At 38.5% G+C, this 72,089-nt stretch overlaps 3 protein-coding genes across 3 annotated transcripts; 2 read left to right on the top strand and 1 right to left on the bottom strand.

Annotated features, from left to right (window-relative positions):
* The first annotated feature begins 15,785 nt into the window (after positions 1 to 15,785).
* Positions 15,786 to 18,890, top strand: LOC127084510 (pentatricopeptide repeat-containing protein At2g30100, chloroplastic). The gene is made up of 2 exons (XM_051024974.1): positions 15,786 to 16,886; positions 17,999 to 18,890. The coding sequence occupies exons 1-2, from the start codon at positions 16,167 to 16,169 to the stop codon at positions 18,773 to 18,775; spliced, it is 1,497 nt and encodes a 498-aa protein (XP_050880931.1). The 5' UTR covers positions 15,786 to 16,166; the 3' UTR covers positions 18,776 to 18,890.
* A 24,411-nt stretch (positions 18,891 to 43,301) lies between these two features.
* LOC127084508 (ethylene-overproduction protein 1) lies at positions 43,302 to 47,455 on the top strand. The gene is made up of 4 exons (XM_051024972.1): positions 43,302 to 45,702; positions 45,987 to 46,278; positions 46,366 to 46,675; positions 46,880 to 47,455. Exons 1-4 carry the CDS (start codon positions 43,754 to 43,756, stop codon positions 47,098 to 47,100), a joined length of 2,772 nt encoding a protein of 923 aa, XP_050880929.1. The 5' UTR covers positions 43,302 to 43,753; the 3' UTR covers positions 47,101 to 47,455.
* Positions 47,456 to 47,998: 543 nt separating this feature from the next.
* Positions 47,999 to 57,430, bottom strand: LOC127084509 (inactive receptor-like serine/threonine-protein kinase At2g40270). Its single transcript, XM_051024973.1, has 5 exons — positions 57,138 to 57,430; positions 49,467 to 50,011; positions 49,202 to 49,392; positions 48,974 to 49,106; positions 47,999 to 48,824 (listed from the first exon to the last, which is right to left on the bottom strand). Exons 1-5 carry the CDS (start codon positions 57,290 to 57,292, stop codon positions 48,244 to 48,246), a joined length of 1,605 nt encoding a protein of 534 aa, XP_050880930.1. The 5' UTR covers positions 57,293 to 57,430; the 3' UTR covers positions 47,999 to 48,243.
* Positions 57,431 to 72,089: the final 14,659 nt, after the last annotated feature.

The following is a 72,089-nucleotide window of genomic DNA, read 5'->3' as shown; positions in this document are numbered from 1 at the left end:
GATGGGTTTGCAGGTAGCGGTCAAATGGGAGATAAACCGGGCAATGTAATTCAAACGTCCCAAGAAACCTCTGACTTCTTTATCTGTACGGGGCACTGGCATTTCCTGAATAGCTCTCACCTTAGCCGGGTCAACCTCGATTCCTTTACTACTGACAATAAATCCCAAGAGTTTACCGGATCTTACTCCAAAGGTGCATTTGTTCGGGTTCAATCTCAGCTTATATTTCTTCAACCTCTCAAACAATTTGTACAAATGATCGAGATGTTCTTCTTCAGTATGAGATCTGGCTATCATGTCATCCACATATACTTCTATTTCATGATGAATCATATCATGGAACAAAACTACCATAGCACGCTGGTATGTTGCTCCTGCATTCTTCAAACCGAATGGCATTACTTTGTAACAGAAAGTGCCCCATTGCGTCACAAACGTAGTTTTCTCCATATCTTCAGGTGCCATCTTAATTTGGTTATAACCCGAGAATCCATCCATGAAGGAGAATACTTTGTGTTGAGCGGTATTGTCGACCAGAACATCAATGTGCAGGAGTGGAAAGTCATCTTTGGGACTCGCTTTATTCAGATCTCTGTAATCTACGCACATTCGCACCTTGCCATCCTTCTTTGGCATTGGTACCACATTAGCAACCCATTGAGGATAAGAAGTAACAGCTAGAAAACCGGCATTGAACTGTTTTATAACTTCGGCTTTGATTTTCTCGGACATCTCAGGACGCATGCGACGAACCTTTTGCTTAACAGGATGACAATCTTCCTTCATTGGCAAACGATGCACTACTATATCAGTATCCAGTCCTGGCATGTCTTCATACGACCAAGCAAAAATCTCCATATAGTCATGTAACATCTGAATCAATCTTTCCTTGATACTGTCTCCCAAGCCTGCTCCTATTTTGACTTCTTTCTTGTCCACTTCAGTACCCAGATTTACAATTTCGATTGACTCTTCATGCGGCCGTATAGTCTTTTCTTCTTGCAATACCAGTCTGGCAAGTTCTCCAGGTACTTCACAATCTTCTTCACTTCCATCCTCGGCTTGGTAGATCGGATTTTCAAAGTCATAATTAACAGTAGCAGAACTATTATCGACAGGATCCAGAGTGGGTATGGATCTGCAATTCGTTACGTGAGTGTGTGTAAGAAAACATAGCTTTTTTGGAAGATGACAGGAAAGATAAAGAGCGCAATATTTGAATGCAAAAAGTCCATTGATTTATTGAATATGAATATGCTTATGAAAATGACAAAACCCTTAACAAATTAGCTATTGTGCCCCGGGCATAGACACAATGCTTTAAGAAGTTCAATTGTAAAAACTAAAAAAAATTTGCAACACTAAAATAGACAATAACAATTACTCCTGACTAAAGGAAATCGGGATAGTGTCTTCAGCCTTCCAGTTATTGAGTCCGTCACCAATTGTTGGGAAAATCCAGCTATCCAGGTCGCAATCGCTGTCAGCCTCTTCTACAGCATTAATCTGACTCTTGACTACCTTCTCAGAGCTAAACCCCAGGCCAAATTTATCAGACTTGTATGGCACGTTGATCAGTTGACCCCAGCCAGTACGACTACCATCTTCAACCACGGCTTGAGCGTCCTTCAGAGAAATCATAGCAGGAGGAGCACGGATAACCTTGGGCACAAGGGGAGTTGGCTTAAGGACAGGGCTGGTCGGAGGAACTACTTCGAATGACTGAGAAGGAGTCTCAAAGAATTCACCATCCATCTCGACGTATCTGAAGGCCTGCACACTACTGACAATATATTCTTCTTCTCCACACACAGTGACAATCTTGCCCTCTATTGGATACCTCAGCTTTTGATGGAGAGACGAGGCTACAGCACTTGCCCCATGAATCCAAGGGCGTCCCAGCAAGCAGGAATAGGCAGGACGAATGTTCATTACGTGAAAGATAGTGTTGAAGACTTGAAGTCCTATCTTGATAGGGAGCACTACTTCGCCACAAACAACACTCTTCGCACCATCGTAAGCACGCACCACAATGTCACTAGGCTTCAGTTCAATGCTTTTACAATCAAGTTTATCGAGCACGGCTTTCGGTAGCACATTCAAAGAAGAGCCATTATCGATCAACACATGAGACAAAGTGATCCCCTTACACTCAATGGAGATATGCAGAGCCTTATTGTGATTCTTTCCTGCTGATGTCAGGTCAGCATCAGAAAAGCTTAGGCCATTGTCAACAGCCAGGTGAGCAACATAGTTTTCGAACTGATCGACGGATGTCTCCTGAGGTACATGAGCAGTCTTCAGGAATTTTATCAATGCATTGGCATGAGATTCAGAAGATAATAACAAGGATAACATCGAGATCTTAGACGGGGTATGCCCCAGCTGTTCTACCACATCAAAATCACTCTTGCGGATGATTTTCAGCATTTCTTCCATTTCTTGTTTGGCAACCTCTTCGGTAGTAACTTCGACGGGTGTCCCTGATTGAGAAGAGTTAACTGGTTCCTTTCCTCGGGTTTCAGGGGCGGGAGGTGAGATTTCTGGAGAGAAGATCCTTCCACTTCGAGTAACTTTACTAGTCCCGGCAATGTTATTAGGATTAGCAGAATTACCAACTTGCTTTACGCCATGGATGTAAACATCACCTCCATAATTCCACGGAATGGCTTTGTTTGAGGAATACGGTACTGGGCCAGGCGCAGTAATGATTAGGGGAGCTACCTTGGGCTCAGCAGTAATCTTCACAGGTGCTCTGGTAGCGGTAATCTTCACTGGAACTTTGGACCTAGCAATCACAGATACTTCTTCAATAGGGTTCTCCGCCTTGGGAATCTTTTCGAAGAGAATTGTACGATCATCCATCAGCCGTTGAATACCCTTCCTCAACTTCAAGCACTCATTGGGTCGGAGTATGCAGAGATCGCAATTTTCAGCACAACCTGGAAATAAACCAGCTTGTACTAAATTCTTCTTGATGATCAGGAGAGGAGATGCTAAGTCAGCTACATTAGAAATGTGAGAATAGTCATCCACAACATTAACAGTTTTGTCATGATTAGGCATAGGTGTAGTGATGACGTTAGGAGTCTCCGGAGGCTCAAATTCAATTTCTCCAGCTTCGATCATATCCTGAACCTTATTCTTCAATGACCAGCAATCGTTTGTATCATGCCCGGGGCTATCAGAGTGATATGCACACCTGGCATTGGGATTATAACGAGAAGAAGTAGTGTTGGGTTTCGTAGGAGGATCTCTGAGGGTGATCAGATTTGCCTTTAGCATTCCCTGCAGTGCCTGTGCCAAGGTCATATTGATCCTGGTAAACTGCCTTCTTGGCTTGTCTTGTTTGTGCTGGAAGTTTTGAGATGGCGGTGCTGCAATCGTAACTGCTCCAATGGTATGGTCACGATTTTTCTTGTTACGACCCTTTTGACCTTACACAGCATTTGATTCGTTCCTCCCCTGGTAGGACCTTTTGGTGCTTGCAGAGGTAGTCGCCTGTATCTTTCCACTTCGGATGCCGCTTTCAACACGCTCACCTATCAATATAAGTTCAGTGAAACCTGATGAAGAACTTCCCAGTAGATGGTTGTAGAATGGGCCAGTCAGTGTGCCCATGAACATGTCCACTAATTCTCGATCAGTCATAGGGGGTTTGACTCTGCCAGCCAAATCTCTCCATTTCTGAGCATATTCCTTGAAGCTTTCTTTGGATCCCATAGTCATATTCTGCAACTGTAGCCGAGTAGGCTCTAGTTCAGAGTTATACTGGTACTGTTTATAGAAAGCTGTTGCTAAATCAGTCCAGGTGCAGATGTCAGAGCTCTCGAGCTGATAATACCATTCCAACTGTGTGCCAGACAGAATCTCTTGGAAGAAATGGATCCATAGCTTCCTATCAGTGGTATGCGGCTGAATCTTTCTCACATAAGCTCTCAGATGCATCTGAGGACAAGACGCACCATCGTACTTAGTGAAAGTGGGGATCTTGAATTTGCGAGGAATGGTCACATCGGAGACCAGACCCAAACTTTCAAAATCCAGACCGGGCACCTTCTGACCCTCCATGGCTAGCATACGTTCTTCCAGCAAGTTGTACTTATCATCTCTTGGAGAGTACTGTTCACTTTCATAGTCTTCATCGTCATCCTCAGGGTTGGAGAAATCAACATTCTCCTCCTCTGAATCATTCTCCGTCTCCTCTTCTGGACCATTCGGAATTCCAAACTTGACTCCCGCGGCCTGTCTTTTAAGCCTTCTTCCCGTGTTAATGTAACTCACAGCTTTCTTGTCTTTCTTCTTTTCGAGCAAAAGAGCCTTTAGTTCCTCCTGCCCTTTGGATAAGCTCAAGATCAACTCCTGGAATTGAGCATTCTGAGTCTGGAGATCTTTGACAGTTTGTTCGAGGTCCATTTTTCTGTTTGCAATAGGAAGACCGTGAGAACATAGATCCTTTAGAATACTTGTTATGCAATGTTATGTCATGCTATGCAATGTATGAGATGTTTTCAAGGACTTTTGGAATTTAACTTTGCGTAAACCACCAAAAGAGGGGAACTTTTATTAATAATTTCTTTAATCAATGTTCATTACAATAGATAATAAAATACAATAAAAGCTCAAGTCTCCCAGGGACGACTTCTTTTCGGACGAAGATATGTATTGAGTCTTCGTTCCTCATTAAGCTGGCTGGTGAGTTCTAACACCTTCTTCCTTTCAGCACAGAACTGGGATTCAAAAGTGTCCCTTTCCTCCCTCAACTGGATCCAGGATCTCTTTAATTCTTCCACATTGGTAGGCATATCTGGATAAGGAATGATCTGAGGAGTACCTCCCTCAACTTCTGGTTCAACAATCAGCGGTCTGACTGCAAGATATGGCATGACAAGTTCACGAGCTCTTGCGTGTACCCATCTGAGATAAGGTTCCATAGGAATATAGTTTTTCGGTCCTAAAGTACTTCTTTTCACCATGCCCCAAGCTCGTACAAATCTTTGACGGAGGCCTTGAGAATCGTTGTCATAGTCAAACATCGTGCCTTGGATAATCATTTCATGTAGACCATCTCTTCGAGCACAACCAAACTGACGTAGGGCTAAGGCCGGGTTACAAGTGATACCTCCTCTTATTCCTAGGAGTGGCACATTGGGGAACTCGCCACAACGGTCAATGATGGTAACATTTTCCTTGAACTGAGGACACCAACAGATGTCTGAATGGGAGAGCGACATTATCCTTTGAGACCATTTCAAATTCTGCTCGTTCTTCAAGACTGATTGAGGAAGGTGCGAAATAAACCACCCAGACAACAACGGTGTGCAGCACATGAGAGTCCCTTGCCTTTTCATAGTACGAGTGTGGAGGGAATGCAAAATGTCTCCAAGCACGGTAGGCACAGGGTTATGAGTGAGAAATATCTTAATAGCATTCATGTCTATGAATTGGTCTGGATTAGGAAATAACACCAAACCATAGATAAGCAATTCTAGGACATCTTCGAAAGCATGGACATCCATAACGTTTAAGAATTCTCGGGCCTTATTTATCAGAAACTTGGCAAGCAAACCCTTAACTCCACTCCTTGTTACCCAATTAGCTTCAATGTCGGACCTCGTCATGTGCAAAGTTGCGGCAACTTCTTCGGGCTTCGGAATCTTTTCTAAACCACTGAAAGGTATTTGATCAAGGATAGGTATCCCCAGCAGTCTGGAGAATTCTTCCAATGTGGGTACCAACTGATAATCTGGGAATGTGAAGCAATGATGTTTAGGGTCGAAGAACTGGAATAGAACTCTCATCATATCTTCTTTGAAATCAGTGGTAACCAAATTGAGAAGAGAACCATGTTTCTGGATGAACTAAGCATGATCGGGAAGTTCTGACACTAAATTCTTGAGTTGAGGGGAGATTGCTACAAGATTAATCCGGATAGTCTTCCTGGGAGCCATAGCCTTACAAAACAGAGCAAAGTTAAATCCCTAAGTCCTTGAAATGGTTAGTACAATGCCATATGTTATGATGTTATGATGTTATGATGTTATGATGTTATGATGTTAAGTAAATAACAAGCACAAACAAGTCACACAACAATCATCCTTAGGTTTTAAGGCTTGCATGAGTTCCATAGGTAAGTACCCTCCCCACTGAAGTTTGGTTGGTTCAACCTGTCCTAGAATAGTAACCGGGTTCTAGAAGGATCTCCAATCATTGACCTTCCTTTAAGTCCACCTCAGTGCAACACCAAGTGGTTGACCGAAGCTTCCCTAAAGTCCAATCTCAAAGAGTGTAGTATCGAGTCTCAACCAACCCCAGTCGGAACCGAAGTCAGTTATCTCACTACTTTCTAATGGCTAGGATGAGTCAATTAGGGTTCTAAATGTCTGGTTAATGCTTTGATGACACCACGCAGAAGCCAAATTTTTCCTCAAGTAAACATGAGGAACATCAGGACATCCAAAGTGTCACATTAACCGTAGCCATCATTTTAACCATTCCAGTATACGCCGGGTAGTCGCGATGATCTTTTGCTACTTACCTAAGGTACACTAGATCCGGGTGTAGGATCTTTCACTCAAGCATAAAATACCCAAGCAATCCCTTAAAAGTAAATCAGACAATTTGAATAAGTGATCTTGCTTTTAAGGTAACCTCTCTTTAAGTTATCCCCAGCAGAGTCGCCAGTTCTGTCATACGGTGAACTGACTTTGGTGTGTTTTGCTTTTAATCGCAATGTCGCGGATAGCAAGAGTCGCCACCGACTTTTCTTTTATCCAATAAGGAAAGGTGGAAAAGAACAGGAAAGACCTTAATTAGATTTTGGGTTCGGGAGGTACATTATACAAAGGGAAGGTGTTAGCACCCTTTGTATCCATGGTTATCCATGGGCTCTTAATTGCTTGATCACTTATGTTTGAAAAAAAGTGTTTGTGAATTGCCTAAAAATGTTTTGAAAAGAGAGTTTAACTTTGTAATGATTCTTGTGCGAATGTATACAAAGTATTCATCTCGTTTAATTTTGAAAGCGGTTTAGAAAAATATAACTTGGCAATGATTCTAGTATGAATGTATACCAAGTGGTGGTTTTCTAGAAGATGTTTTGCAAAATGTGATATATGAAAAATGTTTTAGGTTGTGAGCCAGCAATTAAGAGTTATACCGACCCAAAGTCTTTATGGGTATTTCCTATCCTTATGAGGGTAAAACTGTCCTTGCTATTGAGAAGTAAGTAGTTTTATCCTTTGGATGTAAAAGGGTCATCGTAGGGTCATCGATTGGTCATTGAAGGCAACATTTGTAAGGATACCTTAGCATTCGGAGGGACGATCATCATTTAACCGTAAGCTACACCGAAGGGTCATCGAGGGACAAAATCATATATTCGAAGGCAACATCCGAGGGACTATGATTTATTTTATAGGGACATGATGATTTAATCGAAGGGTCTTTGCTAAGTGTATCCCCACATTCGCGGGACATGACCATAATACCGTAATACCGTAAAGCAACAAAGAGAGGTCCAAGATCACATATTCAAAGGCCGTATTTTACAATCAATTAGGTAATTAGGAGGAATCCCCACATTAAAATTAATACATTAAGATCAATTAAGCAATTTAGGGTGGATCTTCGCCATAAAATTAATACATTAAAATCAATTGAGTAATTCAGGGTGAACCTCCACAAGGGTATCCCACAAATAAAGTGGAATACCTAACAAACAATCTTTTCCTGGGATATGTGAACCTTTACAAAACTCAACAAAACATGTCAGAACACCAAATCAGGGTGCAATCGAGGATTACACCAAAAAAAAAAACAACAGTAAATAGGGTCGAGTAAATGATGCATGGCTATGATAAAACATGAGTGAAAAATCAGAACAGAAAAGTCAGCTACTGTCACGTTCGCTCCTGCCTCGCCTAGCGAAGGCTTAGCGAATACTCGCTGCATGCTCGCTTAGCGATGTGCTAGCGAGCGGCTGCGGATTCTGGTTTTGATATCAGTACAATTTCAACCAATTTTATGCCTTATGGCTTTCATTACAGCAATTATATGGTTAATCATTTAAGGTATTCAGGTACATACTAAAATTCACATGCCAAACTTAAGATATTTTCATAAATTTAATCATAATGCCATATGCAAATTAAGAACATAAGGCAGTAATAGTAATGTAAACCTGTTTGCAATTGAATTGCGACTTTGAATCGGCAAATCGGATTGAATTGGGCAGAGGTAAACCTTGATGCCGCCGAGTTCCTTCAGGGTTTGCCTCCCGTGAGTGTTAGGGTTTGCTTGCTAGGGTTCTCCTTTCTCCGTTTTCGTTCTTTTCCCCTTCTGCTGACTGAAGTTGGGGTATTTATAATACTCTTTTTGTGACCTAATGGGCTCAAAATGAAGCTCAGAATTTTCTGTTATTCACAGGTTTCGCTAGGCGAGCTGTATAGCAAAGGGTTCGCTAGGCGAAGGAATTGCTCGCCTAGCGAGGATGCCAGTTTGGGCCATTTTCTGGATTTGGCCATCTGTGAGCTGGCCTTTGTTCTTTTGGGATCAATGCCTTGAAAAATAAGTTGGAGTGCCTAAGAAATGCCTTGTAATATTAATGGGCAAATTTTGGGGTATGACAGACACCATATGAGATATGGAGTGGTGAGAAACCACATATGTCTTACATGAAGATTTGGGGTTGTGAAGTTTATGTGAAACGACAAATTTCAACTAAGCTTGAGCCCAAATCTGACAAATGCTTATTTGTGGGATATCCTAAAGAAACAAGAGGATATTACTTCTACAATCCTTCTGAGGGCAAAGTGTTTGTCGCTCGAACTGGAGTTTTCCTAGAAAAGGATTTTATCTCCAAAGGAACCAGTGGGAGGAAAGTAGAGCTTGAAGAAATTCAAGAATCACAAGGCATCGATACACCTATGGAGGAATTAGAGCAGGAAACACAAATGGTTGTGGAAGAGCAACCTGCTCAAGTAGAACAAGACCAGCGTAGGTCAGGCAGGATACGTCACCTACCTGAGAGATATGGATATCTCATAACAGATCAAGGTGATGTATTAATCATGGATCAAGATGAGCATGTGACCTACCAAGAGGCCATAACTGGTCCTGAGTCTGAGAAGTGGCTAGAGGCCATGAAATCCGAAATAGATTCCATGTACACAAACCAAGTTTGGAACTTGGTAGAGCCTCCTGTAGGAGTTAATCCTATAGGATGCAAGTGGGTCTTCAAAAAGAAGACTGACATGGACGGTAAGGTACATACCTATAAGGCAAGACTGGTTACAAAAGGATATAAACAAATTCATGGTGTTGACTATGATGAAACCTTTTCACCAGTTGCAATGCTTAAATTTGTTCGGATTTTACTTGCTATCGCTGCATATCATGATTATGAAATATGGCAGATGGATGTCAAAACTGCTTTCCTTAATGGGAATCTTCTTGAGAATGTGTACATGACACAGCCTGAAGGATTTGACATACCAGAAGAAGCCCATAAGATATGTAAGCTACAAAGATCAATCTATGGATTGAAGCAAGCTTCCAGAAGCTGGAATCTTCATTTTGATGAAACGGTAAAACAATATGGATTCATCAAGAACGAAGATGAGCCTTGTGTCTACAAGAAGGTTAGTGGGAGCATGATCTTGTTCCTGGTGTTATATGTAGATGACATATTACTCATTGGAAACGATGTCCCTACCCTGCAACAAGTAAAGACTTGGTTAGGGAAATGCTTTTCTATGAAGGACCTAGGTGAAGCAGCCTATATATTAGGAATCAGAATCTATAGAGATAGATCACAAAAACTGCTTGGCCTAAGTCAGAGTACATACATAGACAAAGTGCTGAGACGCTTTAATATGCATGATTCCAAGAAAGGATTCATACCTATGCAACATGGCCTGTGTCTATCAAAAACACAATCCCCTTCAACTAAGGAAGAAAGGGAACGCATGAATAAGATTCCATATGCATCTGCAATATGATCTATCATGTATGCCATGTTATGTACTCGACCAGATGTCTCGTATGCTTTAAGTGCAACAAGTAGGTACCAATCTGATCCTGGTGATGCCCATTGGGTAGCTGTTAAGAATATCCTTAAGTACTTGAGAAGGACTAAGGAATCATTCTTGATATATGGATGTCAGGAAGAGTTGGCTGTAATTGGTTACACTGATGCTAGCTTCCAGACAGATAAGGATGACTTTAGATCGCAATCTGGTTATGTGTTTTGCTTGAACGGTGGCGCTGTGAGCTGGAAAAGTTCGAAGCAAGATACAGTTGCTGATTCTACAACCGAGGCCGAGTATATTGCTGCCTCAAGTGCAGCAAAGGAAGCTGTTTAGATCAGGAAGTTCATTAGTGAACTTGGCATAGTCCCTAACGTTGTGGATCCCATTGGTCTCTATTGTGATAACAATGGTGCTATCGCACAAGCTAAGAAGCCTAGATCTCACCAACGATCCAAACACATACTTAGGCGTTATCATCTCATTCGAGAGATAATAGATAGAGGAGATGTGAAAATATGTAAAGTACCTACACTTGACAATATAGCTGACCCACTGACAAAGCCTCTTGCGCAGCAGAAGCATGATGGCCATACTAGATCAATGGGCATACGGGGTATGCCTGATTGGCTCTAGTGCTAGTGGGAGATTGTTGGTGTAAGCCCTAGAGGCCAATACTTTTGGTACTTGTATCGAATTATTTTTTAATAATAAAAGGCATTTTCTTTATTATGGTTGATTAATAAAGTCCCTAGAATAGATAGTCCATTTAATGTATTAAGTGTGACTTAATCATGAGAACACATTAAACATAAGGGCACTATTCTTAAAGTATCCGTAGTCGAGCTTTAATGTGAAGTGGGATAACATTAAAGCATTAAGACTATTATGTTTGTAGACTGATGATCACATCTCATGGATCATGGATAAAGAGTTATCAAGTCTTAAACATAGGTATGAATATTAGGAGTAATATTTATACCGGATTGACCCGCTATGAGAATACTATATAGAAAGTTATGCAAAGTGTCATAAGTTATTCTCATGGTGATAATAGTGTATACCACTCTTCGACCTGAAACCACTATGGATCCTAGATGTAGAGTCGAGTGCTTTGTTGCTGATCTAACGTTGTCCGTAACTGGATAACCATAAAGACAGTTGATGGGTACTCCACGAAGCATGCTGAGGGACATGAGTGTCCTAGATGGAATTTGCCAATCCTGCGTAACAGGATAAATGTCTATGGGCCCAATATTGAACTGGACAAGGGTGACACGGTCTATACCTTGTGTTCAATATAGACATAAGGGCAAAGGGGTAATTATACACATAATTATTATCACAGGAGGTTTTGTCAGATCACATGACATTTTCGTGACTTGGGTAGCAGTGATGTGTTGCTAGATACCGCTCACTGTTTATTATGTTAAATGCGTGATTTAATATAATTGCCAACGCCGCGAAAACCTATAGGGTCACACACAAAGGACGGATTGATGAGAGATAGAGTAACTAAGGAACACCGTAAGGTACGTTGCACTTAAGTGGGAGACGAAATATGGTAAGGTACCAAATACTTAAGTGGTTTTGGGCATATTATAAGATATGGGCCAAAATACACTTAAGTGGGCTTTTTGGCTTGAAGCCCACACAAGTGGTTCTATAAATAGAACCCCTTGGGTAGAAGCATTGTCACTCCAATCCACTCAGACAGAAATTCAAGTAGAGACTTGGAATTTTGTTTCCCTCTTTCTCTCACTCAAAGCCTTCATTCATAACAGCTAGCACTGCGATTGAAGGAATCCGTTCGTGTGGACTGAGTAGAGACGTTGTCATCGTTCAACTTTCGTGATCGCCCCGTGGATCTGTATCAAAGGTATTGATCATTATCAGAGATCTGCACCAAAGGTTTGAATCGCCACAAGAGGTAACGATTCTATCACTGATCATGCCCATTCGTAAGGATCACTAAATGGAGAAATTTTTAAATTCCGCCGCGCCTTGGATGGCTATTCTCCTACATTATTCCCCTAGTGCCTCTGGCATGATGGAATCTATGACTCGCCTGACACCAAATCCATCAGGGAAGATACCATTGTCAATGTTTTCCCACGCAATCTCCTTTATATGGAGACACCTAGACAAGACATCATCAATATGATCTAGCTGAGCTTGCTCTTCCTCTAGTATCTCCTGATGAGTTGGTCTAGATGGATCTCATGGAGCAACATGCACCATGTATATATGTGACACCCTGAAGAACCATCTGATGCACCCTTTAATGTAGCTCCAGTCTCTCTAATCTATGGTAGCATGTGCCTTCTCTGGTACCATATGATTCTTATAATCATCAAACATCTCCTCTATCTGTCTAAGTATCAAGGCAGGAGGAGCAGAGACAACAGAGTGTTTAAGAATGATCTTAGTTTATCTGAATTGTTGCATGACGCGATTGGGAAGATGAGAAGCAGTGAGACGCGATCCGTATGCCAACCATCAAGAGTATATAACTATCTCGTCAAATGGTCGCGTCTGACGGTGATCATCGTAGTTGTTGAAATGCATGTCCTCCACAACCAAACGAATAAGATAGACTCTAAAAGGCTCGACTTCCTGGTTCCCTCTGAGCGAGATAAAAGAAGTAGCACGCGAGCATAACCTCAGTGTACTCAGGCACACTCGCCCAGCCAGCGATGCACGGGAAGTGTTGGAGGATCCAAGCCTGAAATAAGAAATTTTGGAACACACGAATCATTGGTAATGGTTTTGCAAATATGAAATGAAAATGACAAAAACATTCAAAGATCAAGAATTATTACTGAAGGAGAAGAGCGATCCAAAACGCAGTGGAATTTAAAATTTCTCCTTTAGTGATCCTTACGAATGGGCATGATCAGTGATAGAATCGTTACCTCTTGTGGCGATTGTAACCTCTGATGCAGATCTATGGAGAGATCACGAACGTTGAACGATGACAACGCCTCTACTCAGTCCACACGAACGGATTCCTTCAATCTCGGTGCTAGCTGCTACAAATGAAGGCTTTGAGTGAGTGAGAGAGAGAGAGAGAGAGAGAGAGAAACGAAATTGTAACTGCTCAAATGCTTCTACACAAGGGTTCTATTTATAGAACCACTTGTGTGGGCTGCAAGCTAAAAAGCCCACTCAAGTGTATGTAGCCCATATCTTATAATATGCCAAAATCACTTAAGCGCGTGGTACCTTACCATATTTCGTATTCTACTTAAGTACATCGTACCTTACGATGTTCTACAATTCACTTAAGTGCACCTTACATTACGGTATTCCTTAGTTACTCTATCTCTCATCAATCTGTCCTTTTGTGTGTGACCCTGTAGGTTTTCGCGGCATTGGCAATTATATTAAATCACGTATTTAATATAATAAATAGTGAGCGGTATCTAGCAACACATCACTGCTACCCAAGACACGAAAATGTCATGTGATCTGACAAACCCTTTTGTGATAATACTTATGTGTAAAATTACCCTTTTGCCCTTATGTCTATATTGAACACAAGGCATAGACCGTGTCATCCTTGTCTAGTTCAATATTAGGCCCATAGACATGTATCCTGTTACGCAGGATGGGCAAATTCCATCTAGGTCACTCATGTCCCTTAGCATGCTTCGTAGAGTACCCATCAACTGTCTTTATGGTCATCCAGTTACGGACAATGTTTGATTAGCAATAAGGCACTCGACTCTACATCTAGGGTCCATAGTGGTTTCAGGTCAAAGGGTGGTATACACCATTATCACCATGAGAATAACTTATGACACTTTGCATAACATTCTATATAGTATTCTCATAGCGGGTCAATCCAGTATAAATATTACTCTTAATATTCATACCTATGTTTAAGACTTGATAACTCCTTATCCATGATCCATGAGATGTAATCATCAGTCTATATACATAATAGTCTTAATGCTTTAATGTTATCCCACTTCACAATAAAGCTCGACTATGGATACTTTAAGAATAGTGTCCTTATATTTAATATGATCTCATGATTAAGTCACACTTGATACATTAAACGGACTATCTATTCTAGGGACTTTATTAGACAAACATAATAAAGAAAAAGCCTTTTATTATTAATAAATAATTCGATACAAGTACCAAAAGTATTGGCCTCTAGGGCTTACACCAACAATTAGCACCAGTAGTGTCACACTGCCTGCGACCGCTTCGTCTTCCACAAACAACTATCTCTCAACTTCAAATACACGTAGACCAAGCAAGTCGCCCCCTAGTTGTACTCATGGATCCACTGGAGATCCATGACGTACCGTAGGTAGACGACGTTAGTATAAGTGGCACTCTTGTCCATAAAAATCGAAGTGCCAACTAAATATAGCAGATGTGCTCTCAATGCATGCGATTTATGGACCGTCACCTGCTCAGCATCACCATCAGCCTACTTTTCTCTATAGATCTCAGTCGTATAGATGTTCCTTAGGAACTCAAATCTAGCATGAGCACCCCTGGTCCTATCCACCTCCTCAATCGCCTTCTCTAGATCAGCCCTCAGATACTCTACCATCATCTCGACTGCCTCGTCTTTGGTAATCCTACCATGATCGAGGAATCTCCCCCTGATCAGGCGATGTAACAAATATGAGATATCTTCTAGTGTGATAGACATCTCACCATGTGGGAGATGAAACGACGAGGTCTCAGAGTGTCATCTCTCCACGAATGCATTAAGCATCCCATGGTTGACCAGAGTGTAAATGGTCATGCATAGGTCCTTCAAGCCAGATAAGGACAAAACAAACTGAAATCAATCCTCATTTGGCTGAGGCAATGCAACAATCTTCCTGTCGTGGTTAACAAATTTCTGGGGATCACGCTCCTTAAATTTGTCAGAAATAATCAATGTCAGAAGTTATCAATGTCAGCAATTAAAATTTAGGTAAAAAGAAATAAAGAATCCAACTAATGCTACCTCTTCATCCCAAATATGTCTGAAAGTATGGTATGGATATAGAGGAAGTAAGGACAAATTAACTGGACCTCCTCTAAAAGCCTCCGGTTCGACATCTGCATCAGCCTCACCCTCTGGAGGTGGCACTGGATCAACATCATCATCAATGGGAGGTGGGACTGGAACAACATCATCGTCCGTGGGAGGTGGCACTGGTGAATCCTGACGCCTGTGGGAGGATGGGGGAAGTGATGCGTCAGATGGTGAATCTCGTCTCCTACTAGAAGAAGAAGGTGGAATGACTTGAGGAGAAGCACGAGCCCCAGAAATAGACGGCTCTGGAGCATCTGGAACCTGTTGGCTCCGTTCCTGCCGAACAGATGCGTGCTAAGCAACCTTGCCATGCCTCAGTTTGTCATGTCTATCAGTCATTATACCTGTAAATTAAAGTAAGACTTACCATTAGTGCATGCAAACAACACACACAAGCAAGAAAATGAAGAAAAAAATTATACTGTAGAAAATTTCAGAAATAAGAAAAGAGAAGAATCTGACGCGACTCTTATGCTCCAAAATATTTCAGAGATGTATCTCTGAAATATTTTAACATTATCTTATATTTGGATGCTTTGAAGATATATCTCCAATAATAAAAGGTATTTATGAAAATTTAAATAATGTGCATAAGAAACTCTTTTAAGTTTTTTTTTTAAGTCATTTTAAGTTTTCTTCAAGTAACCACCTTGTTTTTTAGATGTCAAATGCCAGTGTGTAAGGCTTATTTTATTGAAGTAAACGGTGTTACGCTAAGAACTCTGTAGTGGCGGTTGTTACACGTATCCAAATTCTCCCCTTAAATACTTTTTTTTATAAACTTCCCATTTCTCTGTCAAAAAAAAATTGTAATTTGCAAGTTTCGCTATCTCTTTGTCTTTCTTAATCCAGTTGCGAATCAGACACATTACCATCCTTTTAAATTTCTTCAATTTTCATGGCAATCATTATCTCGTTTGGATGATGAGAAAATTCTCCAAAAATCTCTTTTTTTCTTTCTCTCTTTTCATATTCTTGTAGTTTCTAGTGTTTAGTTCACTCAACCCAGATACAAAGATTCAATCTTTCTCCTCTTTCTTGAAATTGGGTGATGGAATTCAACTAAGAGAGAAACTGTGTGCAAGAATATGGCTTATCTACAAGGGTTTACTCCAACTTTGAAATTGGGTTTTGTGTTTTCATCGCTAGTTTCACCAAAACAGAGACACCCTTTGGTTTTCCCTTCATCAAAGTGTGGATTTTCCCTCAAATTCAATGATGGGTCATTCAAATTTCAAAACCCTTTAATTAAGGGAACAAAATCGGTGGAGCTTGACCGGTTTGTTACCAGTGACGACGAAGAGGAAGAAGAAGAAATGGGAGATGGGTTCTTGGAAGCAATAGAGGAGCTTGAGAGAATGACAAGGGAGCCTTCTGATGTTCTTGAAGAGATGAACGATCGTCTCTCAGCTAGAGAGCTTCAGCTTGTGTTGGTTTATTTCTCTCAAGATGGAAGAGACTCGTGGTGTGCTTTGGAGGTTTTTGATTGGTTAAGGAAAGAGAATAGGGTTGATAAAGAGACTATGGAGTTAATGGTTTCTATCATGTGTGGTTGGGTGAAGAAGTTGATTCAGGAACAGCATGGGGTTGGTGATGTCGTTGACCTTCTTGTGGATATGGATTGTGTTGGGTTGAGGCCTGGTTTTAGTATGATTGAGAAGGTTATTTCTTTGTATTGGGATATGGGGGAGAAAGAAGGTGCTGCTTTGTTTGTGGAAGAGGTTTTGAGGCGTGGAGTTTCTTGGAATGAGGGTGATCCTCAAGGGCATAAAGGAGGCCCAACTGGGTATCTTGCTTGGAAGATGATGGTAAGAAATTTATAATTCACACCTAGATTTTTAAGCTCTGTAGCACCGACACCTCTGAAAGATGACATGTCAGACACAGACATTTGTGATTTTACGTTCACTTTATTATTTTTTTCAAGTTATTATTGGTGTCGACGACATGTCTAGTGTCGTGTCTGTGTCTGTACTTCATAGTTTGTAAGTACTTTGGTTGGAGAATTGGCTATTGTTTGAAAATTTGAATGATTGAGTATGCTGTTGAAGAACATCTTGCTTGTGCTGGCTGTTAAATGTTGATCATTTGGTTCACTTGATTTTGATGTTTTCTCAAGTGTAATTGTGATGTTTTTGAATTGGTTGTTTTGCATTGGTTCTTGCTTTTTCTTGAGTCAGTTGATGACATTGTTGCATGTTTTGCATTTGGTTCACTTTTAAGCGTTTGATTTTTAGAAAAGCTCCTAGTGCATTTATGTGAAAGCGTATTCCAACCATATCTCTATTATCAACTTATGTAAAAGCTCTTAGAGGAGTTTATGAGCAAGTATCAGCCAAAGTCCAAACAAAAAGTTAGCATGCCTAGAAGCAACTTCTCATATAAGCTCTTCTAGATACACTTATCGTATTGGCAACTAGCTACACAAAGTCACCAAACATCTATAATGGTGGTTAAAACAACTAATGCAAAAAGCTTTCAACTTAGATTTTAAAATTATGTTAAATCTCAAGTGCTTCTAAGAGCTTCTGTATAAGAATAAGCTCTTCTCCCATTAGAGCTTATGAGCTGTTTGGATGGGCATATTTGAGATTATCTGTAGGCATAAGCAATTGTGAGATTATTAGTTAAGCTACTTTTGTTATAGAATAGTTTATGCCAAAGTACTTATACGTTAAGCGCTTATGCTAAAAGTTGTTAATTAAGTTATTTATCAAAAGGGCCTTAGCATCATTCAAACACAAAAGTAGCTTAACTAGAAGCAAATTTTTACAGTAGAACTTCTATGAAAAGATCTTCTCCTATGAGCACTTCTAGATAAGCTTATCATAATTGTGGTAAGATGTGACCAAATGAATTTCATAGTGTTTTTATTATTGGTTGAATGATTTAGTTTCATGGATATCATTCTTTTTTTCAGGCTGAGGGTGATTACAAAGGTGCTGTTCGGTTGGTAATTCGATTTAGAGAAGCTGGTTTGAAGCCAGAGATCTACAGTTACCTTGTTGCAATGACTGCCATAGTTAAGGAGCTCAACGAGTTTGCCAAAGCTCTACGAAAGTTGAAAAGTTTCGCTAGGGCCGGGCTTGTTACCGAATTCGACCGAGAAGATGTTGAGCTAGCAGAGAACTACCAATCAGAACTTCTAGCCGACGGAGCTCGCTTATCCAACTGGGTGATTCAAGACGGCAGTCATCCATCACTTCACGGAGCTATCCACGAGAGGCTCCTCGCAATGTACATCTGCGCCGGCCATGGAATCGAAGCCGAGAAACAATTATGGGAAATGAAACTTGTTGGCAAAGAAGCCGACAGAGGTCTCTACGACATTGTTCTAGCCATATGTGCTTCTCAGAAAGAAACTGCAGCGACAGGAAGGCTAATGACGCAGTTGGAATTTGCGAGCTCGGCGCAGAAGAAGAAAAGTCTGTCATGGTTGTTAAGAGGATACATTAAAGGTGGTCATTTCAATGAAGCAGCAGAGACAGTGATGAAAATGCTTGAATTGGGAATTTATCCCGAGTATTTAGATAGAGTTGCTGTTGTTCAAGGTTTAAGGAAAAGGGTTCATCAAAATGGAAATTTAGATACTTATTTTAAGCTTTGTAAGTCACTTTCTGAAGCAAATCTTATAGGGCCTTGTCTTGTGTATTTGTATACAAGAAAATATAAGCTTTGGGTTGTGAAAATGGTGTAAGAAATGTAGTAGAGAGAAACTGGTGGTTATTACTTGTATAAATTTGTATAGTTTTAATGTGAAATGAAGAAATTGTAATGGCAGATAAATAATAGTTTTGATCTTTTCTATGTCACTCTCATGTTGTATATGATTAATGTGGATGTGTTTGTTTTTCTTAAGCTCTCTATGCTTCTTTTTTAGTTGTCATAAAATGCATAGTCCTAACAAAGTACATTGAAAGAATCATAAATGTTACCCATAAATCAGTTATGAGAAAGCTTCATCCCAGAAAAATGTTGAAATATGCTTCCAGTCGCTCCTAATGTATTTGTTGCACTCAAGAGTTCTATTTTGCAATCAAATCCCTACACACTCTAACTTTTGTCTTTCTTCTCTTCAAATAGGAGTAAGGTTGAGAGAAAATGCAATTCCATAATTCAGCGTTGTAACATCGTCAGAATTGTTCTCGCTATTTTTATCCATTTTATATTCTGATTTAGATTTTAACTTCTTTATGAAAATTGTGACCCTCGATATTATATCTCATTTGTCTTCGGTCACACCTCAATCGAAGTCACGATATAAAATTCTTTGAAAATAGAATTTGTAAATCTTTCTAAAAATTTGCCACCTTCCTTTTTTGTCCATTTCTTTGACTTCCTAAAACCTAAAAAAATAGGTTAAACCTTTCTAAGATGTCATTCAATCATTAAAAAATTGACGTTTGTGTACATGCGTGTGCGTGTATGCGCGTGTGTGTTCTGTTCAGGAACTAGAAATGTATATAGTTGACAAACTGGATGTATCTTTTTTACACTCCAACGTCCAAGTGAATTCAAGATTCAAGATGAGTATCTTGAAAAATGGAGATCAGAGAATGTATCTTGTTTTCTGTATGGACTGAATTTATACCTTGAGTCACATGGAGTGGATTGAGATGAATTATGCCTTGACAATTTTGGCTTTTGGCCAGCCTAGGATAATATCAATCATTCATAATAAAAATAACATCTTTAAAATGACTACCAACATCTATTAAAAAACTTAAACATCTACTTCTACTTCTCTACATCTTCGAATGACTGAAAATCTTCATCAAATTATCATTCATGATTTGCAAAATAAAAATAATATAATTAAAATTATTTTTATTTGAAAACTCGAAAGTAACAAGGATGTAAAGTATAAAATAATTCAATCTGACTTGATTATTATTTGGAGCACATGTTGATGTAGAAGAATGTAAGACATTATTAACATAAATTGCATAAGATGATACCTATGTTGCCAAAGCCACCATATCCAACTCTGAAGAGTTTTGATTCAAAATGGTTTTAAGAAGAATATGAATTTTTCGTTCTGTTTCTTCCTTAACCTAACAACATTTCTCCTCCATATCTTGTATCGTATCATTAAATTGTTTTACCTCAACAACATGCTCTCTTCTAAGTTTTGCAATTTCTTCATTTTTTTCAATAGGGTTAGTGTTGTGGTTCTTCTGTGGCAACACAATCTCCCATGTTTTTGCTTGCCAAACACACTTTGAAAGGCTTATGAAATAGGTTTCCCATGATTTTCAATCAAGTCTTGAAGTTATCTAGCACACACAATATAGTAATAGTACATAAAAAGCAAATATCATAACATAATATAAGACATAACTTAACGGTCGTCGATCTCCTTCTTGCAACTACCTGTTATCAACAGGTCATCGACATAGAGACATAGTATAAGGAATTCACTCTTGCTTCTTCTTACATATACTCCATGTTCAGATTTGCACATCACAAATTCATTCTCCCTTAGAAAGTCATCTATCTTCTTATTCTAAGCTCTTGGAGCTTGTTTAAGTCCGTACAAGGCTTTATGCAGCCTATACACCTTTCTTTCTTCGCCTTGTTTCACAAACCAAGCTGGTTGTGCAACATAAACTTCTTCTTCTAAGGGGCCATTCAAGAATGCACATTTCACATCCATCTGACACATCTGCCAGTTGTTCATGTTTGCTAGACCAACAACCAACCTGATTGTTTCGATCCTAGCAACAGGTGCAAAAACTTCATCGAAGTCGATTCCTTCTTTCTGAAGAAATCCTTTCGCCACAAGTCTCGTCTTGTGTCAAGTCACTTCTCCTTTGAGATTAAACTTCACCTCGTATACCCACTTCACATCGATTGCCTTCTTGTTTTGGGGAAATTCGACAAGTGACCAAGTGTTGTTGACTTCAGCTCTCCGTCCATTGCTTTCATCCACTTCACATCAATTATTGCAACACTTAAAGGATAAAAATAAATACTTAGAAAACTAAGAAGATAAACATCAATATACTCTTATAAAATAAGGTCTCTAAGATGCATCAGTTTAAACTTATCTAAAAAGTGAAGTGTGCATTGCTTTCACTACTACAAAATAGACATTTCGTAGCATCCATTTTACAGTGATCTTTTTATTAACTGTGTTAATAAAAACAATTGGAGCGCTTTTTTATGGTATTTACTTAAAGACATTTCACAATAGTCATAGGTACCAACCGTGGTGAAAAGTGGCGTCTGGTCATGCGTTCGAATCCTAACACCTACAATTTTGTTTTTATTTATTCTTAAGCCACTTTTCACCATGTTTGGAACTTCCAACTATGGTGAAAAGTGGCGCCTGGTCATGAGTTTGAATCCTAACACCTACAAAATTATTTTTATTTATTTATTAAAAGATATACAACAACGGTTGTTTAAAGTAACCGTTGTGATAAGTTTAGACATACAACAACGGTTGTTTAAAGTACCCGTTGTGATAGGTTGGAACTTACAGTTTTGTTTTTATTTATTTTTAAGCCACTTTATATAAGCGTGTTTATTGAGTTTCTTCACCGTTCTTAAACAAATTTTTACCGTCCATTTTATGAGTATCAACGCTCAAGACATTATCATTAGTGTTCCGCGTGAAACCTAAAACTTAGATGAACTTCCAACTTAGACGAACTTCATCTTCTACCTCCGAACACCTTCTTCCATTCACGACACTCTATTTCCCACTAAAAGAAGCTCGAAAACATCATTTCTTCCATAAATAAAACTCGAAAACATCATTTATTTCATCAATAAATTTTAGAACTCCATCACCTCTTCTCCAACTTGAATGAGACAAGGAAAACATGGATTCAAGTTAGAAATGTTAGTTATTGTTGTTCTTGTTGTTGTTCTTGTTATTCTTTTTGTTGTTCTTGTTGTTCTTTTTGTTGTTATTTTTGTTGTTGGTGGTGTTCTTGTTATTCTTGTTGTTCTTGTTGTTGTTCTTATTGTTTTTCTTGTTGTTGTTGTTGTTGTTATTGTTGTTCTTGTTCTTGTTGTTCTTCTTCTTGTTGTTCTTCTTCTTCTTGTTGTTTTTGTTGATGTTATTGTTCTTGGTGTTCTTATTTTTGTTCTTGTTGTTGTTGTTGTACTGATGCATTTTTTTATATTTTATTAAAATACATATAACAACGGTTGTTTAAAGCAACTGTTGTTATAGGTTGAGACATACAACAACGGTTGTTTAAAGTAATTATTGTGGTAGATAACGTGCTGCTTGACTTATAATCACAGTCGCACAACCGTGGTGGAAAGCATTATACATACAATCACACATTACCTCATAATGGTTGGTCCAACATGGTGGTATCCCTTTTCCAACCATTGTGGTAGGTGTTTTTCGTAGTAGTGTTTAACTCGATAAGCATATCAAAGTCAAAACCCTTAATGGCGTTAGGATAACTCTCCCAATATAAATAAAACTCGAGGTTGCCTTGGTGGTCATAAATGGCCTTAAGACACCCTGACACACCTCTCATGACTCACGAGGAATAAATTGATTTATAAACCCTTATCAAAGGATTGAAGGGAAATGACATGACCTTTTTTGATTTTACCACTCAGGAACACTGTTAGATGCCCAAGTTTGCTTATTTGAGCTATCAAATGTGGGCATCTTTCACTCCTTTTTGTCGAAAAAGTGTTCGAAACCGCCCTTGCTTTTGTTGAATTGCAATACTATGTGAAATGATCTTGGTACCTTTAATTTGTGTGTTATTGTGCAGGAATTAGGCATGAAAGAGTAGAAAATGAAGGCACAAGAAAGATGGCAAAGGAACCAAGAAAGAATGCAAACATCAGCAGGCTCGCTAGGCGAGGGAAGTAGCCAAGTACTCGCTAGGCGAGCATCCAGCGAGCAGGTAGCGAGCAATTCCAGTAGCAAAATCATCAAGGCTCGTTGGAGCGAATGAGAGAAGCGAGGGCTTCTCCTAGTGAAGGATTGTTCGCCTAGCGAACATATGCAACTTTTCTGGGATGTTTCCTCTGGGCGCAGGCTACTCTGGTGGCTTATTTTGGGGCTCGCTAGGCGAACCATTCTGCTCGCCTAGCGAGCATGACAACTCAGTAACCAGTACTATAAGTAGCATGGGCTACTTTTTGGAAAGGACACTTAGATATTTTTCAGCATCTTTTCATCTTCATTTTTTCTTGGGATCATATTTTGTACCCTAGAAACCAATTTTCTCATTTCTCTTCTTCTCTTAACAATATTTCACCAAAAGAAGGTGGATTCCCATCCAATCTCGATTCTTCGACTCAGATGTTGATCAACCTTCGTCCGAAACTTGTTGTACAAGCTACCATGAAAATGAGTAGCTAAGTCCTTCATTTTGTCAAGGTTAGATGTAGATGATCATAAGCTTTGTATGTATTTGGGATGATCTTCATTTGTAAACTCTTGGATGATGAATGTATGGTGAAAACCTTGTTTTATTGATAACTCTTTGTGTTGGTTTATTATTGAAAGGTGTTTTCCAACTCTTGACCTAGGTTTTCATCCATCCTTGTTCTTTAGCTAGATATAGTATTGAATGAGTTTGTTCACTAAAAAGTTGAACCTAAAAGTTGTCATTTTGATAGATTGTGTGAGAGATCAACAATGGATCAAAATGGGAAAAACTCACAATGTGTGTTAGAGATAAACACATTGAGAGGATTTTGTGAATGTGTTTATCATCTAATGGAGTTTATGAGTTTTGTTTGATCGAACATATGCATGCAAAGTGATCGTCGAACCCTAACTTTGACAATCTTTCTCAAATCGTAAAACCAAAACTTTTACCGCAATTTCTTACTTTTTATGCAAGCTACCGTGACCGAAAACTAAAACCCCCTTGTTACGATAAGTTAAGAACTTAACAACTGTCGAACGGTGGCAATATCACATAATCCCTGTGAAGACGATAACAAACCCCGATACTCTAACCTTGTACCAACAAAATGGCGCCGTTGTCGGGGATTGTGAATTGATATTGCGAGCATCGCAATAGTTGCTTAATATTTTAACTCTCGAATTTTTGACTTGTGCTTGTTAATTTGTTTGGTTTAGTGTGCATCTTTCGTTTTATGCGAGGGCAGGTTCCTGAGGACCAACTTCTTTTTGATCCTGAGATCGAAAGAACCGCAAGGAGACTGAATAGCAGAACGAGACGAAGGAGGCAACAAGCTAGACAACGACAAGAACAAGGAGAAGGTTCTTCTACAACACACCCACCACCTTTCACACCTATCATGGATCCACCACCACCACCGCCCGCTTCCACACCATGTGTCAACAGTCCGAGGAATACCGCTCAGTTTGCCAACCACCAGGGAAGGCAAGCCGAGATGAAGACGGGAACTCTTAACTTGCTATATGGAAGTCCATTCACCGGAATGGACCATGAAGACCCCTTTGCTTTTCTCACCAAATTTTACGAGATAGCATTGGCGGCCGGAGTTGATCAAGCTCAAGAGCTACCGTTGTTCAAAAGACTATTTCCTCATGCTTTGCTCAGCAAAGCCAAAGATTGGTACTTGGATCAAACACCTGCAGTCATGACGGATTGGAACGTGTTGGAAGAGAAGTTCATTGAAAGATTTTTCTCCCACAACCGGTTCATGGAATGCAAAACGGCTATCTCCGTGTTTTCTCAAGGAGCCAACGAATCATTGAATGAGGCATGGGAGAGATTCAAATCCATGCTTCGAAAGTGCAAAGGGCATGGTTTTGACGAATTGACGCAAATCCACATTTTCAAGAATGGCCTTCAACCTAATTGCAAGACTTTGTTGGATGCTACCTCGGGTGGTTCTTTGTTGTCTAAAAGCGCCGACGAAGCTACTGATATCATTAACCGTATGGCTCTAAATGACCTCCAAAGTCAAAGTAGAGGCAACACTTTGAAGAAACCGGGAGTGCTTGAACTTGGGAAAAACGATGCTATTCTTGCCCAAAATAAACTCATTTCACAACAAGTTGAACTCTTAACTCAACAAATAAAAGAGTTGAGAGAGCCTTCAAAAGCTAAACAAATAGCTTGTTGTGAGCTTTGCAAGGGTGATCATGACACCGGGTTTTGTCCACCTCCCAGGTTTGAAAAGGTGAATTACATGGCGAACCCAAGAGACTACCAACTGAGGCAACACCAACTACAACCGTATCAACAACATCCTCAAAATCAACAACAACACTTTCAAGGGAATCAAGGGTTCCAACCAAGGGCTAACTATCACCATAACCAAGGTTATGGGGGTGGTACGTCTAGCCGTCAAAATCCTTACCAACCTCAACAATCGCCGGTCAAGACTTCAAAGTTAGAAGAGACATTGACACAATTTATGCAATTGTCAATGGCTAATCAAAAGAGCAACGATGCGGCAATAAAAAATCTTGAAAATCAAGTCGGATAACTTGCTAAACAACTAGCGGAACAACAACCCAGACCATCTTTTTCGGCGAACACGCAAACGAATCCAAAAGAGCATTGTAAAGCGATAACGACGAGAAGTGGAAGGGAGTTGATTAGTGAGAGTAAAAAAAGAGATGAGAGTGAAAAAAGAGAGGATGAGAAAAAAGATGAGGAGAAAAAAATAGAGGATAGCATTGATGGTGAAGTTGGGGAGTGGAGTGAGGAAGAAGTTGAAAAGAATGAAAAAAATGGTGAAGTAGAAAATAAAGAAAGTGTGGAAATTGAAAAAAATAAGAGTGATGAAATGAAGGTGGAGGGAGTAAAAAAGAAAAGAGAGAGGAATTCTAGAGTTTCTAAAGGAAAGGAGGTAGTGGGCGTTACTCCAATCCAAAACCTTCCGTATCCACATGCTCCATCTAAGAGGGAGAATGAACGGCATTACGCCCGGTTCATGGATATATTCAAAAAACTTCAAGTGAACATTCCATTTGCGGAAGCATTGGAGCAAATGCCTAAGTATGCGAAATTCATGAAAGACATACTTACTAAAAAGCGGAGGTACACGGAACCGGAGACAATTGTCCTAGATGCTAGTTGTAGTGCAATCATTCAACGGACGCTTCCGAAAAAAGAGGTTGACCCGGGAAGAGTTACTTTGCCGGTTAAAATTGGTGATGTCTATGTCGGAAAAGGGCTAATTGATTTGGGGTCAAGCATTAATCTAATACCATTGTCTATTGTGAAGAGGCTTGGCAACATTGAAATGAAGGCCATCCGGATGACTTTGCAATTGGCCGATAAGTCGACTACCCATCCTCATGGGTTAGCCCAAGATGTATTGGTCAAAGTTGACAAATTCTTCTTCCCGGTTGATTTCATTGTGATTGATATGGCAGAGGATGACGATGCTCCGCTTATTCTTGGCCGACCGTTCATGAAAACCGCACGCATGATGATTGACGTTGACGACGGTTTGATGAAAGTAAGGGTCCAAAATGAAGAAGTTACTTTTGATCTATTCGAAGCCATGAAGCATTCAAAGGATAGGAGTGATAGCTTTCGCATTGATGTGATCGAAGAGGCAACTTTTGAAGTTTCTAAACATATTCATGAGATATCTCCTATGGAGTTAGCTCTTGATGACTCCTTTGAAGTTTTCACAATTGAAGAAGAGCAAGCTCTTGATGAATGCCTAAGGGAACTTGATAGTCTAAAAGAGTTACATATGTGGGAAGTGGAGGAGGAAGTATTGAAGGAGGAGGTTAAGGAAGAAAAGTCGCCGATTGAATTGAAAATGTTACCTTCTACTTTGAAGTATGCATTCCTCGACGAGACCGAAGCAAAGCCGGTTATCATAAGCAATCTTTTGTCAAAGAATGAAGAAGCTCGTTTGATCAATGTTTTGAAAAAGAATCAAGAAGCCATGGGTTGGACTCTTTCCGATCTCAAAGGAATTAGTCCTTCCTATTGCATGCACAAGATCTTAATAGAAGAGGACTTTAAGCCGGTAGCTCAACCGCAACGCCGCTTAAATCTTACTATGAAGGAAGTTGTTAGAAAGGAAGTTGTTAAGTTGTTGGATGCGGGAATGATTTACCCGATTTCGGATAGCCCATGGGTTAGTCCTGTACACATGGTTCCAAAGAAAGGTGGCATTACCGTGATTCGAAATGAAAAGGATGAGTTGATCCCGACAAAAGTAGCAACGGGGTGGCGTATGTGCATTGATTATAGGCGGTTGAATACCGCAACTCGAAAAGATCATTTTCCACTCTCATTCATGGATCAAATGCTAGAAAGACTTTCTGGGCAACAATACTATTGTTTCTTAGATGGCTATTCCGGGTATAACCAGATTGCGGTTGACCCGGCCGATCATGAAAAGACGGCTTTCACATGTCCTTTTGGAATTTTCGCATACCGTAAAATGCCCTTTGGGTTGTGCAATGCACCAACGACTTTCCAAAGATGTGTGCAAGCTATTTTTGCCGACCTTATCGAGAAAACAATGGAAGTCTTTATGGACGACTTCTCCGTATTTGGTGGTTCCTTTGGTCTATGCTTGGACAACTTGGAAACGGTTCTTGAAAGATGTGTGAAGACAAATCTTGTTCTTAATTGGGAGAAGTGCCACTTCATGGTGACCGAGGGGATAGTGCTTGGCCATAAAGTCTCTTGAAGAGGGCTTGAAGTTGATCGTGCTAAAGTTGAAGTGATTGAAAAGTTGCCTCCTTCGGCGAATTTGAAGGGAGTTCGAAGCTTTCTGGGGCACGCCGGTTTCTATCGGCGCTTTATCAAAGACTTCTCAAAGGTAGCTAAGCCTTTGAGTAACTTGCTAGCTAAGGATCAAGTATTTCTTTTAACTGATGAGTGTTTACAAGCTTTTGAAATTTTAAAGGAAAAATTGGTTACCGCTCCAATTATAGTCGCTCCAAATTGGAATTTAAATTTTGAGCTCATGTGTGATGCGAGCGATTATGCAATCAGAGCGGTATTAGGCCAAAGAAAAGAGAAAAAATTTCATGCGATACACTACGCAAGTAAAGTTCTTAATGAGGCTCAAGTTAACTATGCCACCACTGAAAAAGAATTACTTGCGATAGTGTATGCGCTTGAAAAGTTTAGGTCCTATCTTATTGGTTCAAAGGTAATTGTGTACACCGACCACTCGGCGATTAAATATTTGCTCACCAAACCGGACTCGAAGCAAAGGCTCATCCGTTGGATCCTCTTGTTGCAAGAATTTGATGTTGAAATCAAAGACAAGAAAGGATCGGAAAATTTGGTGGCAGATCATTTATCTCGCTTAGTTAATATGGAGGTTACCACTTCCGAGAAGGAAATCCGGGAAGAGTTTCCTGATGAAAAACTTTTCAAAGTTCAAGTTAGGCCGTGGTTTGCGGACTTTGCGAACCATAAGGCTAGTGGTTTGGTGCCTCCCGACCTAACTTCAAACCAAAAAAGGAAATTTCTCTCGGATGCTAAGTACTACGTGTGGGATGACCCATACTTGTTTAAATTGGGTGGTGATAACCTTTTGAGGAGGTGCGTTACTGGAGATGAAGCGCAAAGCATTCTTTGGCATTGTCACAACTCGCCTTACGGCGGACACTACAATGGGGTAAGAACGGCCACTAAAGTCCTTCAGTCAGGATTTTGTTGACCTACTATTTTCAAAGACGCAAATGCCCATGCGCAAAGTTGTGATAGTTGCCAAAGAAGTGGTGGGATTGGTAAGAGAGACGAGATGCCTCTCCAAAACATCCAAGAGGTTGAAGTATTCGATTGTTGGGGTATCGACTTTGTTGGACCATTCCCACCCTCATATGGTAATGAATATATGCTTGTGGCGGTTGACTACGTTTCTAAGTGGGTTGAGACGATTGCCTCACCTCGGGCGGATGCTAAAACGGTAATAAATTTTTTGAAGAAAAACATCTTTTCCCGTTTTGGAACCCCCCGTGTGTTGATTAGTGACGGAGGGTCGCACTTTTGTAATGCACCGTTAGAAAGCATTTTGAAACATTGCGGTGTATCACATAGAGTAGCGACTCCGTATCACCCACAAGCAAACGGTCAAGCCGAAGTCTCTAATCGTGAGATTAAGAGAATTCTTGAAAAAACCGTGTCAAATTCTAAAAAAGAGTGGTCGCAAAAATTGGATGAAGCTTTATGGGCATACCGTACCGCTTTTAAAGCTCCAATTGGGCTAACTCCTTTTCAATTGGTGTTTGGTAAAACTTGCCATTTTCCGGTCGAATTGGAGCACAAAGCTTTGTGGGCTCTGAAATTATTGAACTTTGATAAGGATTTGGCCGGTGAAAAAAGAAAAGTGCAATTGCTTGAGTTGGAAGAAATGCGCAATGCCGCATACCACTCGAGTTGGTTATACAAAGAAAAGGTGAAAAAGTATCATGACAAAAAGCTTAGGAAGAAGGAATTTGTGCCCGGATAGTTGGTCCTATTGTTCAATTCTAGGTTGAAGCTATTCCCCGGAAAATTGAAATCTAAATGGTCTGGGCCATTTTGTGTCAAAGAAGTAAAAGAATATGGAGCTGTTGTCATTGAGGACTTGGAGAGGAAAGAAAGTTGGACGGTTAACGGCCAACGTTTGAAGATTTATCTTGGCGGTCTTGTGGATCGCGAGAGCTGTGCAATCTCCTTGGATGCTCCTCTATGAGCATCTCGAACCGTCGAGCTTATCCGACGTTAAACAAGCGCTTGTTGGGAGGCACCCCAACATTGTAAGTATTTATAACTTTCTGTTGTGTGGTATCGGTGTTCAAATTGATGGAACCTTGCTGAAATGTGCTTTGCATGCTGTTTTGAAAAAAACAAAATACTGTCATGCTCGCTAGCTGCTTGCTAGGCGAAGGCAGTAGCGAGCTGATTCGCTAGCTGCTCGCTAGGCGAAGACAGTAGCGAGCGTAGCGTGACAGAACTTTTATTCTATTTCATAGGGCCACTCATTTGGGCCCAAAACTTTTTATTTTGTTTTAAGTCTGAATATAAGGATCGAACTCACTCTCACTTGCACAAAAATCACCTCTATCACTTCCATCTCACACAATCTCTTTGAGAATCATCATTGTGCAAACCCTAACCGTTACATTTCAAAATCAATCAACCTCTTCAATCAGGTTTGTTCTGTCTTCATTCTTTTATGCTTTCAATGTTGTAAATTCTGTAGAATGAATCATTAGGGTTGAAAATGGGAGATTGGGTTTTTAGGTTTGCATGTATGTTTAGAACGATTCTTAGCATGTTAAATTACTTTGTTTCTGAAATTTGGGAGATTGGGTATCATTAAACTTTGGGATTTCTGAAATTGGATTGTTAACAATGGAATACTCAGAATCCCGTAACATTCGCTAGCATCTCGCTAGGCGAATCTGTGGCGAGCATTCGCTACCACTTCGCTAAGCGAACCCGTAGCGAAGCTTCGATGGGTCCTCGCTAAGCGAAGCAGTAGCGACCATGACAGTAGTTGGCTTTTCTGTTTTGATCTCTAATCTGTTTTGTGGTTGTGTGCTGTTTCTTTTCTATGATTTTACAGATGGCATCCAGGTCGAGTGTTTCGAAAAAGAGAAAGGTCGGGAGCACTTCCCGTACTGTGCCAATTCAATTTGACACCGACAAATTCATCGGGGCAAAGCAAGCCGCACGCTATGTGGCGTTGGAAAAAAGAAAAATCTTTCCAGAGAAGAGGTTTATGATCAACCCCGAAGGCGATTATCGAACATTTGCTGGGTTGATACATAGCAAGAAATGGGACAGGTTGATCGCTCCACTCGAAAGCTATGACATTGAGATAGTGCGCGAGTTCTATGCGAACGCGCTGCCGAATGACGACGAGCCTTTCACTTGGACTACAAGAGTGTCAGGACGTCAGGTTGCTTTCGATAGGGATGCTATTAACCGAGTGTTGGGTGAACCGCTCCATCTGGGAGCTAATGAGAGGGACGCATACCACAAAGATCTAAGGCTCCACAGGGACACTGGTGATATTTCTACGGCCCTGTTGTTTGAGGGAAAGTCAGTTGAGGTGAACCCATTTGGGGTTCCTATAAGGTACCATAGGGAGAACATGATTCCCTTGGCTCAGCTGATCTTAATGCTGGTTCTGACCAATATTAAACCCAAGTCGCACACGTCGACCGTGCCGATCCCAGTGGCACACTTGGTCCACTGTATTCTCACTAATATACAGATCGATGTGGCTCGAATCATTGCTATTGAGATGAAGTCCGTGGTTGAGAGCGGGCTGAAGTCGGGGGCACGAGTTAACTGCCTCCTTGCTTTTCCTTGTCTCATCATGGCTTTGTGCCAACAGTCGAGGGTGAAGCTACCCTCCCGCAGTCAAGTAAGGATTCCGTCCGCTATCGACGATAGATATGTGGCCAAGTACTATAAGCCGAAAAACTTCTGAGGTAGTACAGCTGCTGATGATACCGGGGCTTCTGATGGTCCTGGTGTTTTTGCTCAAGGGTTTGATCCTTTCCAGCAAGCTGTCTGCAACTACAATTGGGATTGGATGGCGGCGACTCAGCGCGCCATGATTGATATTCATGACTCTATGCAGTTATTACAGTTGCAGGTACGTGACCCTTCTGGAGAGCATCCTATGATGACGCGTGAGCAGTTCCTGCAACATGCTAGCTGGCCTGTGGACAGACCTGTTTTCGGAGAGGGTGCGGGTGCTGGTGCTTCTGGTGCTGATACTTCTGGTGGCGCTAATGATGATGATGATGATGATGGTGATGATGAGGATGGTTCCGGTTCTGAGGCCGGTAGTGAAGAGAGTTCTGAGTCCTATGAGGACTAAGTTTTATTTTTCATGTTATGTTTTATTTTATTGTATTTTCAGATATGTAGTATTTTGGTTTTGGTTATGTACTTTTGGGGTGTTTTGTCCCCCACGCACATTTTTAACAGTTTGATGTAATGATTATTGCTTATGTTTTAAATTATTGTGTTTGGTTTGAATTTCTTTGTTTAATAAATTTTTGGTTGTTGAGGGTCAAACCTTCTAGATTGGTTGCTCCTCAAAAAAGTATCCAATGAAGGTGCATCCGAGCTTGGATGGCGATGATAAAAATAAACAAGCGAATAATGCTAAGGTACATGGTTACCTCCAATTAAAATTTTAGAGTGCATTAAGAACTTTACTCTTTTCGTAATTGAATATTGTTCTTTTTGCAACATAATTGAATGAATGATTCATCTAGGACTTAGAACCACAAGTTGTGAGGAAACCTCCAATATACACTAAAATGCTGGATTCTAATAAACTGTGTTGATTCATTTGATTCATGCTTTGTCTTTTATTATTGTAAATTTGTGGAAGCAATTAGAAATGATCAAGGCGCTTGTTTTCTTTCGAGCACAACCAGTTCCAAATACAACTTACCCGTGAGCAGAGAGTATTCGTAAACCCCTTTGAGCTTAAACAGTTGAATCTCAGCTTGAAATAAGGCGAGATGTCAAAATCTTTTTTCTTGAAACCCTAAAATTTTTGATAATTGTTCTTTTGCCGTAGAAAGTCAAGAGCATTCACTTAGGGTGAGTAAGAGATAAGTTGGGGAGAACGAAAATGAGAATCGGTAGGTGCCACAACTCTTGAATAACTGAGCAAGCATTGAAAAAAAATTAGAAAAGAGAAACATCTGTTTTGTGAATACGATGTGAAAAGAAAAAGAAAAAAAAAAGAGAAAAGAAAATGAAAATGAATGCTTGCTTGGAAGAAAAATAGTGTAAAACAAAATTGAGTTGTGAAATAAGAGTTGTGAAGGTTTCAAATGAGAAACAAGTGGAACGAAGTTGAGATGTGTCAATAGCTTGTACAGTGAATGTCTCTTTTGCGTCGGCAAGTTCATTTTCAATGGCCTCAGATATGATCCTTGTTTGTAAACCTAACCAAGCTACAACCGGAAAAGACCTTAGTGATCTTCGTGCTTCCGCATTTTCATTTATAATTGTTAGACATTGTATGAATTGAATTGAATTTTGCATTGTTTGTTGGAGAGTGAAATTGTCCCCGCGGTTGCAAACGCGTAATTTCTTCAATCCTTATTCGAAGAGGAGAGATAGGGTGATTCATTCAAGATAACATTGTTGTGGACTGATACATGTTTTGCATTGCAATAAGGCTTTAGTTCTTGTGTATTATGTTATTCTAACCATTGGGAACTTGTGTCTGATTGATTCTCTTGTGTTTGAGCCATTTTATCCGATTTCGGAGAAATCTTTTTCTTTAAGCAAATCCTTTTGTCCTTCAAGAGGCATACTTTGCTTGAGGGCAAGCAAGAATCTAGTTGGGGAGAGTTGTTAGATGCCCAAGTTTGCTTATTTGAGCTATCAAATATGGACATCTTTCACTCCTTTTTGTCGAAAAAGTGTTCGGAACCGCCCTTGCTTTTGTTGAATTGCAATACTATGTAAAATGATTTTGGTACCTTTAATTTGTGTGTTATTGTGCAGGAATTAGGCATGAAAGAGTAGACAACGAAGGCACAAGAAAGATGGCAAAGGAACCAAGAAAGAATGCAAACATCAGCAAGCTCGTTGGGCGAGGGAAGTAGCCAAGTACTCGCTAGGCGAGCATCCAGCGAGCAATTCCAGTAGCAAAATCCTCAAGGCTCGCTGGAGCGAATGAGAGAAGCGAGGGCTTCGCCTAGCGAAGGTTTATTCGCCTAGCGAACATATGCAACTTTTCTGGGATGTTTCCTCTGGGCGCAGGCTACTCTGGTGGCTTATTTTGGGGCTCGCTAGGCGAACCATTCTGCTTGCCTAGCGAGTATGACAACTCAGTAACCAGTACTATAAGTAGCATGGGCTACTTTTTGGAAAGGACACTTAGATATTTTTCAGCATCTTTTCATCTTCATTTTTTCTTGGGATCATATTTTGTACCCTAGAAACCAATTTTCTCATTTCTCTTCTTCTCTTAACAATATTTCACAAAAAGAAGGTGGATTCCCATCCAATCTCGATTCTTCGACTCGGATGTTGATCAACCTTCGTCCGAAACTTGTTGTACAAGCTACCATGAAAATGAGTAGCTAAGTCCTTCATTTTGTCAAGGTTAGATGTAGATGATCATAAGCTTTGTATGTATTTGGGATGATCTTCATTTGTAAACTCTTGGATGATGAATGTATGGTGAAAACCTTGTTTTATTGATAACTCTTTGTGTTGGTTTATTATTGAAAGGTGTTTTCCAACTCTTGACCTAGGTTTTCATCCATCCTTGTTCTTTAGCTAGACATAGTATTGAATGAGTTTGTTCACTAAAAAGTTGAACCTAAAAGTTGTCATTTTGATAGATTGTGTGAGAGATCAACAATGGATCAAAATGGGAAAAACTCACAGTGTGTGTTAGAGATAAACACATTGAGAGGATTTTGTGAATGTGTTTATCATCTAATGGAGTTTATGAGTTTTGTTTGATCGAACATATGCATGCAAAGTGATCGTCGAACCCTAACTTTGACAATCTTTCTCAAATCGTAAAACCAAAACTTTTACCGCAATTTCTTACTTTTTATGCAAGCTACCGTGACCGAAAACTAAAACCCCCTTGTTACGATAAGTTAAGAACTTAACAACTGTCGAACGGCGACAATATCACATAATCCCTGTGGAGACGATAACAAACCCCGATACTCTAACCTTGTACCAACAAACACCTAAGATGATTTATTCATTCCCTTATAGAAATAAAAAGAGAAAAATTAACCCATAAATGGCTCTAACCTAAGGCCTTTGCATACAATTCAAAGGCTCGTATAATTTCCCAACTATTTGGGTGGAATTTAAAGGGCTATATTACTTCCATGAGAACCATACATTAAAACTCATTGAGAGGAATCATAACCCCCGATATCCTTAACAAAGCATTCGTACATATATAAAACATATCTAGGAGGTCTCAAAGGACGTCTCATCATGACATGCTCCCTATCCTTAACCAAATCTACAATAATATATTTTTTCCTTTCAGTTGATCTTAATAGACACGTAGGTAGCATAAGAAGAGGTTTTGAGAGCGTGCATGAGGGGTTTGACCTAGGGAAGGTGAACATCTTATCACATATAAAAGTGGAGGGACATGTTCTCAGATATATTTATTTCTTATTAGAAAGTCCGATAGGAAGACTTTCTTAGACTGTAAATTTATTCTGGGAGATAACTTGACTACCCAACATAGAGTTTTGGTTATGTATGTAAGAATTAAGGGGAGATCAAAATGAAGTGTGTTAAAGGTGAAAAAGGCAAAGTCTTGGTTTAGGAAAAAAATATAAAGGATAGGTGAAAGACATATTTCTACAACCTGTTTAATGAATGATATGATATTTCGCCAGACTCGACATTAGAGAAGCAGATCAGAACTATAATTACTACTTCCAGATCCAAAAATAGGAGGTAAAGGAAGCATTGAAAATAATGAGTAACAATAAGATGGTTATACCAGACAACATACCTATTGAAGTATGGATTTTTTTTTGGAAATAGAAGTATTGAGTGGCTCACCAAACTCTTAATGAAATTATGAGGTCAAGCGCATGCTGAAGGAATGGAGAAGAAGCACCTTAGTTCCAATCTATAAGAACGAGAAAATATACAAAATTGTGCAAATTATAGGGGGATTAAGCTTATGAGTCATACCATGAAGTTATGGAAAATAATTATTGAAGTGAGATTAATAAAAGAGTCTCACTTCACTTAGAATCAAATTGATTTTATGCCTGGAAGGTCGACCATTGAAGCAATTTATCTCTTATGACGTGTGATGAAGCAGTATCGAATGGACCAATAAGACCTACACTTAATTTTTATTGACTTGGAGAAGGTATATGATATAATGCCTAGAGATATTTTATGGAAAGCCCTAGACAAGAAAGGGGTTAGGATTGCATATATTCGAGTTATGCAAGATATGTGTGAAGGGGTGTCAACTAGTGTGTGAATACAAGGTGGAGATATAGATGATTTCCCAATTACAATTGGTTTTATCGGTCTGGGGTAAGACTTGTGACTTTGTACGGGACAAAATATTAGGCAGTTAAAAATCAACATGAAAATGAAGTAAGTGTAATAGAGATGGGGATGTTGAAGTGGATTTGTGGTAAGACTCGACATGATAGAATTATAAATGAAAATATTAGAGAGAGAGAGAGAGAGTGTGTGTCGGGGTAACGCCTATACTGGAGAAGATGGTGGAAAATAGACTTAGGTGGTTTGGGCATGTAGAGAGAAGATCGTTGGATTTTGTGGTAAGGAGGTTAGACCAAATGGAGAGATGACAAACAATTATAAGAAGTGGAAGACCTAGAAAGATCATCATAGAAGTTATTAAGAAATATCTCAAGATTAATAATTTGGACAAAATCATGGTCCTTGATAGAACATTGGTGAAAGTTGATTCATGTAACCGACCCCACTTAGTGGGATAAGAATTAGTTGTGGTTATTGTTGTTGTGGACAAAACTCTGGTAGAAAATGAGCATGCACCAATAGTTGGTTTGCTAAGATAATATGAGATGTACTATAAAACCTCAAGGCCATATGAACTAGTCAAATTAGTAGACATGATAGCCAAAGAAGGATCCTGGACCCAACTTGGAAAAATATGAAGAAGAGGTTATAACATAATTATTCTCATGAATACTTATACTCGCTTGACTCGAATAATTGAAACTACTCGAATCACAACTGCTCCAACCTAAAATCTTCCTAAAGTAGCCTCTCTAGATCAAACTTTTGTTATCCATTCTAAAGTATCCCCTCCAGATCATACTTTTGTTAGCCCTCTTAAAATGGGGGCAACACATATCAGCAAAAGCCATATTAGTTATAGAAGGTTTCATAATCTACTCATGCGATCATATCTCCTTGATAATCACCATTTGAAGACAAAAATTAGTTAAATAAGGAAAAACTAGTATAGGAGGGAGTAAATCACCACAAAACCACTTGAACTATAAGAAAATAAAATACTATTTAAACTTGAAGATAAAATGAAGGTAATACATAAGTGGAATGGAAACAATATAAAAACGATAAATTCATAACCATATATGAATGTGATGGGCAAGAACGAGGTAATATAACCTACACGACACCTATCGCGTAAAGGCATAGAAACCCAAAACACTAACAATGCATTTACCACTCAATTATGTAGGTTTGCCTCTATTATTGTTTAAAAATGAATGTTTTGAAAATAACTCATCGCAATAACAAAAAAATTATGTGCTAAAACAAAATTTACGACTCCCTAAACTTCGCGTCTCGAGACAACGAGTAATTGAAAAATTGATACGAAGGAGTTCGTAATGAAACGTCTGACCATTACATGCCTCATGTTGAGTGAAAGGGGTGGGAGGTCATCCGACATAATAATCTTAAGCACCTTGGATTTACGGACCTCATGCTTAGGGGTTGGTGGATCGAAATAACAATCTTAAATACATTTTCCTTACATGAGTAATGTTTGGGGATGTGGACTAACATAAGATTTAAGACTACGAACTCAACCTCAAAACATGTACGGAACTATGACCAGATTTTAGACTCCAAAGTGCACTACATGAGTCCAACTAAAAAACACATGGCTAATCCTAAAAGTATTCTCCCTATCATAAGAAGGGGAGAGTGGTCATCACCTCCAAATTGACCGATATGCCTAATCCTAGGTTCCTTAGTCCGTGACCCGAGTCCAATTACACATAGACCTATAAATTATAATATTGTCACCTTAGCACAAGGATAAGCGCTTGGTTTCCGCCTCCATACCCCACTCATTAGGGGGGAATGTTATACCAATTGCTATCTGTGTTCATCATCAATATAACCAACCTTAACCGAAATGGAGCAGATCCTCTCGCAGGAGGCATATCACTGTTAGAACAAGCAACCACAAAGTTGGTGAAACAATGGTGGATTAATGGTTTCAATCCTAGAAAGTGGTGAAAATACCTCCTTAAAGTCTATATCTTCTCTTTGCAAAAATCCCTTAGCCACTAATCTACCTTTATGCTTGATTATCTCACCCTTGGGGTTTGCCTTCACTTTGAACACCCGCTTCACACCAATTTGCTTCTTCCCTTTTTGTATATCAACAAACTCCCAAGTATTGTTTTTCTCAATGGATTCCATCTCCTCTTTCATAGTACAAATCCACTTTGTATCACTTAAATCCTCTTCCGCATTAACGGGTTCAGATCCGGCCATAAGTGAAAAGTGGACGAAATTACCATCATCATTGACCTCATTGTCACTAAATAGCTCACAATCTTGGAGTCTCTGAAGCAAAACCCTTTGCCTCGTTGACCTCCTGACATTTCCTTCATTCCAGGCTTCGACGACATGTTGTTTCATACTTCCTTCTACCTCAGGATCCAAAATTTCGTACCTGTAACCAGTTACATGATTCTGGTAACCGGTTACAGCCTGCATGTAACCGGTTATAGACTGTTGGTAATCGGTTACACCCTATTTCAGCTACGTCATTTCATTGATTACAACATCTCGATTGATCATGATCCTCTTGTTAACAACATCAAACAGTTTGTAACCACCGCTAGAGTGATATCCAACAAGAATCATCACCTCCCCCTTATCATGCAACTTCTTTCTAAGTTAACCCAGAACATGTCGGTATGCAATGGAACCAAAAACTTTCAAATAATCCAGATTTAGCTTGAACCCCGACCATGCTTCCTCCGACGTTACATTTTCCAGCTTCTCTGTAGGGCACCTATTTAACAAATAGGCAGTTGTGGATACCGCTTCTCCCCATAGCTCCTTCGGAAAATTCTTCCCCTTCAACATGCTTCTCACCATGTTCATAATCGATTGTTTCTTCCTTTTGGCTACACCATTTTGTTATGGTTTATAGGCTGGTACTACCTCATGTACACTCCCTTCTTGATCACAAAACTTCTCAAAGTCATTTGAGACATATTTTCCTCTACCATCCATTTTGAGCACTTTTAGCTTGTGACTATTTTGCCTCTTCACCGTGGACTTGAACTTCTTGAACACTTCGAATACCTCATCCTTTCTCTTGATTAGGTATGTCCATAGCTTCCTACTATAATCATCTATAAAAGTGAAAAAGTATTTATTGCCACCAATGGAATCTACTTGTATTGGTCCACAAACATCCGAATACACCACCTCAAGGTGATTCTTGGTTCTCCGGTATGTATCATTGCTGAATTTTCCCTTATGTTGCTTAGATTGCACACATTCTTTACACATTTTAGCTGATATGTTAATAAATGGCAGCTCTGTTACCATACTGTTCTTTTGTAAATTATTGAGATCTCTAAAATTGAGATTCCCAAGACGATAGTGCCACATCCACTATTCTCTACTTGTTGAAGTAGCAAGACATCTTGCTCCATAACCTTTAACTCAACCTTGAAGGTTCTATTGACATCCATAGGCTCTTTAAGAATTGCATCCAAAACGTGCAACCCCTTGTTTTCCATATGAATCTTGTACTCTTTCTCAAGCAATTGGCAAATGCTTAGAAGGTTACATTTAATTCCCGAAATATACAAGACATCTTTGATCAAGGAATATCCATCATCCCTTCTCATGTTCAAAACATCACCGACATCATCGCCCATTAGAGTGGTGTCATCCGCAAACTTTACTTTGCTTTTCATGGCACAATTAATTTTGACAAACTAAGCCTTTCTTCCCGTCATATGAGTTGAAAAACCCGAGTCCAAATATGACTTTTCACTGCATTGAACTCCTTTCATACTCAACATGGATTCTTCCTCTTCACACAACCGGTCAACCGTATCATTAACCTAGTTGCAACCCAATTTTTCTGCATTCTTTGAGTTGCTGCAGCTGCTGTCCCGCAGATGTATATTGCTATAATTTACTTCTGTAATCATGATCAATAGTGTATTATCTTCATCAAACTCTTGCCTTGCAACCTTGGCTTCATCCCCTTGAGATTCCTTCTTGTTCGCATTGCATTCTTTCGCAAAGTGACCGAACTATTGACTCTTGTAGCATTGCTCCTTGCTCTTGTCAAATCTCTTTCTTTCGCCTCTAAAGTTGCCATGACCACCATGTTTGTTGTAGTTGCTTTCACCTCTTTAACTCATCAAATTCTTTGAATTTTGGGACTCTTTTCCACCAAAATTATGAAAATTCCCTTTATTCTTCAAGGACCATTTTCCTTTCGATCTCTTGTCCTTCTCATTGAAACAAGCTTACAAAGCTATCTCTACCTTTACCTTATTGTTATTCCTCTCCTCCATCCTATTCTCATGAGCCTCAAGAGAACTTTGCAACTCCTCTTTTCTCGTTGTTGCAAGATCATTCGACTCCTCAATCGCCACAACTATGTTGTCGAATCTTGGTGTTAATGAACGCAAGATCTTAACAACAACATACTGCTCCGTAATGGTTTCTCCACACACCTTCACTTGGTCACCAACTGAGTGATTCTCGTTGCAAAGTTGTTGATTGTTTCCTTTTCTTCCATTTGGATCAATTCGAGCTGCCGTTTATGAGTTTGTAACCTCACCACCTTTGCCTTGTCAGCCTCTGCATAAGCTTTCTCTAAGATCTCTCAAGCTTGCTTCGACGAATCGCAATCATCAATCTTTTCAAAGTCGTCGTCATCAACAGATTGATGAATCAAGAACAACGCTTTGTAATCATTTTTCTTCTCTTCTTTATACGTTGCTTGCTGCGCTTCATTAACATTCTGAACAAGAGGAGAAACATTATTCTTGATCACCTCAAGAACATTTTGGTAGCCAAACAACACCTTCATTTGCTTGCACCATTTATCATAGTTCTTCGCATCAAGAATGGGTAAATTTGCAGGGATTCTTTCATTGGAGACTGGATTCATGTTGCACACATGGTGTTTGTGGATCTGAATCAGGCTCTTGATGCCAAATGTTAGAAAAATCAACCACAAAGTTGGTAAAACAATAGTGGATTAATTTTGGCGTGTGGAGAGTGAAAGAGGATTATTGAGAGAGAGAGAGAGAGAGAGAGAGAGAGAGAGAGAGAGAGAGTTGAGAGTGAGAATGAATACTTTTATTAACTAGGGTGAGAGTGCACCCTACATACTTATATACAAGTTACACAATGATTGGAATATAATTTGATCAAATACAATAGCAGAAAAAATAAAAAAATTCGGGCATGTAACCGGTTACATCTGAGACTAAAATTAAAACAAATTAATTCAACTTCAATAATAACCAATTGCACCATTTCTGATAACCGATTACACATTCAAAAAGTACAATTCTCTACTATTAAAATACATATCAACTCCAACTATAACCGATTACACTGATAACCGATTACGACACTTGAATTAGTACATAAACTTCAACTAACACAAATCTCATTCATATAATTATAATCCTAAAACACAAAGAATTATGGGCTCAGTCAATACCTACCAATACAATACAAGGTATTGTTATTGCTAGCTAGGTTCCTTCCATTTAATTTATAAGTGGAGAATCTAAATTAATCGACTAAGAGAGACTAAGAAAAAGACTTGGTTTGTGTACCACAATTTTTTGTACTACCTTTTATCAAAACCCATAACGAATCATCAGCAATCTTAAGGAGTTGCATAGATTTTAGAATAAGTTATGGTAAAGCTAGTCGAGTCTTTTTCCACAAGTTGCTTTAATATTTTCATGGTGGGTACAATATTGTAGAAGAACATGCTTCACTAGTGCCACATGCTAATCAAAAGAATATATAGGTATATATTCCAAGTAACACTAACTCCAACTTGTGCTGATGCGCACACATATTATTCTTTAATTTGTACATGCATCATATACACATTCAATCCAATAATTGATAGAATCTCTATGCATAAAGAGCCACCAAATATGGTTCATGATGCTTTGAGTTATAATATTTTATTTATAAGTTGTACAAAGGTGCTGCTAGATCTACCCTCCTAACCTATCAATAATTAGGTCTCTGACCTGGCTTTATTTGTTCAGATTTTGTGTTTCTTACTATTTGATTAAGACATGTTCATGCACATCCTCTCTAATTCATGTGCATTTGACCATTAGCAAAATGTTTTTAATTATTTTTCAAATAACATAATATTATAATTTAATTGACATCCAATTATTATTTTTAAAATATTGTATATATGTATCAAATCATATTATTTATTTATTTATATTTATAGTTAACTTCAAAAAACTTTTTATATTTTTAACATATTTTTTATAAATTAAAAGATTAATTCATACATTTAATAACATAAAGATATATTGAAAGATTAAAAATTAAACAAAATCACATAATTAAAAAATATATAATAAAAAATATTTTTTATAAAAGATTATTCAAAATAGTTTCAAATTTAAACGATTTATTGACATTTTAATATCTCAAATAATTATAACCAAATGATAAAATTATAAACTTAACAAAAAAACATTATAAAAAATAAATTTTAAAAACGGACCCATTAATAAAATTTTATTCAAATTTTTGTATAATGTTTTTCATACCAACCATGATTGTCAATTAAATTTATGATACATATATATATATAGTTGGATATTTATTTTTTAAAGGACGTGACTTATTAAATATCTATGACTAGTTGGATCATATGATGTAGTACAGTATAATAAAATTATAGAATGAAAAGCATTCATAATACACCATACACTAAAACTTTTCCTCCTCAAAAATAAAAAAGAGCTACGTATGACTTAGACATTCAACCAAAATGGACCATATAATTTATGGTGAAAGTGATGATATAGCTATTGTACACTTTCTTAATAAATTTAGTTGCAAAAATAGAGTAAACATAAATGATTGAATTTTTCAAAAATTAATTCCAAAAAAAATATTATTGCAACAAGATATTGACATATTCATAATAAGTTACTAATTAATATTTACTTAAACTTATTTGTTGGTTTATCTAAATATTATTGATTAATTAAAACTTATTTTAGAGAGTTGAGAGGAGAAAAAGTATATTGGTTAAATTAAAATATTATGTTTGGTGTTGATAAGACTTGTTAACTTAAAAATAATAATTGGATTAGTTACACAAAACACAACTCACTCCACCTAGTGCAGCTTTACTTCACAATTCCAACTCACTTCAAATTCATTGCAAGTTAACTCAATCTTTTTAATTAATTAACCTAACCTAAATATATACTAGTAGTAAACAATAATTCATTCTTAAAAAAAGTCCCTTTTACTTTCACTTGATTTGATGCCATAACTATTAATTATTCTCTAATCTCACCTTTTAATAAATAAATAAATAAAAAACATATTGGAACTAGTTGACCAAATTAGCATGGTGCTGTCTCAAACTGGAGTGGTTCTTTTGAAGAATCTCTCTCTTTCTGAGCATAGCAGGTTCACCTGATCACTTAATTTCTTCATTTATATACCAATTTTTTCATCTCATTTTCTAAAAACATTAATTTTCTTTTCTTTTTTTAGCAAAAAACATCATTTTTCCTGTCAAAACTCAAACACTGAACTTCTTAGAGAGAGAAAAACATGTTTTTTTTTCTTTATGTTATGATGTTGAAACTGTTTAGGCTTTAGTACAAAATGAAAACCCTTTTCTTAAAGGTTCAATCTTTTCACAACCCATGTTAATGTTGATTCAAAGTTCAACAATTTAGCATAAAGGGTTAAAGGATTGATAGAAAAGTGGTTGAATTCATCAAAAAATCAAAAAAATGCGTAGTTTGAAGATTGCTGAACGTTTCAAGAGTATTCAAGTTCATGCTCTTAGTTCTTCATCTGAAACCAATGGTGGCGGCAAAACCAAACCTCACAACTTTAGCAGACACAAAACAATATTGTCATGGTCAAAATCAAAATTCAGCAACAATAACAAAACCTCGGAGTTTGCAAATCTTGTTTCTCTTCAGTTACCTTCCACTGACACCATTGAACCAACCATAGAACCTTATCTTAAACCTGTAAACCTTGTAGAGACTTTAGCAGAACTCTATCAACGTATAGAGTTTTGCTCCTCACAGTCTGAGAAAGTTTCCCTTTTTGTGGAGCTTTTTTCTGTTTTGTATGGTCTTGGAGACCAGAAGCTACTCAGAAGATGTCTCAGAACGGCGCGGCAGAACGCCGAGGATGTGATGTCAAAGGTTGTGCTTTCTGCTTGGTTAAGGTATGAGAGAAGGGATGATGAGCTTGTTGGTGTTTCTTCAATAGATTGTGGTGGTTGTAGTGTTCTTGAATGTCCAAAGAAGAATTTGGAAAATGGGTTTAGTCCTTTTTCAATCAATGGTCATTGTCAGTGTAATGAAGAGAGAAAGAATGAAACTTTGAATAATGATGAGTGTTTGTGTTTATCTGATGAGGAAAGTGATGTTTTGTTTTGTGTTGGGAATGAAGAAATCAAGTGTGTTAGGTGGAGAATTGCTTCACTTTCAGAACCGCTTAACGCAATGCTTTGCGGTGGATTTTTAGAATCCAGAATGGGGAAGATTGATTTCACAAGAAATGGGTTATGCTCAGAAGGTATGAAAGCATTAGAATTTTACAGCAGAACAAAAAGATTGGATCTTTTCTGTGTCAATACTGTTTTAGAGCTTCTATCATTTGCCAATAGGTTTTGTTGTGACAAAATGAAATCGTCTTGCGATTCTCATTTGGCTTCAATTGTTGAAAATGTTGAAGATGCATTGATACTCATTGAGTATGGTTTGGAAGAAAAAGCAACTCTTCTTGTTGTTTCTTGCTTACAAATTTTCCTCAGGGAGCTTCCGAATTCGCTCCGTAATTCAAAGGTGGTAAATTTTCTATGTAGTTTTGAATCAAAGGAAAAGCTGGAAAATTTAGGGTGTGCTACTTTCTTGTTGTACTATTTTCTCAGCCATGTGGCAATGGAAGAAAACATGGTATCGAGAACGACGACAATGTTGCTGGAGAGAATGAAAGAGTGTGGCACGGAGAGATGGCAAAAGGGTCTTGCATTGCATCAATTAGGGTGTGTGTTTCTTGAAAGAAGAGAGTATAAAGAAGCTCAACGTTGTTTCGATGAAGCAGTTGAATTAGGCCATGTTTATTCTATAGCCGGTGTGGCGAGAACAAAGCATAAACAAGGTCAACCGTATTCGGCTTATAAGTTAATCAGTTCTTTGATATTTGAGTATAAACCGGTTGGATGGATGTATCAAGAGAGAGCATTGTACAATATGGGAAGAGAAAAAGGTTTTGATTTAGATTTCGCAACTCAACTCGATCCTTCACTTTCATTTCCTTATAAATATAGAGCATTGGAAAAGGTTGAAGAGAAGCAAATAAAGGAAGGGATTATGGAACTTGATAAGTTTCTTGGATTTAAGCTTTCACCTGATTGTTTAGAATTGAGGGGTTGGTTGTATATTGCATTAGAGGATTATGATAGTGCTATGAGAGATATTAGAGCATTGTTAACCATAGAGGCTAATTACATAACTTTACATGGGAGGATTAGAGGAGAATGCTTGGTTCAAATTCTTAAAAGTCGAATTCAGAAGAAGAATCAGGCTGATTGTTGGATGCAATTGTATCAACAATGGTCTTCAGTTGATGATGTCGGTTCTTTGGCTATTATTCATCAGATGCTAGAGAATGAGCCTGGAAAGAGTTTGCTCGAGTTTCGTCTTTCTCTACTACTCTTGAGGTAACCATATTTAGAACTAACTCAAACATAACACTGACACTTCAGATTGAGAACGTGTTTGGTATCTGACACGTGTTAGTGTCTGACAGTGACACGATACTGACACATGTGATTAATTCAATTACTTTCTTTTCTTGTAAATTATTGCAAGTGTCTACGTGTGATTATTGTGTCCCCGTCTGGTGTTTGTTGTTTCAGTGCATCATAGATTTTGACTCGATGTGAACACACGCATGATAGTGAAAATTTTATTTCTTTGCTAAACAAACTCTTATGCTGCACAGGTTAAACTGTCAAAAGGCTGCAATGCGCAGTTTGCGGCTGGCGAGAAACCATTCTAGCTCGGTTCAGGAAAGACTAATTTATGAAGGATGGATTCTATACGATACTGGCTATCGCGACGAAGCTGTTAAAAAGGCTGACAGATCCATTGAAATTCAGAAATCATTTGAAGCTTTTTTCCTTAAAGCATATGTGTTAGCAGATACAAATCTGGATCCTGAATCTTCTTCTTATGTTATTCAGCTTCTGAAAGAAGCACTTAAATGTCCTTCAGACGGACTTCGCAAAGGACAAGTTAGTAATATATCTCAAACTAACACTATAATGCGAATGTAGTCTCGTCGTGCAGTTTTTTTTATTGTATTGTGGAATATTTTGCAGGCGTTGAATAACATGGGGAGTATTTATGTGGATTGTGGTAAAATAGAACTCGCAAACGAATGCTACAACAATGCACTTGCGATTAGGCACACAAGAGCTCATCAAGGTCTGGCGCGCGTTTATCAACAGAAAAATCAACGGAAGGCTGCGTACGATGAGATGACAATGCTAATCGAGAAGGCGGAGAGCACTGCCTCGGCGTATGAGAAACGATCGGAATATTGTGACCGTGAGATGGCGATGGCTGATCTTGATGTTGCAACAAACCTTGATCCTTTAAGGACATACCCTTACAGATACAGGGCAGCAGGTACTTTTATTTACCGATCATTCTCATATCTTACGAACATGCTATAAGTTGTTTTCCATTACAACTTCTTACGTCAGTAGATAAGTTCAAATAAGTCAATCCAAATAGTCCCTGAGATAATGATGTGATTTCTTCAAGCCGCGCACTATCTGTGAATTCACAACCGATTATTATACTAACATGAACTATGACCTATATATCTAGTGCTGATGGATGAGCAGAAAGAAACAGAAGCCGTAGAAGAACTCACCAAGGCTATAAAATTCAAGCCTGACCTTCAAATGCTTCATCTGCGAGCCGCGTTTTACGAGTCAATGGGAGATCTATCGTCTGCTCTTATAGATTGTAAGGCAGCACTTTGCTTAGATCCAAACCATGCAGCAACGATTGAGTTATATCAAAGGATACAAAAGCTTAACTTTTGATCTTAAAGAACTTGGTTAGAAAATTGTTGATTATTCCCAAGTGACTAAGTTTTTCCTTAGATATTTCACAACTACTATCTAAGAACAAAACTAGAATGGGATGCATGAAGTCCATGAAATGTGGAAACAAAACTCAAGAATCAAGAATCAAGACAAAGATGGATAATAGATATTTACTTGTGTATGATTCATGTGTAAATGAGAATGTTTTCACAATAGCAAGTAAATAGTACATTCATATGATGTGGATTCTTGTGAACCATACTCACAGAATTTGTTTCCCACTATTTACACACCCTCTTGTACAGTTACATTACAAGGTTATAAAGAGATTCATACGTCTGGTTTCCTATAATGCATAACTTATTTTTCCTATGTTTTGTTATTTTGCCATAGATAGAAGATAGAACAAAACTTCATTTTGTTTTTCCTTTTATTCATTTACTCAATCTTTCAATTTCTATCTTATGTTAACATAGTTTCGTGATCTTATTTTCCATGGTTATTGTTTTAGAATTAAATTAGCATGTCATCAGGACCGTCCTTGAGGGTGTGCAGGGCGTTAGAGCCGTCTTTGAGGGTGTGCAGGACAGCCTATAACACAGGGTCTCACATTTTTTCATGATTAAGCTATGACAAAAAGGGTATCATACACGTATTTCACAGTTATTTTATAGTTAAATAGGACCTGTAAAAAAAATTCAAGACTCAACTGAAACTAACTTCAACTTCTTACACAGAGTCTCTCGAAAGCTTGAGACGGCTGTCATTGATGTCATTCTCATATCCAACAAACATAGCAAAAAATTCTCTTGCTCATAGGTATTTCGGCAACAAAGAAAAACAAAGTTCATGCAGAAAATCATAAATGACAGTAATATATGTTATACACTCTACATTCCTTAAATATTTCGAAAAAATCAATTATTCTACCGAGACAAAAGCTGTCTCTTGTATACACACCTTACTTCAGTATTTTTGTTACACCGTAAAAGATTTTAGACTGTCAACAAATCGTAACCATTAAGTCTTACTTTAGAAGTAGTTGTGAAACAATTTTAACAATCTAACTGCTATGATTAATTGACAGTGAAATTTTTTTACACCAGTAATGTATATGAACGAAACCGATGAATTAATGTCTCAACATAAGTCTGAGGTCATGATTTCAATTTCGGCCCACCAAAGAGGGGATGATTTTGGCGTCGCTCCATCAGGCTCCATAGAAGTGATTTCCTTCAACTTAGTCGTAACCTCTTTCATCGATGGCCTTTTCTCTGGATCAGGATCTACGCAATTGTTAATCACTTCTGACCATTTCTCAATTTCATCATCTTTCAAAGATTTCAAGTTTGTATCCACCAACTCTCTCAAAGGTTGTCCTCTTATATATTCTGCAGCCCAATCTGTTGCAAAGCCGTTTTCTACCGCATATGGAATTTTTCCTGTTATCAGTTCGAACAAAATTACGCCAAAACTATAAACATTGTCCTTTATTTCTTCTGCTGATATTTTCTCAGAACCCTTCTTTGTATCAACCTCGTCGGTGCAGAAACTAAGGTCTGATATTTTAGCAGCATAATCTTCTGTTAGATATATAGAGGAAGATAACAAGTTTTTGTGCGCAATTGGTGGTGTGAGTTGATGTATATGGTCTAGACAGTAAGATATTCCCATAGCTATCCTCGTTCTCATTCTCCAGTCGAGTTGTTCTGCTTCTCTAACTGCAACAAATACAATAACGACGTCAACACAATTTAGATTCAAGACGTGTTTGTTCAGTGTCTGACGCATGTAGTTATATTCAATTGTTCTATTTTCTCTAATTATTATCGGTGTCAGAGTAGTGAATTTAGAAGGAAAAGTGACTCACTATGTAGATGCTCAAACAATGTTCCATTTGGAGCATACTCAAAAACCATCATCCTTGTGAATGGTATATTCTCTTCGCAATAGCCAATAAGATTCACGAAATTCTTGTGGTTCACTCTCGATAACGTCTCAATCTGGAAGACAAATAGTAAAACCGACGCAAAAGAATTAAAACCAGATCAGAAAATGTGTGTTGCGGTTGCTACATTTGTTGTATGCATTAGCATACCTTCTTTCTGAACTGAGCTTGAAATTTTTTCGACCATTCTTTGGAAGAAGCCACTGCAGAAGATACTACAGCTATCTCAACTCCACTTGAAAGAGTTCCCTTATAGATAGTCTCGTCTTCAAGTGAACCAATAATGTTGCTGAAATCTTCACAAGCTACAACGAGTTCGGCTCGTTTAAGACTCGGAATACCTGAATCATGAGTGTTTATGTCGGTGGATAAGTTCAAATATGTCTATTAAAACTTCTTGGATATAAGAAATTACCTGTTATGAACGCTTTTCGAAGCTGGCCACTTAACCCTGTGGTCCAAGGTTTGACAGTTACAACCTTACTACTTCTGAAGCAAATGAAAACAGTGCATGACACCAAAACAAGGAAGGAAAATCCTCCAAGTGTTGACCATATAATGACAGAATGTTGCTTTCGGTTTGAACTGTTTGGATTTCGTTGGTTTGAAGATGGAGAAGGAGAAGCTGCTGAAATCCAATTAGAAATTTGTGGTGTGGACATAAGTGTAGGTGGATTTGATGTAAGTGGTAAGTGTGAAGTTGTTAGTTCTACCGCAGATGAAGGTGATGGTGAAGGTGAAGGGGAAAGTTCTGGTGATGTTATTGGTGATGGTGAAATTGAGGGAGTTTCTGATATGGAAAGTAGTGAAGATGATGGTGAAATATGTCTAGAAAGTGGTGATGATGATGGTGAAGGAGTGTTTTTATGATCACCAATGTTGGTTTTGTGTGAGTTAGCAGAATTTGATGTTTGTGTAAGTTTTCTACTGAATGGTATATTCCTTTGTTGGCCAATGTGTCTGTCACAAGCATGGTGATTCAAATCAATATTACATTTTTAAGTAAAAGAAAAAGGGATATTTATATCATATAAAAAGCGCAAAATAATCAAGATTCATGTTATGCATAAAAAATGACAAAAAGAAAAATGGTGTGTAAATAAAGTCTTATGATGTGGGCTAATTTGTGTTGAATTGTAATTCTTTGTGTAGAAATAGAATGTTCGATAGGAACAAGGAAGTGTCGAACCACCTAGTGTGTTGAGTTGTGTTAGTGTGTCGAAGTGTCGAAGCATGTTGTTTCACACAGGATTTCGACTTAGGTCTATTTTAGTAGTGTTAGTTATTTTGGACTTTTATAGTTTTGGGATTTGACTTGAGGTCCAAGTTAACCTAAATCTATAAATAGAGGGAGTAACCTTTATTTTTGTAATGAAGTGAATAAAGCATTCATAACATTGTATTCACAGTATTTTGCAATTGCAAAGTGAGTAAGAAGTTTTCCAAAGTTTGTGGGCAGAGAGAAACTCTGCAGAATTTTAATTCTTCTCCTCCTTCATCGTTCTTTATTTTCTTTCTTTCTCCATTGTTCTTTTATTTTCATTGCTATTGTGTGGGTGATTACAATCTTGTTCATCAAGATTGATTGAAATTCTCCATAGATTATGGTGGATTTCCAACATCTGGTATCAAGAGCTCCGGTTTAATCGATTCGTGAAAAGAACGTCGCCATGACAACGAATCATCCAAACGGGCATTTTCCAGCAAATCTTTTGATTCTCAAGAACAACAATTATGAGAATTGGTGCAAGCAGATAAAGGTTGCGTTCTGTTATCAAGATCTTTGGGATCTTGTGAAGGAAGGAGTAACAATGCTTGCAGAAAACGTGACAGATCAAGAAAAGGCTGCACATAAAGAATTGAAGAAGAAAGATTATAAAGCTCTCTTTATAATCCATCAATGTGTTGATTCAGATAACTTTGAAAAAGTTAGTGATGCAGAGTCAGCGAAAGAAGCATGAGAAATTCTTGATAAATCGTTTGGAGGCGCTGAGAAGGTGAAAGAAGTAAGGTTACAAACTCACAAAAGAACGTATGAATTGCTTCAGAATGAAAGCATAACTGATTTCTTCACCAAGGTTACGAAGCTGGTGAATCAAATCAAGGTACGTGGAGAAGTGTTGACATCAAAATCTGTTGTTGGAAAGATCTTGAGGTCGTTGGCTCCAAAGTTCGACCACGTGGTAGTAGTCATAGAAGATCAAAATATTTGTCAAAACTGACAAAGGAAGAGCTTCAAGGGACGCTTGAATCCCATGAACAAAGAATGGCTGAAAGAGCTGCAGGAAAGTCGAAGAGTGATATGGTTTTGCAGGCCCAATCAGAAAAAGAAAGGAAAGACAAAGCTAGTTGGAATGACAACAAATGAAGAGGAGGTTACAACAATTCGACTGGTCGAAATCAACAAGAAGGAAACTAGTTGAATAAGAGAAAATCCTGGAATCAAAGCAACCAAAGAGGTGGTGTTGCAGGTAGAGGAAGAGGTGGTGGTCAAAATCCAGACAAGAGTCACATTCAGTGTTACAATTGTCAAAGTTATGGTCACTATTCTAGTGATTGTCCAAAAAAGCAGAAGAATCAAGAAACTTATGCAAAGATGGCGAAACATGAAGAAAAGGAGACGTTGCTGATGGTTACAACAAGAGATGAAGAGAGATTCAAGGATCAGTGGTACTTGGACTCAGGATGCTCATCACACATGTCTGGAAGAAATATTGGTTTGTCAACATAAATACCTCAATGAAGAACATGGTGAAATTTACAAATGATAACACTCTAGTAGTTGAAGGTGTTGGTGATGTTCTGATTATGAGGAAAGATGGCAAGAGGTCAGTAATTTCAAATTTGTTGTACATATCAGGCATGAAGAGTAATTTGCTCAGCATAGGGCAGTTAATCGAAAAGAACTACAAGGTGTCGATCGAAGACAAGATGATGAGAGTTCTCGACTCAAGTGGAAGGTGATGGCTCAAATATCTTAGAATAGAACCTTCAAGATTGAGCTTAATGTGATGGAGCATAAGTGCCTTGCAACAACAGCCAACAGAGATGAATGGATATGGCATTATAGACTTGGCCATCTCAATTTCAAAGACATCAGAGATTTGAAGAGAAGAAATATGGTTTCAGGATTACCAGAAATCAACATTCCAAACGAAGTGTGTGAAGAATGTGTGCAGGCGAAGCAACATAAGAACAACTTCAGTAAGGATGCAGGAAGCAAGTAGAAGGCAATTCTTGAAGTCATCTACTCTGATGTATGAGGTCTTCTCCAGGTGGATTCGATTGGAGGTAACAATTACTTTGTTACATTCATAGATGATTTCAGTCGAAAATTGTGGTCTTACCTGATCAAGAAGAAAAGTGAAGTGATTGAGGTATTTGCCAAGTTTAAATCTATGGTCGAAAGACAGAGCGGTCGAAAGATCAAGATTTTGAGAATTGATGGTGGTGGAGAATATGTGTCGAAAGACTTCAACGCATTGTGTGTGAAAGAAGGGATTATGCATGAGGTGGTGCCACCCTACACTCCACAGCAGAATGGAGTCACATAAAGGAAGAATAAAATCATTATGAATATGGTTAGAAGTATGTTAAAAGGCAAACATCTACCCAAAGAATTATGAGGAGAAGCCGTGTCGACTGTAACATATATCCTGAACAGACGTCCGACAAAGAAGCTAGAAGGAATCACGCCAGAAGAATGTTGGTTTGGTGTCAAGCCTATCTTGAATCATCTAAGGGTGTTTGGATCTATAACACATAGACATGTGTTAGATCAGTTGAGAAGAAAACTTGATGATAAGTCGAGTCAGATGATCCTGATAAGATATCATTCGACTGGAGTACACAAGTTGTTCGACCCAGTGAATAAGCAAGTGGTGATCAACAGGGATATGATCATAGATGAGCTTGAAGAATGGGATTGTATTGAGAATGTCAAGAAATATTCAGTGAGAATCTTTTGTGATGAACTAGCTAGTGAAGTCGAAAGATAAGTTCGACAGGAAGAAGTCAGAGGCGAAGCAGGCCCAAGTAAACCTCGAAGAACAAGACACATGTATGCAAGGTTGCAAAAATGTGTGATTACATCAGATGATGTGGTCGATGAAGAAGGTGAGCTGGTAGACTATGCTTTCTACGTAGATGTCGAACCAGTCAATGCAACTGAGGCATTGAAAGATTCGAAGTGGATGAAAATAATGAACGAAGAGTTGAAGTCAATCGAAGCCAACAACACTTGATCACTTGTCGAATTGCCCCAAGACAAGAAGCTAATCGATGTGAAGTGGGTATACAAGGTGAAGTTGAATCCCAAAGGAGAAGTGACTCAACATAAGGCGAGATTTGTGGCGAAAGGATTTCTTTAGAAAGAAGGAATCGACTTCGATGAAGTTTTTGCACCTGTTGCTAGAATCAAAACAATCAGGTTGGTTGTTGGTCTAGCAAACATGAACAACTGGCAGATGTGGTAGATGGACGTGAAATATGCATTCTTGAATGGCCCCTTAGAAGGAGAAGTTTATGTTGCACAACCAGTTGGGTTTGTGAAACATGGTGAAGAAAGAAAGGTGTACATACTGCATAAAGCCCTGTACGGACTTAAACAAGCTCCAAGAGCTTGGAACATGGAGAAAGATGAATTTCTAAGGGAGAAAGAATTTGTGAAGTGCAAATCTGAACATGGAGTATATGTAAGAAGAAGTAAGAGTGGATTTCTTATACTATGTCTCTATGTCGATGACTTGTTGATAATATGTAGCTACAAGAAGGATATCAAAGACTTCAAAGGTGATCTCAACAAGGAATTCCAGATCTGGGTGACATTTCATATTTCCTTGGCATCGAATTCTACAAGAGTGGTAGAGGTTTGATGATGCACCAAAGAAGGTATGCAGGCGAAATACTCAAGAGATTTGAGATGCAAGATTGCAACCCAACTTCGACTCCAGCTGAGCCCAGATTACAACTGTCGAAAGATTCATATGAAGATGATGTCGACCTAACCCAATATAGCAGACTTATTGGGTCACTTCGATACCTTTGTCATACAAGGCATGACTTAGCATACAATGTAGGTATGGTGAGTATATTCATGCAGAAGCCAAATGTATCACATCTAACAGCGGCGAAGAGGATACTAAGGTATTTGAAAGGAACTATCGACTACAGCATTTTGTTTCCTGTAGCTGATGAAGGAAAAGAATGCAAATTGGTGGGATACACTGACTCAAGTTGGTGTAGTGATGCTGAGGATCGAAAATCCACAGTAGGCTATGTGTTTATGCTAGGTGGTGCACCAATTGCCTGGAGTTCGAGAAAGGAACCAGTAGTGGCATTATCGTCGTGCGAAGCAGAATACATAGTTTTTTCCCTTTGTGCATGTCAAGCAACGTGGATGGTGAATTTGGTTGAAGAGATAACAACGAAGATTCATTGAGCAATTACCATGAAGATCGACAACATGTCAGCTATCAATATGGCGAAGAATCCGATAGCACATGGTCGAAGCAAGCACATCAAGACGAGGTTCCATTATCTTCGAGAGCAGGTATAAGATGGGAAGATGAATGTGGAACACTGCAGAACTGAGAATCAGATTGCAGACATCATGGCGAAGGGAGTGCATGTCGAAGTGTTAAGAAGACTAAGAGCTATGATGAATATAGATGGCTTAGACACAATAAATTAAGTGGTGTGTTGAATTGTAATTCCTTATGTCAAAGCAGGTTGCTCGACAGGAACAAGGAAGTACTGAACCACCTAGTGTGTTAAGTTGTGTTAGTGTGTCGAATTGTCAAAGTTGTTTTAGTAGTGTTAGCTATTTTGGGCTTTTATAGTTTTGGGTTTTGACTTGAGGTCCAAGTTAACCTAAATATATAAATAGAGGGAGTAATCCTTATTTTTGTAATGAAGTGAATATAGCATTCATAACATTGTATTCACAGTATTTTGCAATTGCAAAGTGAATAAGAAGTTTTCCACAGATTGTGGGCAGAGAGAAACTCTGCAGAATTTTAATTTTTCTTCTCCTTCATCGTTCTTTACTTTCTTTCTTTCTCCATTGTTCTTTTCTTTTCATTGCTATTGTGTGGGTGATAACAATCTTGGTAATCAAGATTGATTGAAATTCTCCATACGTTTTGGTGGATTTCCAACAACTTGTAGGGTCGATAAGAAGGAGCATTTTTATTTTAGAGACTTTTTTATAAGCAACACGTATTTGTGAGAAACAAACCATATATTCACGCAAAATTTTAACGTAATAGGTGTGCAGGTTCTCCTACTTATAAATATTCAAGTCTTTACATTTCTAATCAAAGTGGAATTTCTCCACATTATTTACATTTATTATTCTCAACAATTGAAAAACTCAAAAACAAGAACACTCAAACCTAAGTGTCCGTTTTGTTGAATGAAGGGGACAAGAGAGAAGAAATTTTTATAAGTATAGGAGGTGGGAGGAGAGGAATTTTCATTACAAAATGTTTAGTTCAAAATAAGAGGAGACAGAGGAGAGAAATTTTAATTGAAAGTATGTTTAGTTAAGAAAGGGAGTGGAGGTATCTTATAACTAATTACTTTTTTATCCTTGTGATTTGGTCCAGAAAACATCATAAATTATTTTATAAAAATAGAATACTAATAATATATATTTAAAAGATTATCGAATAAAAAAAGTTAAAAAAAATTATTATAAAAAAAAATTAAAATAATTAAAAAAAAGTAGTTTTAAAATAATAAAATCATAAGTAAAATAAAAAAAAATATTTCCAAATGAGATGATAAGAATAAATGGAATTTTAAATTTCCAGCAAAAGATAAAGTTGTGAAAGCAAAATTAAATAATAATTTTAATTAACAATAATAGAAAGTAACCAAACAAAACAATATATATTATTTTATTAAATTAAAAAAAGAATAAATAAATATAACAATTTTACAAAATTATTCTCATTTACTATTGATTATTATAAATTGACATTAATATATAATAAGATTTAATAACTTAAAAATAGTATAGAAAATAATAATTAAAAGTAAATTTAATATAAGTTAAATAAAATTAATTTTAAAAAGTATATCAATATTTATTTTAAGATATTATTTTTTAAAGTGACACTACATTCTTAAATACTTTTTCCTTCTTTTGTTTAATAATTTAATGGTAGGATTCTTACCATCTCATCTCATCTCATCTCATCTCATCTCATTATTATTAGTTCATCCTCATTTTATTTTAATAGTCTAACTCATATAGAATTCTACAAAATAAATCTATATATATTAATATGTTATATTTAATTTTTAATGGTTGACCCAACGCCAGAAGTAAATTAATTAATCATTTTATATCAACAAAAACTAACGCCATGTTTATGTTGTGAATTGTATAGTTTGCATTCCACCATGCGGCACGATATATGCTGTCATAGAGATGAAGCATGCCCTATTGTATACTTTTTCTTCTGACATTATACTTTTTATTTAATGGTTGAAGATTAAATTTTTCAATAAAATAATTAGACCAAAATTATCTATAATGGTCAAACTTTTAAAAATAATTAAATTAAAATGCTTATATAAAATAAAATTATATATATATATATATATATATATATATATATATATATATATATATATATATATATATATATATATATATATATATATATATATATATATATAAAAGTAATTAATGCCTAATTATACATATATTATCAGCCAGCTAATATTTGATCAATTATAACCTTAAGTTTTCCCTTTATATTATATATCTAATATTAAAAAAAATCATATTTCCTACTTAATGAACTGTTTACATTAATTTATGTTTTACTCAAAGATACCACTTTATTTTTAGGAATCTTTAACCGAACCTCTATCGTGGATCGCACTTAGAAACTGGCAACCAACTAATAATACGTTCTACCAAATACATAATCATCAGTTGAGAATTTAATAAACTTAAGATAGAATATTTTAGTATGTTGGATCTTTTGAACAAACTTGAATGAAAGAGAAAATCAAGCAAAAGTAGAAGATAAAAAGGAAAAATGAAGAAGAGGGTGTTACTGTTACTTACAAGTCCACAACATTTCCTCCATGAGAGCAATATTCAACTCCAAACCAAAAGCATGTATCGATCATTCTTTCTCTATGAATCAAAGGGATAAACACCATCACCCCAATTACTAAAACCATGCAGAAGAACGTTATGAATCTCCAACCTTCTCTCATTGTGAGAACAAAGATTTACTTCAAAAACATAATATAAGATATGAAATGGATTTTAGAGGAAATGGTGTGTATATATATAATACAAAGTAAGACAAAAATCTGATGTAATTAAAATATACTTTTTAAAATAAAAAAAATAAAAAACTTGAGTTTGCATTTGGCTTTTTCACCGTTTCATAGAATTGAATTGAAGTCACCTACTCATTTATGTCTTTATATTCTCATGACTCGTAGCCTCTCATAAAGGCACGTGCTAACCATGCGTTTTATCACTTTTTTTTTGTTATATGTTTTTAGCAACAAAAAATTTCAATGCGTTTGATTCTAAAGCTTTTGGCAAATCTAATAGCGATGATGGCCCACAACTCCCTTAAAAATAGGAATTCAATCGATCACCATTGACTAAAGTGGACGGAGGTCATTTTTGAGGAAACCCTAGATCTAAGTACCTATATAAATACTCCTCTCATAATAGGAGTAGGATAAACCTCAAATAATACACATTATTAACACCCTAAAGAGCATAATGTTCACTACCGTCTTATCACACGACCACCGGTGAGCGTACGCTTGCCACCAAACATCATCAATCATCAACATGGCCTCTCACCTCACGTGAGCATGCCTCCTAACTCACCACCATACAAGACTTCTCGCCGCCATGGGCAAGCCCCCACCACTAAAACGTGTTATAAATATACTAAGACCTCCGAGTCTCCCTGCCCTTGCAGGAGAAAAATGCACGCCTGTATTTTTTGACCAGTACAAAGACGTCCACCGTGGGCCCCCGATAAAACTAACATGGGCCGCACTTCTACAATAATCTTTTGTATCTTTCCCCAAAGATGGCCGACAATATGACAACCTACAACTTAAATACCATCGCCATAGGCTTCGCAGGTGGAGACAACTCTAGATCTTCTTGGAGGAAGTATGCAATGAAGGTGTTTGCAGCAAACATAATATCCCATGGATTCTCTAGAGGCCCTCAAAGGAAAACAGGGCTTAATATCATCTTCTCCAAGGAGGATTCCCTCTGAATCAACCTTCACGATGATGATCCTCTGGTCATCACTGTGCAGTAAAGAAACTTGGACATCAAATGTGTCGTGATAAACCATAGAAGCTTTGTCGACGTCCTATTGTGAGACGCCTTCCAGAAACTACAACCCAACCGAATGACATAAAAATGTTCAGCGGTTCTTTGACAGGGTTGTCAGGTGAACTAGTACAAATAATGGGCCACATAGCCCTAGAAACCACGTGTACTGAGGGAGTTGACGCCCGAGTGATTGAAGTTAACTTCCTCATTGTGCATGATATATCACCATACAACGTCGTTCTTCGTCGGCCGATTATCAACGCTCTCATAGCGGTCATATCCACGTTGTACCTAACCTTGAAATATATGTTCCATGATGGGAAAATCAGCACAATCTAAGGGGATCAACAAGCGGCTCGTAAGTGCTACCTGAGTAGTCCGAAGATAGCTAGAGAAAAGCTTTCATTGGTTGATGTTCTCCTTTTTGAATTTCCAAATACTGACTTCGAGTGTTGGGATCCTAGATTGGGAACTAAAGCGGAAAGGCTCACTCCCACCGAGGACTTGAAGAAGGTTCAAATAGGTCCCTACGTCCATCAGGTGGTGAACATAGGTACATTTCCATCTGTAGAGAAGGAAAGGGAACTAGTTGACTAACTCATTAAGAATGTCGACTTGTTTTCCTGGGATCCCTCCAACATGCCAAGAATGTACACCAAAGTGATGAGCCATCGCCTATCCATATACCCTTCCGCCAAACCAGTGGCACAGAGGAAGCATAAAATCGGTGAGGGGAAGAGGGTCTCCATCGATTAAGAGGTCAGAAAACTATCTGACGCCAGATTTATCACATAAATAAAGTATCCCACCTAGTTAGCTAACGTGGTTCTAGTACGAAAAGATAACAATAGGTGGCACATGTGCGTAGATTTCACCGATTTGAACTTCACTTTCCCCTAAAGATTTGTACCCACTGTTGTGTAGGAGAATTGCCATCCAAGGCGCAGCGGAATTTAAAAATTTCTCCATTTAGTGATCCTTACGAATGGGCATGATCAGTGATAGAATCGTTACCTCTTGTGGCGATTCAAACCTTTGGTGCAGATCTCTGATAATGATCAAAACCTTTGATACAGATCCACGAGGCGATCACGAACGTTGAACGATGACAACGTCTCTACTCAGTCCACACGAACTTATTCCTTCAATCGCAGTGCTAGCTGTTATGAATGAAGGCTTTGAGTGAGAGAGAGATACGAAATTCCAACTCTTTAGTTGTGTTTTCTGTCTCAGTAAGTTACAATGCTTCTACCCAAGGGGTTCTATTTATAGAACCACTTGTGTGGGCTTCAAGCCAAAAAGCCCACTTAAGTGCATTTTGGCCCATATCTCATAATATGCCAAAATCACTTAAGTATTTGGTACCTTACCATATTTCGTATTCTACTTAAGTACACCGTACCTTACGATGTTCCTTAATTATTCTATCTCTCATCAATCCGTCCTTTGTGTGTGACCCTATAGGTTTTCGCGGCGTTGGCAATTATATTAAATCACGCATTTAACATAATAAACAGTGAGCGGTATCTAGCAACACATCACTGCTACCCAAGTCACGAAAATGTCATGTGATCTGACAAAACCTCCTGTGATAATAATTATGTGTATAATTACCCCTTTGCCCTTATGTCTATATTGAACACAAGGTATAGACCGTGTCATCCTTGTCCAGTTCAATATTGGGCCCATAGACATTTATCCTGTTACGCAGGATGGGCAAATTCCATCTAGGACACTCATGTCCCTCAGCATGCTTTGTGGAGTACCCATCAACTGTCTTTATGGTTATCCAGTTACGGACAACGTTGGATCAGCAACAAAGCACTCGACTCTACATCTAGGATCCATAGTGGTTTCAGGTCGAAGAGTGGTATACACTATTATCACCATGAGAATAACTTATGACACTTTGCATAACTTTCTATATAGTATTCTCATAGCGGGTCAATCCGGTATAAATATTACTCCTAATATTCATACCTATGTTTAAGACTTGATAACTCTTTATCCATGATCCATGAGATGTGATCATCAGTCTACAAACATAATAGTCTTAATGCTTTAATGTTATCCCACTTCACACTAAAGCTCGACTACGGATACTTTAAGAATAGTGTCCTTATGTTTAATGTGTTCTCATGATTAAGTCACACTTAATACATTAAACGGACTATCTATTCCAGGGACTTTATTAATCAACCATAATAAAGAAAATGCCTTTAAATAATTCGATACAAGTACCAAAAGTATTGGCCTCTAGGGCTTACACCAACATGTTGGGCATCGATCGCCTCATTGACGGATCATTTGTCTATCACATATTGATCTTAATAGGTGCATATTCAGGGTACAACCAAATTCAAATGGATCCTCTGGACGTGCGTAAGACAACATTCATGTTAAATCATGGCAACTACTATTACAATGTTATGCCATTCGACCTCAAGAACGTTGGTGCCACCTACCAATTTCTCATGGATGTTATCTTTGCCACCAGATAGGGAAAAACCTGAAGGTCTATATCAATGATATTATAGTTAAAACTACCGAGGGACGCAGACACGAAGAATACTTTGAAGATGTCCAGCAGTCTATGAGGAAGTACGACATGTGTCTAAACCCCGCCAAGTGTTCTTTCGGGGTCCATGCAGGGAAGTTTCTGGGATTCATGCTGACATGGAAAGGTATTAAGGCCAACCCAACCAAGTTTTAGGTTGTTATCGTGATGCAGAGCCGCATTAACATAAAGGAAGTGCAAAAACTTACAGGTCACCTCGCCGCCCTGTCTTGCTTCCTTTCTTGTGCAGGCGACACAGTTTTTCTTTTCTTTGCCGCCATAAAGAATGAGAGGTTTGAATTTTCACCCGAGTGTGAAGAGGCTTTCACTAAGATCAAGAACTTACTCACATCTCTATCCATCCCGACTCGCAAAAAAAAGGAGTCACCATTACTGCTCTATCATTCTGTCACTAACTAGGTGATGAGCTCAATCCTTATCCAAGAAATCGACATGGCAGAGAAGCCTAGTCGTCGTGGCGGCGCTAAACTTAGAACATAGTTTCAGGGTCACAAAAAATAGGTAAAACCAACTATTTTGTCCGACAAGTCTTGAAGAAGCCTGATATAACATGAAAAATGGTAAAATAGGCGGTGGAACTTTCAGAGTACGGCATGCAATTCCCAAGGGGAAGCATCAAATCACAAGTTCTAGAAAATTTCGTGGCAGAACTCAGCTTGCCTGTAGATGAAGACACACCCACAAAGTGGGCGTTGTTTGTAGATGGCGCCTCCAACGTAAAAGGAAGTGGTGTTAGAATAGTCCTAGAAGGACCTGGTGACATACTCATCAAGCAAGCTTTAAAATTTGAGTTTGTTGCCACCAATAACCAGGCGAAGTATGAGTCTCTCATCGCCAGAATGATCCTCGCCCTAGAAATGGGAGCCTTCAGGTTGAAGGCCAAAACTAACTCCCATATGGTCGCAAACCAAGTCTCTGGATATTACCAATCCAAGGAACCTTAAATGATAAGGTATTTGCAAAAGTTAAAAAATATATATCTTATCGCTTCTTCTTCTTTGAGATATAACATGTCCCACGTGAACACAACTTCAGGGTGGACCTTCTGTCTAAGTTAGCTATATTAAAAACGATGAGATTCAATAGAATAGTCATCCAGGAGACCCTCCCCCCTACCATAGAGGTCAACGAGGTATACTCCCTAGAAGTAATCTCGGAGTCTAGCTGGATGTCGCTTATAATGTGCTATCTACAGACTAGATAACTACTACTAGACAAGGGAGATGCAAGAAGGATATGAAAATAGGATGTTAAGTACACCCTGCTATCGGGAAAATTATATAAAATTGGGAAAGCTTCTACCATGTTGCAATGTCTGGGAGAGCATGAGACCGCTCTAGTTCTTAAGGAGGTATAGAAAGGCGCATGCAGTAGCCACATAGGTGGGAAATCCCTCGCGCATAAGGTGCTAACATCTGGGTATTATTAGCCTACCCTGATGAAGGATAACATCGCCTTTGTCAAAAAAAATTATCAATGTCAGAGACATTCTAACCTTCATCACGCTGTCATACCCCAAAAATTACCCATCATTTTTCCCAAAAAAAAAAAAAAAAAAAAAAAAAAAACGAGAAAAAAAAAAAAAAAAAAAGAGAATTTTTTTTAATTAATTAATTAATTAATTAATTAATTAAATAATTAAAATAAATAAATAAATAAAATATAACAAATTATTTTGGACTTGGGTCTCCCTCATTCCAAGCCCATTACCCACGAAATTAGTCTATAAATACTGAAGTTTCAGTAGGGGAGTTACACTTGGAGTTTACACTGGGAGATTCACTGGAGAAAGAAGGAAGAGAAGCAAAACACTCTGAGGTTTCCTTGGAACAAAACCTTGAGGAAAAAGAAAGAGAGAGAACAGAGAAGGACGGATAGAAACTTTGGCATAGGAACCCTGCCTACCCGGAGAATTCAGAGTAAAGAAACCCTGAAGGCAGCCCATCTGCACCGAAGCCATCGCCGTCCAATTCCCGCTGCCTAACTTATTCCGATACTACAAGTGGTCAATCCCTTCAACCTTGAATTGGCAAACAGGTTTGCGTATCTCTATTGTTTATACTTTCAATTGGCCATATCTACATATATAATGCATCATGATTAAATGTTGATATATAATTTGCTTTCGTATGGGAATTTAAATATGCCTGAATACCCTGAATGTTTGACCATGTTATTCCTGTGATAAAATGCCATAAAATTCAAAGTTCCTAACATGGGGCTGTTTTCAAATTCAAAATCCGTGGCCTTCGCTAGGCGAGGCAGAGGCGAACGAGACAGTACCTGATTCTTCTAGTCTGTTTTTTTTATGTTTTTATCATAGCCATGCATTATTCATCCTATCCTATTTATTGTTGTGATATTTCTCCGGTGTAATCTTCGATTGCACCCTGATTTGGTGTTCTGACATGTTTCTTTTTTTGAGTTTCGTAAAGGTTCACATATCCCAGGAAAAGGTTATTGGCTAGGTATTCCACTTTATTTGTGGGATACCCTTGTGGAGTTTCACCCTAAATTAATTTTTTAATGTATTAATTTCTAATGTATTAATTTTTTAATATATTATTTTTAATAATTTTAATGTGGAGTTTCATCCTAATTATATAATTAATTGTAAAACTTTGCCTTTGAATAAGTGATCTTGGACCTCTCTTTGTCGCCTTACGATTACGATATTACGGTCATGTCCCGCGAACGTGGGGATACCCTTAGCAAAGACCCTTCGGTTAAATCATCATAAAATAAATTATAGTCCCTCGGATGTTGCCTTCGAATATACAACTTTGTCCCTCGATGACCCTCCGATGTTGCCTACGGTTAAATGATGATAGTCCCTTCGAATGCTAAGGTATCCTCATAACTGTTGCCTTCAATGACCAATCGATGACCCTACGATGACCCTTTTACATCCAAAGGATAAAACTACTTATTTCTCAATAATAAGGACAGTTTTACCCTCATAAGGATAGGAAATGCCCGTAAAGACCTTGGGTCGGTATAACTCTTAATTGCTGGCTCACAACTTAAAACATTTTTTTTGCACCTCACACCTTTCAAAATGCCTTTAGAAAATCACCACTTGGTATACATTCATACTAGAATCATTACCGAGTTATATTTTTCTAAACAATTTTCAAAACTAAAACGGGATAACCACTTTGTATACATTCATACAAGAATCATTACAAAGTTAAATTCTCTTTTCAAAACAATTTTCCAAACAATTCACAAACACTTTTTTAGACAAAAATAATATAAGTGATCGAGCAATTAAGAGCCCATGGATAACCATGGATACAAAGGGTGCTAACACCTTCCCTTTGTATAATGTACCTCCCGAACCCAAAATCTAAATTAAGGTCTTTCCTGTTCTTTTCCACCTTTCCTTATTGGATAAAAGAAAAGTCGGTGGCGACTCTTGCTAACCGCGACATTGCGATAAAAAACACAAAAAGTCCAGTTCACCGTATGACAGAACTGGCGACTCTGCTGGGGAGCCTAAATATTTAAAAAGAGAGGTTACCTTAAAAACAAGATCACTTATTCAATTTGTCTGATTTATTTTTAAGGGATTGCTTGGGTATGTTATGCTTGAGTGAAAGATCCTACACCCGGATCTAGTGTACCTTAGGTAAGTAGCAAGAGATCATCGCGACTGTCCGGCGTATACTGGAATGGTCAAAATGATGGCTACGGTTAATGTGGAACTTTGGATGTCCTGATGTTCCTCATGTTAGTTGAGGAAATATTTGGCATTCGCGTGGTGTCATAAAAGCATTAACCAGACCTTTAGAACCCTAATTGACTCATCCTGGCCATTAGAAAGTAGTGAGATAACTGGCTTCGGTTCCGACTGGAGTTGGTTGAGACTCGATACTACACTCTTTGAGATTGGACTTTAGGGAAGCTTCGGTCAACCACTTGGTGTTGCACTGAAGTGGACTTAAGGAAAGGTCAATGATTTGAGATCCTCCTAGAACCCGGTTACTATTCTAAGACAGGTTGAACCAACCAAACTTCAGTGGGGGGGGGTATTTACCTATGGAACTCACGCAAGCCTTAAAACCTAGGAATGATTGTTGTGTGACTTGCTTGTGCTTGTTATTTATCTAACAACATGACATCATAACAACATAACATCATAACATCATGGCATTGTACTAACCATTTCAAGGATTTAGGGATTTAACTCTGCTAAAAAAAAACAGAAAAAACAAAAACAAAAGCAAAAACAAAAGAGAAAAGAAAAAAAAAGCTCTTTTTGTTAGTTTATGCAAAGTTAAATCCCGAAAGTCCTTGAAAACATTTCATACATTGCATTGCATCGCATAACAGGTATTCTAAAGGATCAGTGTTCTCACGATTTTCCAATCAAACAGATTCCAGCAGATTCAAACAGATTGAACAATGGCTCTCGAACAAACTGTCAAAGATCTCCAGGCCCAGAATGCTCAATTCCAGGAAATGATGCTGAGCTTATCTAAGGGGCAGGAAGAACTGAAAGCTCTTTTGATGGAGAAGAAGAAGGACCAGAAACCTGTGGGTTACATCAACCCGGGGAGAAGGCTTAAGGGACAGGTTACAGGAGTCAAGATTAGAATTCCGAAGGATTCAGAAGAAGAGACCGAGAATGATTCGGAAGATGAGAATCCTAATCTCGTCAATTCTGAGGACGACGATGAAGATTATGAACATGAACAGTACTCTCCGAAGGATGATAAGTACAAGTTGCTGGAAGAACGTATGCTAGCTATGGAGGGGCAGAAAGTGCCCGGTCTGGATTTCGAAAACTTGGGTCTGGTCTCTGATGTGGTCATTCCCCGCAAATTCAAGGTTCCCATTTTCACTAAGTATGATGGTGCCTCTTGTCCTCAGATGCATCTAAGGGCTTATGTGAGAAAGATTCAGCCGCACACTACTGATAAGAAACTGTGGATCCATTTCTTCCAAGAGAGTCTGTCTGGCACACAGTTAGAGTGGTATTATCAGCTTGAGAGCTCTAACATCCGCACATGGACTGATTTAGCAACAGCTTTCTACAAGCACTACCAGTATAATTTTGAGTTAGCGCCTACTCGGCTACAGCTACAAAATATGACTATGGGTTCTAAAGAAAGTTTCAAAGAATATGCTCAAAAGTGGAGAGATTTGGCTGGCAGAGTCAAACCCCCTATGACTGATCGAGAGTTAGTGGACATGTTCATGGGTACACTGACTGGCCCATTCTACAGCCATCTACTGGGAAGTTCCTCGTCAGGTTTCACTGAACTTATCTTGACAGGTGAACGGGTTGAAAGCGGCATTCGAAGTGGAAAGATACAGGCAGCTACTTCTGCAAGCACCAAAAAGTCCTATCAGGGAAAGAGTGAATCAAATGCTGTGTACAGTGAGAGGAAGCATAACAAGAAGAATCGTGACCATACTGTTGGGGCAGTTACAATTGCCGCACCGCCATCTCAGAACTTCCAACACAGACAAGACAGGTCGAGAAGACAGTTTACCAAGATCAATATGACTTTAACCCAAGCACTGCAAAGTATGTTAAAGGCCAATTTGATTACCCTCAGAGGCCCTCCTGCAAATCCCAACACTACTTCTCCTCGTTCTAATCCCAACGCCAGGTGTGCCTATCACTCCGATAGCCCCGGGCATGATACGAATGATTGCTGGTTGTTGAAGAACAAGATTCAGGATATGATCGACGCTGGAGAAATTGAATTTGATCCTCCGGCGACCCCCAATGTCATCACAGCACCTATGCCTAATCATGACCAGAATGTTAATGTTGTGGACGACAATTCTCACGTTACTGACGTTGCTGATTTAACATCTCCTCTCCTGATCGTTAAGAAGAATTTATTGCAAGCTGGTTTATTTCCAGGTTGTGCTGAAGATTGCGATCTCTGTGTACTCCGACCCAATGATTGTTTGAAGTTGAAGAACGGCATTCAACGGCTGATGGATGATCGTACAATTCTATTTGAAAGGGTTCCTAAGGTGGACAACTCTATTGAAGAGGTATCTGTGATTGCTAGGTCCAAAGCTCCAGTGAAGATTACCGCTACTAGAGTGCCTGTGAAGATTACCGCTGAGCCCAAAGTGGCTCCCCTGATTATTACCGCACCTGGCCCCGTGCCATATTCCTCCAGCAAAGCTATTCCGTGGAACTATGGAGGCGACGTTTACATCCATGGCATAAAGCAAATTGGTAGTTCTGCTAATCCTAATGATATTGTGGGGACTAGTAAAGTTACTCGAAGTGGAAGGATCTACTCCCCAGAAATCTCACCTCCCGCTCCCGAAATTCGAGGAAAAAGACCAGTCAATCCTCCTCAGTCAGAGACATCGGTCGAAGTTACTTCTGAAGATGTTGCCAAACAGGAAATGGAAGAGATGATGAAAATCATCCGTAAGAGCGATTTTGATGTAGTGGAACAATTGGGGCATACTCCGTCTAAAATCTCAATGTTGTCCTTGTTATTATCCTCTGAATCCCATGCCAATGCATTGATGAAATTCTTGAAGACCGCTCATGTGCCTCAAGAAACATCCGTCGATCAATTCGAACATTATGTTGCTAATTTGACTGTTGACAATGGCCTAGGCTTTTCCGATGCTGACCTGACGCCCGCAGGAAAGAATCACAATAAAGCTCTGCATATCTCCATCGAGTGTGAGGGGATGACCCTGGCTCACGTGTTGATCGACAACGGCTCTTCCTTGAATGTGCTCCCGAAAGCTGTACTCGATAAATTTGACTACAAAGGCATTGAACTGAAACCTAGTGATGTTGTGGTGCGTGCTTACGATGGTGCGAAGAGTGTTGTCTATGGTGAAGTGGTTCTCCCTATCAAGATAGGACCTCAAGTCTTCAACACTACCTTTCACGTGATGGACATTCGTCCCGCCTACTCCTGCTTGTTGGGGCGCCCTTGGATCCATGGGGCAGGTGCGGTAGCTTCGTCGCTTCATCAAAAGCTGAAGTATCCAATAGCAGGCATGGTTGTCACTGTATGTGGAGAAGAAGAGTATATTGTCAGTAGTGTGCAAGCCTTCAAATACGTCGAGATGGATGGTGAATTCTTTGAGACTCCTTCTCAGTCATTTGAAGTGGTTCCTCCACCCAGTCCTGTCCTTAAGCCAACTCCCCTTGTGCCCAAGGTTGTTCGTGCTCCCCCTGTCATGATCTCTCTGAAAGATGCTCAAGCCGCGATTGAAAATGGTGATCGTGCTGGTTGGGGTCAACTGATCAATGTACCGTACAAGTCTGATAAAGCTGGCCTGGGGTTTAACTCTGGAAAGATAGTCAAAAATCAGATTAATGCTATGGAAGATGCTGATAGTGATTGCGACTTGGATAGCTGGATTTTCCCAACAATTGGTGACGGACTCAACAATTGGAAGACTGAAGACATTATCCCGATTTCCTTTAGTCAGGAGTAATTGTTATTGTTTATTCTAGAATTGCAAATTTTAATTTTCTTTTACAATCAAACTTCTTAAAGCATTGTGTCTATGCCCGAGGCACAATGGCTAATTTGTTAGGGGTTTGTCATTTTCATAAGCATATTCATATTCAATAGATCAATGGACTTTTTGCATTCAAATATTGCGCTCTTTATCTTTCCTGTCATTTTTCAAACAAGCTATGTTTCTTGCACACACTCACGTAACAATTTGCCGATCCATATCCACTCTGGATCCTGTTGGTAATGACTCTGCTACTGTTCATTATGACTTTGAAAATCCGATCTACCAAGCCGAGGATGGAAGCGAGGAAGATTGTGAAGTCCCTGGAGAACTTGCCCGACTACTGCAAGAAGAAAAGACTATACAGCCGCATGAGGAATCAATTGATCGCTCGACTGTGCGAGTCGAGAATGGGATACAAACTGCAAGTGCACAGTTCTATCGCGTAGTTTTAAAAGATATCGATCCCACAGGGACTTATGAATCGATGTACCGTTATCTAAGGTTACTACGTAAATCTAAGGTGAAAATGTTTGATTGTTTGGGGAAAAGGGAGCTAAGAGCTAAACTAATATCTAGATTAAATATTAATAAAACGGATATCGGTATGTGGTTCGTCAAAACTAGGGAATCAATTCCTTGTCGGTCTCTCGGTTTTAAAATAAATCGTTTCGACTAACTTTATTGGTTAAAGGTTTTATCTCAAACTCTCGCTCTGTTGAAGAAACCATGATCTTATGTTAATGTTGCTGTCACTTATAATTAAGTCAAAAATCATATTTTGAAAACAATAAAGTTGCAGAAACTCTTTTTAAGAAAATACTGACCGTTTTAAACACCCTTATCTCAAACTTTCGCTCTGTTGACTTAGGTTATACAATTAAATCTAAATGCTTAACTCTCGTCCTCACATTCAACCTTTAAAAATACTTTTTGGAAAAAGGTCAGAATTTAATTAATTCTAAAACTTGCTCTCGCCCTGAGATAGATTTAATGACTAACTTACACTGTCCAGTTAAAACCTCAAACTCTCGCTCTGTTGGTTTCAACTTCTTTATGTCTTTTACCTTTGTAAAAAATCTTGTTATTAAACCTGTAAGTTAAGACCGTAAAAAGATTGATTCTAATTTTAAGTTTGAATAGACCGACTTAGTTTTGATCCCTCTTTCTGCTTACTTTACATACCGATACCTAGGCAAATTAGCCAGACATGCTTACTAAATAATAATTAATATCATGCATACACAGACTCATTTCAGGCAGGCAATGCAAATAAACAATAGAATAAAGCATAAAAATTAAATAACAATTAAAGAACCTGAATGCGTAATACAATGGTCTTGAACACTCCACCACAAGCCGGTAGGATTTGTTCTTCGATTCTTCAATTAAACAGTAAATTAAATCAAGGAAATAAAAAAACTCGAATATAACGTAAGGTTAAATCCGGTATAAAGTTGCACAGTAGTTTCCGGTGTAGAAACTACTACGCGAAAAATATCTAAAAGCTAAGAACGGGGGAAAATAAATTGCAAGGGAAAAAGAAAACAAAGCTTGCAAAATAAAATAAATAAAATGGACGATGCTGGAAAGGAAGAAAAATAAGCAAAGGCGTGAAAAAAATAAATTTGGCAGAGCTTCCGCAAAACTGAGCGTGCAAAAACTGTGTAACTTTTGGTTTGTGAGACGGCTATTTATAATAGCCTTGGTAGCAGCATTCCGTTTCTCTCCTTCTTCAGCGTGGCTATATCCACGGCGTGCATATAGGAGACCAATTCCTTAACGTTATTCTTCAAGTCCTTCTGAGGGCGATACTTGCGCCACAAAGGTAGTGGGGTTGCGTGACGCTCGTCACGCTATGTGTGACGTCCGTCACAAGGCTCCTTCGCGTGACGCTCGTCACGCGTCCTGTGACGTCCGTCACAGGCACAGCATTGGTGACTTGTGCGCTTTGGGCTGGGCTTTGGCCTTTGGTTCCTTTTCTCTCCTTTTTGTTGCTTTTTACACCTCCTTTTCTTCCCTTTTTCACTTTTGCTTCAAAATGGGTACCTGATATAAATAGAAGAGAAATACTGCATAATATCTGATAAAATGGGATAAATTAGTGTAAATGATAAAATAATTTAATTGAATTAAGTCTTAAAAAGCGATATAATTTCGTGTTATCAAACTCCCCCATACTTAAATCTTTGCTTGTCCTCAAGCAAAATTCAGTATAGAACTTGTTAAAAGTTTTAGCCGGATGAAATTTTAAAGCACACATCAATTCGTACTAGGTTGCCAATGGGTTTTTGTTTAGGAGGATTTGAGTTAAATCTTGACATCAACAACTACCGTTACAACTTAGATAACCCTACCTTATGCCAATCAGTTCAAGTACCCTATGATAGCTATCCTAGTTCCTTTAGTCTTATTTTGCCCGTTTTCATTCTAGCGAAATCACATTAAGCCCTTTATCCTTTCGCGCACATAGTGGAGTAACCGGTTAGTGTCTATGATCCGCTTTTAGCTAGAAGTTCTGGTACATAAGTCGGATAACTTCATTATTCAGTCCATTGCAAATTGCGGGGGATCGAACCGTAGTCCGCCCTACCAAGTTCAGTACCAGATTCCTACTGAACCAATTCATAATGGATCTTTCGTATTGTGCTTTTGCATGATTTGCAACCTTTAGATTAAATGATCCGGTAAGGGTCACCTAATTTAATTATCTTAGGTTACTTTGGGGATCATTCACTTATATTCATCGGCTCTCCACGTAGTTTGCTATTAAGATGGTGCTGACTTCTGTATAAACTACTTGGGGTTGCCATAGAACTAAAAGTTCGAGGAATCGGTATGATAGGTACTTATCCTGATCTAACATATTGAGGTTCTCAGAGCGTTGTTATGGTAATGATTTTGTTTTGATTTCACTCAAATTTTATAAAGTAGGCGACCTTTATACTTATTGGGTGTGTTAAAATTTTTGTTATGGCTCAAGAAAGTTGAGGGAAATAGATAATAGAAACTTTTTCACATTCAGGACTTAACTTAAAAAAAATTTTGTTTTTATAAGGAAATAACAATGAAAAGGGAGAGTACAAACTTGAAACAAAGATGGGAATGGAAAGAATAATTTCCCCCCCATACTTGAACTAAACATAGTCCTCGATGTTTGAAGGGAAAGAAATACAAAATGGAAAGGAAAAAGAAAAAAATACAACTAAGGCTGCCTTCCACCTCTGGTTCTTGGTCCTGGTGATCTTTGACGTATGTCTAAGCTGTCGAATCTGCTAAACAACTCAGTAAACCGCTGGTCGGTTATGGCATTCCGAGCGTCCTGTTGCTGTTGCATTTGACGCATCATCTGCATCATCTCTGTATTCTGTGCCTGCATTCCATCGATAGCATCCATAATGTCATCGTTGGTCGCAGGCCTTCGTCGTCGACGACGTTGGGAGGATGGGCCGGCTGCATTACCGGAAGGGTTGAGCGGGACTGACGGTTGTTCTGGCGGATGATCGCCTTGTTCCATTTCTTCAAACTCATCTGTTTGTTGGTTTGTTTGTGAAGGCTCGGTGGTTTCAGGAGCGCTAAGATCGTAGAGGTGGCGGTTCGGGTTTGTGACATCGGTTAGGGTGGTATTGGGTAGCACAACACTTGGG

Source organism: Lathyrus oleraceus, chromosome 5 (assembly GCF_024323335.1).
Source record: "Lathyrus oleraceus cultivar Zhongwan6 chromosome 5, CAAS_Psat_ZW6_1.0, whole genome shotgun sequence".
Taxonomy (NCBI): Eukaryota; Viridiplantae; Streptophyta; class Magnoliopsida; order Fabales; family Fabaceae; genus Lathyrus; species Lathyrus oleraceus.
The sequence above is the reverse complement of the archived record's forward strand: the minus strand, read 5'-3'. Positions and strand labels throughout refer to the sequence as shown.

Excerpts from the sequence above, each read along its gene's own strand:
- LOC127084510 (XM_051024974.1), top strand. The coding sequence starts at position 16,167 with ATGGCTTATCTACAAGGGTTTACTCCAACTTTGAAATTGGGTTTTGTG. Across the intron at positions 16,887-17,998 it reads ATCTTGCTTGGAAGATGATG|GCTGAGGGTGATTACAAAGG; the intron begins GTAAGAAATTTA and ends TCTTTTTTTCAG.
- LOC127084509 (XM_051024973.1), bottom strand. The coding sequence starts at position 57,292 with ATGAGAGAAGGTTGGAGATTCATAACGTTCTTCTGCATGGTTTTAGTA. Across the intron at positions 50,012-57,137 it reads GGAGGAAATGTTGTGGACTT|ACACATTGGCCAACAAAGGA; the intron begins GTAAGTAACAGT and ends TGCTTGTGACAG. Across the intron at positions 49,107-49,201 it reads AAGCTCAGTTCAGAAAGAAG|ATTGAGACGTTATCGAGAGT; the intron begins GTATGCTAATGC and ends TTTGTCTTCCAG.
- LOC127084508 (XM_051024972.1), top strand. The coding sequence starts at position 43,754 with ATGCGTAGTTTGAAGATTGCTGAACGTTTCAAGAGTATTCAAGTTCAT. Across the intron at positions 46,279-46,365 it reads ACGGACTTCGCAAAGGACAA|GCGTTGAATAACATGGGGAG; the intron begins GTTAGTAATATA and ends AATATTTTGCAG. Across the intron at positions 46,676-46,879 it reads TTACAGATACAGGGCAGCAG|TGCTGATGGATGAGCAGAAA; the intron begins GTACTTTTATTT and ends CTATATATCTAG.